This window comes from Ochotona curzoniae, unplaced genomic scaffold (genome assembly GCF_017591425.1).
Source record: "Ochotona curzoniae isolate NIBS_2020 unplaced genomic scaffold, NIBS_Ocur_1.0 contig_1, whole genome shotgun sequence".
Taxonomy (NCBI): Eukaryota; Metazoa; Chordata; class Mammalia; order Lagomorpha; family Ochotonidae; genus Ochotona; species Ochotona curzoniae.
The window spans coordinates 26,476,922-26,543,613 of record NW_024464918.1 but is presented as its reverse complement, the minus strand read 5'-3'; the positions used below and the strand labels follow the sequence as shown (position 1 = coordinate 26,543,613).

The 66,692-nt window shown below is 57.9% G+C and overlaps 4 protein-coding genes across 15 annotated transcripts; all 4 read right to left on the bottom strand.

The window, feature by feature from the left end:
* Window positions 1-2,825: 2,825 nt before the first annotated feature.
* On the bottom strand, window positions 2,826-16,203 carry PDLIM7 (PDZ and LIM domain 7). 4 transcript variants are annotated; one of them, XM_041002798.1, is made up of 13 exons: window positions 16,139-16,203; window positions 15,393-15,499; window positions 12,847-12,998; window positions 12,712-12,742; window positions 12,186-12,304; window positions 11,434-11,570; window positions 11,292-11,328; window positions 10,388-10,449; window positions 9,993-10,230; window positions 9,106-9,286; window positions 3,514-3,634; window positions 3,289-3,404; window positions 2,826-3,157 (listed from the first exon to the last, which is right to left on the bottom strand). In XM_041002798.1, exons 2-13 carry the CDS (start codon window positions 15,486-15,488, stop codon window positions 3,071-3,073), a joined length of 1,377 nt encoding a protein of 458 aa, XP_040858732.1. In that variant the 5' UTR covers window positions 15,489-15,499; window positions 16,139-16,203; the 3' UTR covers window positions 2,826-3,070. The 4 variants fall into 4 exon arrangements, with proteins under 4 accessions (XP_040858732.1, XP_040858814.1, XP_040858889.1 ...); XM_041002880.1 differs by lacking the exon at window positions 12,186-12,304 and adding an exon at window positions 11,811-11,827; XM_041002955.1 differs by lacking the exons at window positions 2,826-3,157; window positions 3,289-3,404; window positions 3,514-3,634; ... (1 more) ...; window positions 9,993-10,230; window positions 10,388-10,449 and adding an exon at window positions 10,733-11,077.
* Window positions 16,204-20,831: 4,628 nt separating this feature from the next.
* Window positions 20,832-26,244, bottom strand: DOK3 (docking protein 3). Of its 2 annotated transcripts, none has more exons than XM_041002663.1 (5): window positions 25,441-26,244; window positions 24,491-24,796; window positions 22,485-22,590; window positions 22,205-22,377; window positions 20,832-22,128 (listed from the first exon to the last, which is right to left on the bottom strand). In XM_041002663.1, the coding sequence occupies exons 1-5, from the start codon at window positions 25,504-25,506 to the stop codon at window positions 21,460-21,462; spliced, it is 1,320 nt and encodes a 439-aa protein (XP_040858597.1). In that variant the 5' UTR covers window positions 25,507-26,244; the 3' UTR covers window positions 20,832-21,459. The 2 variants fall into 2 exon arrangements, with proteins under 2 accessions (XP_040858597.1, XP_040858518.1); XM_041002584.1 differs by having other exon boundaries at window positions 24,491-24,799; window positions 25,441-26,243.
* A 749-nt stretch (window positions 26,245-26,993) lies between these two features.
* On the bottom strand, window positions 26,994-31,490 carry DDX41 (DEAD-box helicase 41). The gene is made up of 17 exons (XM_041002511.1): window positions 31,447-31,490; window positions 31,254-31,361; window positions 30,981-31,140; window positions 30,816-30,890; window positions 30,634-30,694; window positions 30,409-30,545; window positions 30,184-30,256; window positions 29,942-30,095; window positions 29,683-29,819; window positions 28,803-28,965; window positions 28,524-28,655; window positions 28,198-28,269; window positions 28,019-28,115; window positions 27,739-27,888; window positions 27,576-27,647; window positions 27,378-27,488; window positions 26,994-27,287 (listed from the first exon to the last, which is right to left on the bottom strand). Exons 1-17 carry the CDS (start codon window positions 31,471-31,473, stop codon window positions 27,151-27,153), a joined length of 1,866 nt encoding a protein of 621 aa, XP_040858445.1. The 5' UTR covers window positions 31,474-31,490; the 3' UTR covers window positions 26,994-27,150.
* Window positions 31,491-32,569: 1,079 nt separating this feature from the next.
* FAM193B (family with sequence similarity 193 member B) lies at window positions 32,570-63,064 on the bottom strand. 8 transcript variants are annotated; one of them, XM_041001965.1, is made up of 12 exons: window positions 62,852-62,939; window positions 62,230-62,347; window positions 61,900-62,087; window positions 49,287-49,529; window positions 48,274-48,505; window positions 46,989-47,370; window positions 42,888-43,089; window positions 41,736-41,975; window positions 35,466-36,486; window positions 35,251-35,326; window positions 34,590-34,687; window positions 32,576-33,283 (listed from the first exon to the last, which is right to left on the bottom strand). In XM_041001965.1, exons 3-11 carry the CDS (start codon window positions 62,008-62,010, stop codon window positions 34,591-34,593), a joined length of 2,604 nt encoding a protein of 867 aa, XP_040857899.1. In that variant the 5' UTR covers window positions 62,011-62,087; window positions 62,230-62,347; window positions 62,852-62,939; the 3' UTR covers window positions 32,576-33,283; window position 34,590. The 8 variants fall into 8 exon arrangements, with proteins under 8 accessions (XP_040858158.1, XP_040858069.1, XP_040857817.1 ...); XM_041002048.1 differs by having other exon boundaries at window positions 32,575-33,283; window positions 42,888-43,086; window positions 61,900-62,347; XM_041001899.1 differs by having other exon boundaries at window positions 61,900-62,347.
* Window positions 63,065-66,692: the final 3,628 nt, after the last annotated feature.

Here is a 66,692-nt window from a genome sequence, read left to right as displayed (position 1 = left end):
AGACCCACGCTCCATGTCTGAGAGCTGGATTGAGGCCCATTTGCTCCTGATCAGCTCTCTACAAATGTGCCTGGGAAGCCGGTGGAGGACAGCACAAGCGCTGCTTGTCTCCCGCAGTGCATATGGGACAGCAATGGAGTCCCTGGCTCCTGGCTCCAGCCTGGCACATCCTGGCTGTTGTTGCCATTTGGAGAGTGAGCCTGTAGATTGAAGAGCTGTCTGGGTCTGTCTGCCTCTGTCACCCTGTCCAAGAAATAGCGTGAGTCATCTAAAAAAACCCTTCAAAAAAAAAAAAAAAAAAAAGAAAGAAAGAAAAAAGCTCCTCTCTTAAAGGTACAGTGACATGCAATGACATACAAGGAAGGAGCCCTTTTCCTTGCAGTATAGAGGGAGGTGGCACGTGGAGCCGGTGCCTGGGATCTTTCCACCAGCTTCCCGCTTCCCTCCATGCTCTGCTGACACATCCCGCTCCTCCCTCTCCATCCACCATCCCTTGGCAGCCCTACGCTTCCTCCTTGTGCCCTTATCTGAGCTGACCAGCTGGCTGTGACCTCCCCTAGCCCCCCTCCCCCGCTCCCCAAGGCCAAACCTCTTAACAGAGCTGTCTGCACCCTCTCGGCCTCGTCCTCACCCCTCCCTGCCCTCCTCTCTCTCACCCTGGCAGCCACCCCAGCTCTCCCATAAACTGATCTGGCAGCTGTCTCCTTGTGCAACACTGTGAGGACTCCCTGGCCTTATCGGCCTAGGTGACACTTCTGGCAACGTCCCGAAACACTTTTGCCCTGCCTGGGCTTCCCTGCCTGGAGCTCCCTGGAGGCTGCCAGCATCCCGCTCCCCCCCCCCCCGCCCCTCCTGGCTGCTTGCCATTGGTCTCTCTCCAGTACTGGGCGGCTGGACCTGGGTCTCCTGGCCCTTCTCCATGCTAAGGCCGAGGCCGTCCTCACAGTGGATTTGGCCCACATGCTGTTATTTCAAGGGGCCTTTTGGGAAATGGAGTAGAGTAGCCTGTGTTGAGAAAGCAGCTCTCACGTAGCGATCTGAACCTCTGGACAATCAAACCTCTGGCGCAGTCAAACTGGCAGGTGGGCCCTGCTGCCCCCCCTTGCATGGCCAGCCTGGCTCCCACATCTGTCTGCCCCTCTGCTCTTGCTACTTCGTATCCATGGAAACTGAGGGTGGACTGAGAGAGCTTAAGGGTTCATGAGAAGTGGGAAAGTGTGCGGGGCTTATGAAACGAAAGCTACCACGCACTTCCTATGCCAGGGATGGAGGTCTGCGTTGAGAACAAGCCTTACCTCACCACCACCAACCCCATCAGCTCCTGTGCAAACTGGCCTGAGCCCGGTCCGTGTGGATCTAGGTCTGGTCCTTCCGCTGACCCCGGACTTGTCTCCTGAATGCCCCACAGGCACCTACCTCGTTCACCTACTGGGTACCCCACAACAGGATGCCCATACCAAGCGTTCCCCTATTATTATTATTACTTTTTAAGATTTTTATTTTCATTGGAAAGTCAGATATACAGAGAGGAGAGACAGAGAGGAAGATCTTCCGTCCCATGATTCACTCCCCAAGTGACCTCAACAGCTGGAGCTGCGCCAATCCAAAGCCAGGAACCCAGAACCTCTTCCGGGTCTCCCACGCAGGTACAGGGTCCCAAGGCTTTGGGCCGTCCTCCACTGCTTTCCCAGGCCACAAGCAGGGAGCTGGATGGGAAGCAGGACTGCCAAGATAAGAACCAGCACCCATATGGGATCCCGGTGCATGCATACAAGGTAAGGTCTTTAACTGCTAGGCTATCATGCTGGGCCCACCTTCCCCTATTTTTTCGGGGCTCCAGGAGAAACCACAGTGGAGCCCCTTCTGTTAAAGAGGAAAGGTGCAAGGAACTGAGGTGTGTAGATGTGCCGCAGGTCCCTGTTTCAGACACCCCTCTCCCCCACCGAAGGCCAGGTGACCACCAGTATGCTAGACTGTGCTGAGCGCCTCGTTTGGCCCTTGGTCAGGGGACATGACAGGGAGCATCCGTGGGAAACAGGGGGCCCCGGAAGATAGCGGGGTTACCACCAACACGTCCTCGAGGTGCCAGGCAGATGTGCATTTTCTAGACCAGGAAATGCTGCCCAGGGCTGGCCGGCCCCCGGACAGCACACAGTGTCAGGTGTGGTTTGCCTGGCCATGGGGTTGGGGGGCAGGGTCGGCTCTCCCAGCCTGTCTGAGCATATCTTCACGAAGCTTCGTCAGCAAGCTTAACGCCCATACGACGGAAATAACTCCCCTGCGCGCAGGTGCGGTGGTGCAGCACGTTAAGCCGCCCACATCTGGAATCAGAGTGCTGGTTCCCTTCTCAGCTCTGCTTCCACGCTGGCTTCTTGCTGGGGCGACCTGGGAGGCAGCACGGGAGGGCTCAGGTGCTGGGCCCCTGCCTCTCTCGTAAGAGACCCACATGGAGCTCTTGGCCCCGTCCTGGCTGTGGCAGGCACTTGAGGAGCGAACCAGCAGATGGAAGATCTCTTTTTGACCCAGTTACCCTGCGGACTGTCCTCTTTCACCCCCTTCTCAAGGGCAGTGATGCTGGCGCTCACGCACAAGGGGCCCTCACCTGGCGCTCCCTGGCACGCCCCTGCCCACAGCTGCCCTTCTTTATCCTTCCTGCCAGTCAGGCCAGCGGCTGCCTCCACGTGCTCCTCCCTGTACCTCTGTCCTCTGACAGCGACCTCTCATCAGGCCATCCAGATGGCCAGTCAGGCAGGACCACGGGAACCCCTCTCGCACTGTGCGCGTCAAGTCCCACCACTCCCAGGGACAGGGGCGACACAGACGTGGCTGGACACAGGTTTATTATGGCAATGGAGGTGAAGGAGGGGCTGGTGTGGCCAGCAGCGGTGACTGCAGTGGGGGGAGTGTGGGGGCACGTGAGGGGACAACATGGGGTCCAGAGAACCCCAGACTGGGGGCAGGAGTCGGGCTCGGGACAGCCGTGGCCAGCCCTACCCAGAAAGGCTGGGCAGGTGAGGACTTGTAGATGCTTCGGGCTGGGTCAGACGCAGGTGTCAGCGGGCAAGGAGGATCACACGTGTGAGAAGGCATGGCTCTTACAGAGGGGCTTGTCCTTCTTGGAGTAGAAGGTTTTTCCTTCCAGGTTGATCTGACAGATCTGCGGGCAAGTCAGCGGGAGGGGCGGCGGGTGGGAAAGGCTGTCTCCAGTGGGCGGGGGCCGGGGGCAACCAGCAGAAGGCGAAGGGCGGGGCAGGTGGGAGTGGGGCCGAGGCCGGGGTGGGCGCTCACCGCGCACACGAAGCAGGTGTCATGCCAGCTGAAGCCCAGCGCCTCCAGGAAGCGGTCCCCGGCGTCGATCTTGAAATCACAGCCACGGCATTTGGTGCCAAACATCTTCTCGTAGTCTGAGGAGGGAGGCAGGGGAGAGGCCGGAGGGGGGGCGGGCTGGGATCTGTGCTGGCCGCACGCCCTCACCCCACCCTGCCCTTGCTGAGGGGTGGGGCGGCCCCGTACCTCGCTCACAGTAGGGCACCCCTTCCTCCATGTAGAAGGCCCTGTTGCGAATGGGGGTCTTGCAGGCAGTGCAGGTGAAGCAGTGTACGTGCCACGTCATCTTCAGGGCGTGCATGATCTCCTGGGGGGGCGACCACAGTCACGTGGGAGCCCCCGCCCCCGCCTACTCCCCCGGTTCTCCCCCAGGGGTCTTCCTTCTCACATTATGCCTACACACTCCGTTGTCCTCACATCCCCACTCCCAACAGGCTCCTTCCAGCTGCTGGGGCCCAGTCCCTCCCTTCCTCTCGCACCCTTTGCTAGGCCCACCCCTAAAGCACATTCATCGCCAGGCTGCTCCATCTCCCTGCCGCAAGGCCTCACAGCTGCAGGTGGCAGTCATCTCTGGGCTCGGACACACCACACCATGGCGAGTCCTGCAGCTCGCGGCAGGTGGCTCCCCTACCCCCATTCCAGAATACCTTCCATCTATCTGAACCAAAGCCAAGTGCTGAGCAGGGACTGCAGGCTGGTGGGGTCCCTGCCAGGGTCACCATGCCAGGCACCCACTTTGGGCTGTACCCTAGATAGCTCAAGGACCACCCCTCATCTCCAGGGGTCCACTCAAGGCCCATGGCAGCTTACATCTGCCTGGCCTGCGCCATGTCACTGCCCTTAACCTGCTCTTTCCTGTCACCTGGTACTCATGGCACTGCCTGACCATTTGCTTACTGCTCTTTTTGTTTTGTTAAGATTTACTTTTTATTGGAAAGGCAGAATTATAAAGAGGCGGCCATCTTCAGCCTGCTGGTTCATTCCCCAAGTGACCACAATGGCCAGAACCGAGCTGATCTGAAGCCAGGAGCCAGGAGTTTCTTCCGGGTCTCCCATGTGGGTGCAGGCTCCCAAGGCTTTGGACCATCCTCTACTGCTTTCCTGGGCCACAAGCAGGGAGCTAGAAGGGAAGTGGAGCAGCCGGGACATGAACAGGCACCCACATGGGATCCTGGTGAGTGCAAGGTGAGGATTTAGTCACTAGGCTACTGAGCCAGGTCTACTGCTTCTCACTCTTCCTACTGAAACTGAAGACCAGGAGGGAGGAAGCAGTGACTTTTCTAGAAACTGTTCCATGCCCACGGTGACCTCCTGTCAGTGGGTGCCCAGTGAACCAGGGCCAAGCAGAGGCTCATAGGGGTTGAGCGCTCTCACTGAGTCTGTGCTGCCCACCTCTGTGCCCATCCCTGCCCTCACTGACTGGGGGCAGCAGCACTTAGATCTGGAACAGGCAGGAGCTGGTACCTCTGTCCCTGCCTCGCGGGGCCGAGCCTGGAGCCAGAGATCCCAGCTCCAGTGACCGCCAGGGCCAGGTGGGGCTTTGCCATGGGATAAAAACACTTGCTCTGCTTCTAAGGGCAGTGCCACTGGTTCATGCGGGCATGTCTGGAAGGCTTCGATTGAGATTCAGGTTTCAAAGTCACATCTGCTGGCTTTGAAACGCTGGCCATTGATGAAAAAAAGAACTAGAGCAGCCGTCCAGGTACAACCCATGTGAGGGTGGCACGGAGCGTGGCTCGGCTCAAACGTGCCCTCTAGCGGCAAAGCACGGCACTCGTCAGATGTTCCTGCTGGCCTGAAGGTCTCGCCCCAGCTGGCACTCAGCAACAATGGCTGGCTCCCCACCCCGATGCCTGGTGCTTCCTTTTTCAAGGGATCAGAGGGCCCTGGTGAAACACTGGGGCTGTGAGCTGGTTGGAGAGGCGGCTGCAGCCGCGGCCTGGGCAGACAGTTTTCTCCAAGGGTTAAGAGCTTGTGGCCAGTTTCTGCCTTGGCCCTGTGGGTCTTACATCCTTCTCTGCCACCTGCTACTGCCCCAGAGGCAGCTGCGCATCTCTTTAGCCCCTGGCTACACCTCACACCTTGGGACACGCACTGGCCAAGTGCACCCCGCTTGAAGTGCACGTCCACCTGCTTGTTCAAGGGCCTGCTGACCATCGCTGTAATGCGCAGTGCCTGCTTGCAGGAGGCAGTCTGAATTATCCAGGATGAGACCAAAGCACAGTGGGCAGAGAGCAGGGGCCTGTCCCGGGGTGGGCAGAGGGAGGGGAGTGTCAGGGATGAGTGGTTCTGGTATCACAGTGTCCCATGAGACTATGCGTTGGCCCTGCAGCAGGACCAAGGGTGCCGGCAGAATGAAGAGACCTGTGTGGGTGAAATGAGGGGCTGTGCAAGTGCAAAGGGGTCCTCCGGTGCTGCCCACCGTACCCCTTTGGTGCTGCCCACCTGCATTCCTCTGCCACGCCCACCACCTTGCACATCACTACCCAGGGCAGGTGTAGCTCTAAGCGCTGGACACAAGGGGGCATGGCACAGCACATTTGCAAAAATTGATGGGCTGTGAGTCACCACTGGGGCAGCTGGCAGCTTTCTGCCTGTCCCCCCCAGGAGGCGAGATGAGCTGGGGCTCCCTAGGCACTGTTGGGGAACTCCCTGGTCAGCAGCACTGACCTGGCGGGTGTAAGCAAGCAAGCCTAGGACTCGGGGGGCAGGTAGCGCTCCAGCCCCATCTCTTGTGAGGACACAGGACTGGGGACAGGGGTGGCGAGCCTGCAGCAGGGCCTCGCTCTGGCGGAGTGAATCCAGAGACCCAGTGTGAGGAACGTGCACAGGACCCTTTTTCTGGAACAGTTTCATGGAGCTGTCCAGGAAATGACTGCAATCTTGGCCAAAATTCCCTCGTCTGTGAGCAGACTGACTTGGGACTTCCTGTGGTGAGCAGGCGACCTCTCCCAGGGACCTGCTGCTATGATGTCAGCGACAACTATATCCCCTCTTCTCCTGCCCATTCATGCAACCCTCACTTTTTGACGAGTGAGGGGGGCAGGCTTCTAGCAAATCAAAGCAAAGATCATATTTCTTGGGGCTGGCGAGGTAGCCTAGCAGTTAAATCCTCACCTTGCATGCACCAGGATCCCATATAGGTGTCAGTTTGCATCCTGGTTATCCCGCTTCCCATCTAGCTCCCTGCCTGTGGCCTGGGAAAGCAGTGGAGGATGGCCCAAAGCCTTGGGAGCCTGCACCCACGTGGGACTCCCAGAAGAAGCTCCTGGTCCTTGGCTTCGGATCAGCTCAGCTCCAGCCATTGCTGCCACTTGGGGAGTGAATCAGCCGACGGAAGATCTTCCTCTCTGTCTCTCCTTTTCTCTGTATATCTCACTTTTCAACAACAACAACAAAAAATCTTTTTAAAAAAACCTAACAAGAACAATAGATTAAAAAAAAAAAGATCATATTTCTCAGCCGGTGTGGCAGCTGGGTGGGGTCAGATGGCTGATTTCTGACCAATGGCATGGAGGCAGGAAGTGGGGCAGCAGCATCCCTTTAAGCTCGACCATGGGCCTGGGTCCCCTGTTCCCTTCCCAACAGCACGGTGGCTCCAGCGTAGCCGCCTGGGTGCAGGCTCAGGAGCCACTTTGAGTGGTGGGAAAACAGTCCTGGCTAGGCAGTGAGCGGCAGGAGCTTGGGTTGGCCTCACCACCGCCAGGCCGTCCACCTCTGGACTTGTGTTGAAAAATGAGTCATCATGGTGTTGAGTCTTCTGAACTTCATGGTTCAGATCAGCCCACTCACAGGACCATCAGAGAGCCCTCTGGCCACAGCCAGCAGCCTTCCCCGGGGGTTCCAGCAGGAGGAGGGGACAGAAGGAGAACCTGAGCTGGGAGGCTGGAGGCCCCTGGGGCTGCCCCAGCTCACCTCCACCCTGATCCCTGCCATGTTAGGGACCCCTTCCGCCCCTCTGTGCCTCAGCGTGTACGTATGCACAGGAGGGAGACATCCTGCCTGATCTGGGGAATGAACAACGGCTCTTCTGGTCTCTGCTTGTACCCACCACCCACTCAACACACACAGGGTGCACTCCTTGGGGCAGGACCCACACCTGAACCGCCCACGTGTGCATAGCACGACGCCCACTGTGCTCTGGGGGAGACCACCCGACTGGCCAGCTGTCAGCTCCTGACACGCACCCGAGAGACCCTAAGCCTGTGCAGGCTGTGCTGCGTTAGCCTCTGCAGGAAAAGGGCCTAGAATCCCAGGATTTAGAGCCCGAGCTTCTGGCTTTGCTGCTCGCCAGTCCTGAGCTGCTTAGCTCCCAGTCTCCTAGCGCACCTGACAAGTGGGCTGTGTAGACTGGCCTCTCACCATTAACTGCCCACGTCACGGTACAGCAGAGTCAGCGACCAGCTGCCAGGCTGGTATGCCCCAGGAGTGCTAACCGGAGTCCCAGCTGCTCCACTCCCATTGCAACTCCCTGCTAATGTAGCTGCGAAGGTGGAAAATGGCTCAAGTACTCGGGGCCCCTGTGACCCGTGCAGGAGACCCAGCTAGGGTTCCTGGCTCTCCCTGTAGCCCAGAGCAGTCATAAAGTTAACAGTGTCAGGGACTGGTGCCGTGGTGTAGTGGGTAAAGCTGACGCCTGTGACATCAGCATCTCATATGGGCTGGGAGTTTGAGTCCCAGCCGCTCCACTTCCAATCCAGCTCCCTGCCAACACGCCTGGGAGGCAGTAGAGGATGGCTCAAGTGTTTAGGTTCCTGTATCCATGTGAGGAGTCTGGAAAAGCTCCTGGCTTCTGGCTTTGGAGTGGCCCAGCTCTGGCCATCGTGGCCATTTGAGGAGTGATCTAGCAGGAAGAAGCTCGCTCGCGCTCTCTCTCTCTGTATTCTGCCTTTGTAGCTGGAGCTAACAGTCCCAGCTTCCAGCTTTTCTTCCAAAGGCAAGCACTGGCTCGGGTGTCCTTGCCCTCTGCCTGCCCGCAGTGAGAATGGAGCTGCTGGAGTGATTAGGACAGACCTCTACATGCCAAGGACTTCAGACAACATGGTGGGGAACACTAGGGCTCCTACGGGCACCCCAGGATTCCCATAATGACATTTTCCGTGACTGCAGCCCAAGCGCAACCCAACTGTTGTGGCAGCCTCTCCCAGCCTGCCCAGCTCCTCCTTCCTGGCTTGATTTTAGGGAACCTTTTGTCCCTCAATCTTGAGCTGTGCTTCATGTGGGCTCACCTCGCCTCCTGCCTTGAGGGGTGGGGGTAACCAAGGCCTGCAGAGTCACAGGACTCAGGTGATGGTGACATGACTCAAGGAGGCGGATTTTGGTCAGTTGTTAAGAAGATTTTGGGGCTGGGATGATGGCACGGTGGGCTAAGCTTCCACCTACAGTGCTGATATCTCATGTGGTTCCAGTCCTGTTGCCTACTGATGTATCTGAGAAAGCAGCAGAGGACTGCCCCGGTGTTTAAGTCCCTGCCATCCAGAGGGGAGAGGGGAAAGAAACTCCAGGCTCCTGACGTCAGCCTGGACCTGCCCTGGGCATTGAGGCCACGTGGGAATGAACCAGCAGATGGAAGACTTCTCTGTCTCTGTTGCTATGACTCTCAAACAAATAGAAATCTTTTTGTTTTATAGAAGATTCTGGCTCATGTCAAGCGAGGCCCACACAGAAACCCACTGATTAGACCATGAATAGGATCCCTCATGGGGGCCTCTCCAGACTCAGGCTGTAGTTGCTCCCCGAGTGTCGGAGGGCCCCTGTCCGCCCCGCAGCCCCACTCACGCCAGCGATCTTTTGCTTGCACTTGGCACAGGTCGGGGCGTAGCGCACATCATAGCAGGGTGGGCAGAAGATGGAGCCCTTCTCCTCAAAGAAGCCGCCCTCTTCCAGGATCTTTCCACACTGGCTGCACACAAACTCCTCGGGGTGGTAGGCGTGGCCCAGCGCCACCAGGTAGCGGCCCCTGAGGGGAGAGGTGAGGGCAGTGAGAGTGGACAGGGGACAAGAGCAAGCCCGGGAGAGGGGATATTACATCCGCTGGAAGTCCCAGGTGACAAGGTCCATCCTAGTTTTGCAAGGGAACAGCTTGGCCCAGGTCACACGGAGTGTGAAGAGGCCAGCATCTGATAACCCTGCTGGTGTCCTGGGCGCAGGAGTCCCCAGGAACCCCAGGGGAGGACTGGGGGCCCAGCTCTCCATCTGGCCTGGGGAGGGGGCTTGCTGCTCCCAACAGGTATGTGAGGAATAGGGAGCCCGGTAGAACTTCCACTTAAGAGCTGATGGGGAAGCAAGAGCAGGCCAGGGCCAGGAACGTTCTAGAATCTGGCACACTGACCCAGGGGCAGAGTGTGCAGAGGGAGCTGGCTCACCTGCTCTGGAAGACAAGACTGAATGAGTGGGAAGAAGAGAGAGAGCCAGGAGGGGCAGGAACTCTGGGGATGCAGTTTTGGGCTATCACCTTTTTGGATCCCCAAATGTTGCCAGTGGCTGACGCCAGTCAGTATACAGGGTATGGACTATAGGAATGAAGACCCTGGGGAGCCAGGACAGACCCCCCAAGATCCCCCCACCAGGAACGGGAACCTCCTATCTTCCTCTAGCGGCTGCTGAGGATGGAGGAGTAGCCATCAGACAAAGCAGGAAGGCCGAGAAGGAACAGGGCCACCTACCGAATGACCTTGTGGCACTGGTGGCACACGGGAGTCTTGCCGTTGCTGCCTCCGCTCCCCCCTGCGTTGCCTCCGGTGGCGGCCTGCACGATGGAGGTACGATTCTGCAGGGGCGTGGGCGTGGCCGGCTGGCTGTGCCGGGTCAGCACCGTGCTGGTTTTGTCCGGGGCGTAGCGCTCAGCAAACGCAGGATCCACAGCCCAGGGTGGGCGGCTGGTGGGGCTGGGGCTGGTGGGGCCTGCCAGGGCCCAGGAAAGCAGCTCCAGGCAGGTGCAGGAGTGGGTATGGAGGAAGGGAGTGGGGTGGTGAGGGCATGTGTGGAAGCTAGGACTGAGGGATCTACCACCCCATCTTCTCCCAGGAGCTGCCCACCCGGCCCCAGCCCGTTGTCTCACCAGGCCAGGGTTCCTGGGCTGTGCTTGAGGATGGGGCTGGGATGTCTGTCCTGGGCACCTGGCTGTGAGATGGACCATTCAAGGTTTCTGTCACGGCCCCACCTGGTCACCCAGGGCCTGCTGGCACCGGGTGGGAGGAGCCTGGGTGTGGAAGGGCAATGTTGCCCAGCCAGGTTCCAGCCAGCTGGACAATGGTCCAGAGCAGCGTGCTCCCATCTCTGGGAGTTCATCTTATCCCAGTGCTGAGAGCAGGGCAGCCTCTCCCACAACCAGCCCTCCCCTCCCAGGGTGATCCAGGCCGCACCATCCAACAACCCCACAAAGATGAAATCAGAGGCAGAGAAAGCAGGGCAGCGGATGTTTATTTCCAGGCCCACAACAGCACAGACCTGGCGGACAGCAGGACCATGGGGCAATGAAGGAAAGCAGGGTCAAACAGAGCCAGACCTACGCCAGGTGGGCTGCCAGGGCCAGGCCTGAGCAGGGGAAGGACAGGGCAGGTAGTGGAAGCTGGAGGCACCAAGGGTGTGCCTGGGGGTGGGCAGGCGGCACAGAGAGAGAGAGCAGCAGAGAGGGCAGCCGACAGGCCCAGGCTAGGACTGCACGTTGAGTACGTGGGCAGAGCGCTGGTGGTGCCAGTCCCGGAGGCGGGTGTAGCGTGGGCTCTGTAGTTCCAGGACATACTTTTCCCTGAGGGACAGAGAGAAAAGGAGGAGGAAGTGGAAGGAAGGAGACGGAAGGGAAGGAGGAAAGGAAGGAAGGGAGGGAGGGAAGGAAGGAAAGAGGAAGAAAGGAGAGATGGGAGGGAGGGAGGCAGGAGGCAGCGAGGGCTTCGGGACACCATGAGCGCACACACAGCACCGGGCTACCCCACAGGTGGCAGGGGCTGCACCTGTTCCTTTACCTTGATTTCTTCAGGTGTTCCTCGTCCGGGTCTTGCACTGGGAGGGCAGAGGAAGGCAGTGACCAAGAGAAACCATTGGTTTGCCCCAGCTTGGGAGGACCGCAGGAACCTGCCTGGCTCTGGCCCCCGGCCCCGTACTTACTGAACTCGGTGCCCGTGAGGTGGGCAAGGATGCGGAAGGAGCGGGACTGGCCCGTGCCCGGCCGCGGCCGCCAGTCTTCCGTGTCCTCCATCAGCCGCTGCTTGCTGGCGTCGGGGACAAGTGGCCGGAGAGGCTGTCTGTGGGGAGGGGGCGGCTCAGAACTTCATGTTGTGCATTCGGTGGGCGCAGCCCCTCCTGGAGGGTTTACGGTGGTGATGGTGCTGGTGGTGGGTGGGTGGGGAGTGGGGAAGGGCGATGGAGGGGGCCTGGGGGGCCAGGGAGAGGGGGAGGGCAGGGGGTGGCCAGGGTGGGGAGGGGCTACTGCCCAGAGTGCCGGAAGGAAGGAAGACAGGGACAGGCAAAGGGGGCTCACTGACTTGTCAGGGGTCTGCACCTGTGAAGGAAATAGACAGATGGACAGATAACGGGACAAAGGGACAGACACACAGAGGAAGAAAGATGGGCAGGGTCAGAGTCGCCTGGGCAAGGTGGCACCGAGAGGGGCTCAGCTGGCCCAACCCACCCCCGACCCCAGGCGGCTGGCAGCAGGGATGGGCACTGCCGTGTCCGTGGCCCCCCAAAGAGGTGGGAGCCACACCCTTGGGGGGCCCAGTGCCTGCCACCCTGGCCGCCAGGGATCGCTGCCGCACGGTTCCTGGCCTGATTGGAGCGCGCAGTGCAAGGAGCAGCAGCGCGCAGCGGGCAGGCGTGGGCAGGTGGGCGGCTGGGCTGGAGGGCAGGGGCCGACGTACCCATTCTGCTGCGGGGCGCTGTCAGCAGGCGGGGGCGCCCCGAACGGCCGGGCCGTCTTGTTGAGAGAGGCACTGGGTGCAAAGGTGTACCGCGGGGGGTCCGCGGCAGGGGCCAGGGCCTGGGCAGAGACAGAGCCGGGCAGGGCAGGCGGGGGTGGGGGTGGGGGGGACGCAGATGGGACGCCCCTGGAGAGGAGAGCCTCCACATCCTGGTGGGTGGCTGCGGAGCTGCGAATGCTCCCATTGGGGAGCGATGACCTCAGCCCCAGGCAGGGGGAAGGCGGAGGGCGGCAAGTGCAGTGCAGGCCGGTGGAGGCAGGCAGACATGCGTGGGCCCCGGACCGTGCGGCAGCCCTAGGGCTCAACTCCCCAGACCTTCCCCCTCAGGGTCTGCCTTCCACTCCCCAACAGGAACTCCCAGACAGGGAAGGGTGCTGCGGCTGTCACAGGGTGGGGGCAGGCCAGCCTGGGCATCCCAGCCACCAGCCCTCCCCCACCACCCAGAGCTCCCCAGGCCGCCGCCCACCTTCTGCGGTTTATTCTGAGCCGGCTGAGCCCTGGAAGAGAAGGGAGAAGGTGGACAGGATGGTGGGTGGACGGGACGGGCGAGGCCAGGACAGCGCCTGCCACCTCCCACCCAGCAACCTGCAGCCCTGCACACCTGCTAAGACCCAGGCTGAGCCGCTCCCCGCAGGCCCGGATCTTGTTCTGGGCCTCAATGTGCGTGAGGCTGCCTGCGTTCTCGCCATCGATGCTCAGCACCCAGTCGCCCACGGCCACGCCGGCCTGCGCAGCTTTGCCTCCGGGAGTGAGCTGTGGGCAGCAGGAAGGGTCAGGGAGGCCAAAGCTGAGGAGGCCGCTGGTCCCGTGCCGCCAGGAGCCACGTGTCCTTGGGCTGCTGCTGCATCCTCAGGGAGCCAGGAAAGGGATCAAGGCCCCCCAGTCCTACCCTCACCGGAACATAACCAAACAACCCCCTCATTCCTGACAGCAGGGTCCCCGGCAAACCCCACTGGGCCCCTGTAAGCCTGTCAACACAGGCAGGGTGGCCGGGCTGCCCGTAGGTCTGAGCCCCTGGGAGTACAACGTGACAAGGAGCCTGGCACCCACTGCTAGAGCCCCAGGAGGTTCTGAGGAGATGCCAGACAGCACTGAGAGGACGAGGGCACGCTGGGTTGGATGGCTGCACCGGGATGGCAGGGCGCACACACTGGGCCGTCCCTTCCTCTTAGCAGCCCGCAAGTAGCTTCTGAAGGAGTCTGCTGTGACACGTGGCAAGACAGGTGAAGTAACACCAGTCACCAAGCTAGCAAGAGACAGAGGCAGGACCAGGCCCTGCCTCTCCAGCTCTGCCACTCCAGGCTAACTCTGCTGGGGGGGAGGGGTTACCTGGAAGGACTCCCTGATGCCCCCACAGGGTGTGAAGCCCCACTCCTCCATCTAACTCCCTCAGTGGGCAGGGGAAGTGGTGCCCTGCAGGGGAAGTGACTTACTCAAGGTCACCAGTGAGTCAGTGAAACCTGGCCTGGCCACTCCCTGCCCACACTGGGAGGCGTGGGGGAGCCCACGGTAGGGGCCTCAGGGGTAGGCAGGAACAGCCGGCTGGGGACGGGAGGAGGGTTCAGGGATCATTTCCTTCCTGGGAGTGGGAGGACAGGAAGTGTGAGGAGTGGTGGTGGTTAGGGTGGGGGTGCTGGAAGCCAGAAGAGCTTGGCAAGAAGAGTCAGAAGCAGCTCTGGCCAGGGTGAGGGCGAGGCCACAGGGCCACGGAGGGGAAAAGCCAGGGGGCTGGACACTGAGGGGCGAGGGCGTGAGTCAGCCCAAGGGCTCCACGGAGCAGCCCAACCCCCCCGGTCCAGACGTTACCTCATCTCCCAGGCCCGGGCCCGCAGCCAGCCCCAGCCCCTCCCTCCTCCCTGTTTTCAGGGGTCAGCACAGGAGGAGAGGGCTGGCCCAGCTCTGCAAAGACCACCCCACCCTCCAACCACCGGGGGTGGGCAGCCTAGGTCCAACTGCAAGGCTAGGCTTCACTGGGAGCCCCACCCCTACCCCTGGCAGCAGACAGGGCAACCCCGGGCCAGGGTGCCCCTGGCAGGCCGCATCCTTATCAGTGAAGCGGGGAGGCTGTGCCCAGGTGGGCCTCCCTTGTCCCAGCCAGTCATGGAGGCACTTTCCCAGGGAGAGGGATGTGGGGTAGGTTCCCAGGGTGCAGAGGGAGCGTGTGTGTGTGTGTGTGTGTGTGTGTGTGTGTGTGTGTGTGGCCTGCTGGCAGGCCAGACTCCAGAGAACTCTGTGGAAAGATCCCAGCAGAACATGGCCTGCCCTAACCATCAACAACCCTCAGCCCCCTCAGGCTGGGCTTGCCCTGGGCTTCCTGCCAACAGCTGTATGCCCACCAGGCAGCTGGGTGGGCCTCTGGGCAGACGGATATAGGGGCAGGAAGTTCCCGCCCCCTCCTGACCCCCAGGTTCCAGGCTGGCCGCGTCCCACCAGCTGGAACCACAGCCTGGCCAGCCGGTGAGGAGCTCACGGCCCGGGCTCAGAGGGTGAGCCCTTTTCAGCTAGGTAGACCTCTCCACTGGTGGCCATCCCAGCCTGGGGCTGCATTCTTGGGCTTATAAGGCAATCCCCCGGCCACAGGGAGGGGCGAGTCGAGAGCTCCGCCCCCAGCAGGGTCGACTTCTCAGGAATTCAGGAGTCCGGCAGCCTAGCCTAGCCACACCTCTGCTCAGGGTCAGGGGCCACCACATCCTGGACGGGGCCAGTGTAAGGAGGGAGACACACACCCTCACACAGGCTGGGGGAGATGCCCTTCTACAACCCACAAAATCTGCAGGGCATCCTTGCCCCATTCCGATCCCTGCCTTGGCACGACCCCACTGGACAAGCTGGCATCTCACTGGATGCCAGTTGCTACCCCTGGGTGGACGTGAGCACCGTGCCAGGGGAGGGGGGCTGGAGATCAGGTGTAGATCCTGGCTGGTGACGCTTCTCCCACCTGGCATAACAGGTCTTCTCCCCGAGGTAGCCACAGGGAGCCTGGTGGAGGGGGAGCTGGCAGGTGCGGTGGGGACTTTGTACAACTAGCTGGCCATCACTTCTCAGGCCTGTTGACACCCGGCCCTCCTGCTGAAGTTCCGCCCAGAGATCTGAGCAGCCAAAGACCTGGGGTGGGGTGGGGGCGCCCCTCTCCCAAACCAGGCTCACCCGGGAGATGGAGAGGGGAACGTTGAAGTCCTTGCCCCCTTGCAGCCGGAAGCCCCAAGGTGCCGGCCCTTCCAGCACCACTTTGAAGGAGTCCATGGTGCCAGCTCCTAAGAGGAGAAGAGAGGAGTGAGTGTCCCGCAGGGTGGGCACACGGGCAGCCCAGCCCTGGACGCTAGCCTGGAGCAGGTGCCAGAGCGGCACGGCCGCGGTGAGGCGGGGGCAGGTATGCTGTCAGGCATCCTCGGGTGGGCCGCGCCGTGGATTCTGGCACGTCTGCCCTCCAGCCAGCCCGGAGCCTCGGGCGGGCGGCGGGGTGAGTCAGGGGCCGGCTCTCCCCGCCCCCCTGGCCCCGGCAGGCAGGCAGGCCGGGCTGCAGCCTGCTCGGACTATATAAGGCGTGTAAGCTGACACTGCGCCGAGGGAGCCGCGGGGGCTCCGCGCAGGGGGAGGGGTGCGCGCCAGGCGGCTCCAGGCCGCTGCAGCCGGGGCGGGGGTCCCCGGGCGCCGCGGAGGGGCCGCGGGGCCGCTGGGGGCACCCCTGGGCCGGTGACTCAGTTTCCCCCTCACCGCGCCCGGGCCAGGTCTCCCCACCACCACCACCACCACCCCACCACCCCCGCAGGAAGCGGCGCAGGCGCCGATCCGCCTCGCCACGGAACGGCGGGGGCGGGGGCCGGCCCGGCGGGAGGGCGCGACCCCGCAGCGCCAGCGGGCTGCGACCCCCGGCCCCGCGCCCTCGCCGGTACCTGCTCGGCCCCGCCGGGGCGCTGCACGGCGGCGGGCTCCGGGCGGCAGCGACGGGACCCGGTCGTCCGAGCGCTCTGACCCCGCCCCCGCCGGCGCCGCCCGCTTTGAGGCCGCGGGAGGGGGCGGGGCCCGAGACCACGCCCCGCGGCGGCCCCGCCCGAGCCGCCCGGCTTGCCCAATCACGACGTCCCTTCTCGCGCCGAGTTCCCGGCGGGGGCGGGGCGGGGCGGGGCCCCAGGGAGACACTGCCCCGCCCACGCCGCGCCGGGCTGCAAGCCGCCGGGCTGCAGGAGAGAGCAGCCTTGACGGGCAGGCCTCGCTGGACGGAGGTCGTCGCGCACCCTTAGTTTCCTCCATACTGCTCCCCGCCCAGGTCTGTATGGCGGACGCAACGGTGGGCGGTCCCGAGATTTCCCAGGTGGAAGGAGTGGAGGGGGCGTCGGGTCGGGGTCAGGATCTTGCATGCGGGTGTGCTGGGTCTGCTATGCGCTCCACCCCACACTGGGTCTGGGGGGGTCCCTGGCTCGGCCACAGCCCAGTCCGTGGGGCCCTGCCTGCCCGGAGCTCCGAGCCCGACCCCGCGCCCCACGCTGCCAGGTGGACCTGCGTCCTGGCGCCTTGCACGCCCGGGCTCGCAGTGGCCCTAGGCGGTGGGGGTGCTGGATGGAGCCGTGGCCGTCTTCCTCCGTTTTGAAGCCCCATCCCTCTCCGGCCCCCATCCACTAGCAGGATCCGCTGATCGCTGCTGCCACTTGTCATCTCGTTCCTGGTCACCTATCACAGTCTCCTGCTTTTCACCCTGGCCTCCTCAGGACCTTCTTACCCATGTGGCAGTTCCCAAAAGGATGCATTTGTTGGCGCTGAGCCTATCCAAAGTCAGGAGCCAGAAGCTTCTTCTGGGTCTCCCACATGGGTGCAGGGGCCAAGGACTTGGGCCATCCTTTTCTGCTTTCCCAGACCATAAGCAGGGAGCTGAATTGAAAGTGGAGCAGCCAAGCCCTGCGAGATGGCTCAGTGATAAAAACTCACCTTGCAACCACCAAGATCCCATATGGGCACTGGTTCCTGTCCTGCAAGGATGGCCCAGAGCCTTAGGACCCTGTCTGCCGTGTCACTCCCCAAAATGTCCAGGCGCCCAGAATTCCATCCAGGACTCCCAAGTGGGTGATGGGACCCAGTGACTCTAGCCACCTAGGAGGTGTGTGCCACCCTCTGATGTTAAGTGTTTGCTGTTTTTTTTTTTTTTAAGATTTACTTTTTTTTTTTTTTCAATTGGAAAGTCATATTTACAGAGAGGAGAGACAAAGAAAGATCTTCCATCTGCTGGTTCACTCCCCAAGTGACCACAAGGGCTAGAGCTGTACCGATCTGAAGCCAGGAGCTAGGAGCTTCTTCCAGGTCTCCCATGCAGGGTCCCAAGGTTTTGGGCCATCATCTACAGCTTTCTCAGGCCACAAGTAGGGAGCTGGAAGGGAAGTGGAGCAGGCAGGACACGAACCAGCACCCATATGGGATCCAGGTGTGTTTAAGGTGAGGACTTTAGCTGCTAGGCCACCGTGCCGGGCCCGTACTTCTTAATTGTTGCCTGTTTGCATTAGAATATCTGTCCAGGGGCCTGGCACAGTAGATTAAGCCTCTGTCTACAGTGCTGGCATTCCATATGGGCACTGGTTCAAATCCCAGCTGCTTCCTGATTATGGTTTGGGAAAACAGAGGAGGATGGTCCAGTTCCTTGGGACCCTCAATCCATGTGGAAGACCCAGAGGGAGCTCCTGGCTCCTGGCTTCAGATTTGCTCAGCTCCAGCCCTGTGGCCATTTAGGGAAAGAACCAGCAGATGGAATATTATATCTCTTTTTCTCTGTGTAACTCTGCCTCTCAAATAAAAATAATTTTTTTTTTTTAAGATGTCAGTCCCCTGAGACCATGGGGCTCTGTGAACAAATAGTTGAAGGAAAGATTGAGAAAAGCTTTTGTTTGTCTCATTGTGCGCGCATAAACTAGTCAAAAGAGAAAAGCTTGTGCCCTGGAAGGCAGTCACGGACAGCCCAAAGCCTTGGGATCCTACACCCACATGGGAGACCTGGAAGAAGCTCCTGGCTTCTGTCTCTGCACTGGCTCACCTCTGGCCATTGCGGCCATCTGGGGAGTGAATCAGCAGATGGAAGAGCTTTTCCTCTCTCTCCTTTTCTCTGATCTGCCTTTCCAATAAAAATAAATCGTTAAAAGAAAAAAAGAAATCAATGCCAGTCCCCTGAGACCAGGGGTTGCGTATCCTGTTTCCCTTGTCCCACCATGCATTGAGTGTGAGCCAGTAGCTGAAGGAAATACTGATAAAGGAAAGGGGCGAGTGAACAAGACGGGTCAGCCTGGGGGTCTGCGGGTTCCCTAGCAGGGGGCAGTGCCACTCGGGTCCTCATGACCCTGAGCCCTCCCAGGTGAACCACCCCTGGGAAGGAACCGGGCCTGGACTAGGGCACAGCGCCCCCTGGTGCCCGGACTGCTGCAGCTCCAGGGCCCCGTCCCTAGGGTCCTGCAGGTTTCCAAGGACTTGGCTGTCCACAGCACACTGGCTGGACCAGCATGGGACTTCGTAGGTGAGAAAACGCTTTCATTCATAAAAAAACGAGCAAATAATGCTAGGTCAGGTACCTGGAATCCAAGTTCCAGTTGTGGTCATGACATTTGCTGAGCTAGCAGGGCTGGGCTCCGAGCTGCCACCTCAGGCGGCAGAGACTTCTGCTGCGGCCACCCTGAGCAGCAATTCTTAGCTTGCTCTTTGTCCATCAGGAAAGACCTGGAAGACATGCAGATGAGCTGTTTTTTCACAAGAATGCTCTCCCTTCTTGCATGAGGGTCTACAGCTGAGGTGGTCCCGAGGTCGGACTGCATGTCTGTATAATTTCCTGAGGTTGGGATTGAGTGCAGTGGTGTGGTTTGGGGAGCTTCCTAAGAAACCTCGCCTGAGAGGTCTTCAGATCTTGCTCTTTGCTGTAGCTAGTCTACCTTCTGTACTAGTCAAAGCATGTGCTTAGTCGGTACCCTCCCTAGCCCTGGCTCCGATGTACTGCAGACGAGGCCAGCCCAGCCAGCCCCCGGGCCTTGCTCTGGTGCAACTGTGTGTTGTGCATACCCAAGAGGTGCTGGCAGCTGTTAAAATAAGATAGAGAGAGAGATAGAAGAAGAAGGAGGAGAGGAGGAGAGAAGGAAAGAGAGATAGTTAAGTAAGTGAATCCACTTCTGGGAGGGTCTGTGTGGGTAGCCAAGGTGAGTACCCCTGGAGGCTGGAAAGAACTCTAGCAGAGAGAAGCTCGGGAGGCGAGAGCTGGGAGGGGACGGGGGAGCCACATGGGAGCAGCGGCCCAGGCAGGGGTGCAAGATGCTGCTCAGAAGCTGAGGGAGTCTGGGGGGCTTTTGTTTTGGGGAACCAGGAGGTTGGGGAGTCTGAGGGTCAAGGGGAGGTGAGGCTAGCCGAGGGGAGACTGGGAGGTGAGAAAGCAGAAATGAGAGCGGCTGATGCTTTCTAGAAACTTCTCTTGAGAGTATCGAAGAACAGGGAGGCAGCATGGGGACACAAAGGTCTTGGTGGAAATCGGGAAACAGGCTGAGGGTGGCGGGGATGTGAGGGTGGTACCAGGGTCAGTGGGGCCAGGAGGGGAAGCACAAGCCCTGAGCAAGCAACAGGAGAGGGGATCAGAGCTCGGGCTGGGCACGGACACTTCCTCCATTGTAGGGGCAGGTGTGGTGGGCCGTGAGAGGGCAAGGACAGAGAGGCTGTTCACAGCCCTTAGCGAGAGGTGCCACCGTGGGCTGCAGCATCTCTGGGCAGCATGGACAGTCCTCCTGTGTGGGGCTGGTCTCTGTGGAAGGACTGTCCCCCAGCTGTGGGCCATGGCCAACATACAGGTGTGGAGCGCGGCAGTCACATGGGACAAAGATAGGGGAGCATGGAGTCTCCCCGTCTAGGCATGCAAGGGGTACCAGGGGTGCCAGGGCTGGAGAGGAAGTGACCAGAAGAGGCTGCCTGGATATGACTGAGGAAAGTATGGCTTGGGAGAAGAGTGCACAGCTGAGGCAGAAGTGGGGTCACGGGGCCAGGACGCATCATCCTGTGAGGAGAGATGGCCCCAAGGAGGGTGGCAGAGGGGCTGCGACATGGGAGGGTCAGCCCTGCAGGCTCCTGGGAGTTGGCTTGTTTTGCCTTGCGGTGCAGGCTCCTCGAGGATGGACAGTCCCAAACGGGGCCGTGTCCTACAGCGCCAGGCACCAGGCAGGAGGAGGACCCAAATGAGGACATGGACCTGGTATGCCTTTACACTTGAGGAAGCACAAAGTCCCTAAAAGTGTCTACAAGTTGAGTTTCAATAAGGAACAAATCACAACTTCTTTTTCCCCCTTAAATATTTATTTGCAAGGCAGGGAGATTGAGCACAAGGGCGAGCTTCCATCTGCTGGTTCACTCTCCAAATGGCCACCACAGCCGGGTCAAAGCCAAGAGCCAGGAGCTCCATCCAGGTCTCCCCGAGGCTGGCAGGGCTCCGAGGACTACAGCCATATTTCTCTGCTCCCAGGACATTTACAGAAAGGTGGATCAGAAGTGCAGTAGCCTGGACTCCAACTGCTGCTGTGCCAGGAGATGCTGTTGTCCTAAGCAGCGCTTAACCCACTGCCTCCCACCCCCTGCCCCAGGTAGCACAATCTAAACTTCCTCCAGTTTCTCAGCAGCTTGGGCATCCTGGTGTCTAACTGGGTGGCCCCTCTCCAGAGGACAAGACCTGGTGGGTGGGCTGCAGTGCTGGGCAGTGTGGGCCCTCATGCCCAGCTGCCCCGGAACACCTGTGTGACCAGCCCTTCATGTTGCTTGGCCAGGGTGTGCCCACCAGCCTGGATAGCCTAGCTCAGTCCTGGGCCCTTGGAGCTCTGCTGGTCCTGCCCACTCCCTGCTGAGGGCACCTCTGCCCACAGGGAGCATTATGGCTCCCCTATCTGGTGCCCAGGTGGGTCTGAGCTACTGGTGGCTGAGGTCAGGCCCAGCTCATCTCATCCCCAGAGTCTGGGTAGGGCTCAGGCATTCTGGGATCCAGGAATGCTCAACTGGGAGTGGAAGTAAGGTGGCTGGACCATAGGCCATGTGGCGGAAGCCAGGAGAACTCACTTTATTGCCAGCCAGTCTATTCTGCGTACACTGGGGGGGGGGGGGGGGGGGGGGGCAGGAAGGGCAGGGGCAGGGGTCTCTCCCCAGCTGCCTCCACCTCATTCCAGAGGCAGGCTAGAGTGGATACAGGGATGTGTCCACAGATCCTCTCTCCTCCCATGGCCACTCAGGGCCGCTCACAGGACGCAGGGCCCTTCCTTCGCTCCCGACTCAGCAGTGTCACCAGCTTGGCTTTGAAGCCTGCTTGGGTGCCAGGGCGGCCAGGGCCCTCCGCCTCATCTAGTTCCAGCTCCAGCAGTCGGCGGTACTGGGCCTCCAGGCTGACGTCCTGGGTTGGGCTGGGCCAGCTTAGGTCTTCGCTGTTATGATAGATGGAGCTGGCTGAGGGGCTACTAATGCTGGGGACCTCATCCGGCAGCCCAGGGCCAGCTTCCAGTGCACAGACGTTTTCATAGAGGTGTTCCACGGTACCCTGGAACCCACTTGCTTGCTTGCACACTGAAGCATACAGCACAGAGGCCGGGTCCTCGGGCTCCGGGCCCAGTAACAGTGGCAGGCTCTGGGGCCCAGGGTCGGCCATGTGAGCACTCCTGGAGGAGGGAAGCTTGGGTCCTGGCAGCATCTCCCGAAGCTCTCCAGGGGCATCCAACGCGGGCAGGGAGGTAGCCCTGGGCAGGGGGCAAGGCTGGGGCCTGGCCAGCTCTGGCAGCCGGTCCCGCTGGCGGGCAATGGCAGCGGCCACAGCCTTACACAGGTCAGGGGCACGCGGGCTGCTGAAGGCAAAGAGGCCCTCCCCGGAGTTGCAGCGGCGGCCGGCCTCGAAGGAGAATATACCCTGGGTGCAGGTGACACATTGGGGTAGTCAGCAGCTGCACGCCGGGTGGCCACCCGTCCCCTCCCCTGTAGCTTACCTTGTCGGAGCCGAATTTGCGCAGGAAGCGGTAAGGCCAGCTGTAGAGCACCTGAGGACTGGAAGCTCCTTTCAGCTGGATGGCGTCTTGGCCCAGCACCATGAGGTAGGAGCCCTGCAGCTGGCAGCGGGCAGCAGCCTCGCTTCTCTGCACCAACACTGGAAACTCGTCCACTGGAGGCAGGCGGCCAGGGTACCCTGTCAGTGCCTGCAGAGGCTCGGCCCGGGGTGCACAGGGCTGCGGCCTGCCCCTTCCCCCTCCTCCCCTGCTCCTGCCTTACCTTCCTGCCAGGAGGAGTAAATGGCGTTTTCCTCCATGGGGACGCTCCCTCCTGTAGGAGACTGGGGCTCCCTGGATCCCAATCCCAACGTGTTCTCAGCCGTGCCCTGGGGTGGGGGCGGGGAGGGAGTGCAGGTCAGCGGAAGTGTCCATTCCACCCACCCTGGGGTCAGGGGCCTGGCCCCGACTTGCCCCATAGGCCCAGGCACCTCTCAGAAACTGTCCCCAAGGAGCAGAGCAGGGCCGGGCCAGCCCATGTGTCTGACACTTGGGTGCAGTGAAGGGATGGAAGTTGCATACAGGAATGCCTGGGAGTAAGGCCCCCACATGCATCCACCTAACTGGCCCTGCCTACAGGCTGCCTGGACCTTGTGTACACGGGCCTGGAGCAGGGGCTTCCAACTCCATCCTCAGCCTCTCCACCATGACCATACCTTGGCCCAAGGGGCTTGGCCAGGCTTAAAGGCTTAAACACCTTCCTCATCAGCCCCCCTGCTCCTGCCCATTTTTCCTTTGGGTAGGCCTCCGCCTGCGATGCTGGCATTCCATGTCAGAGGGCCAGTCGGGTTCTGGCTGCTCCACTTCTGATCCAGCTTCCTTGCTATTGTGCTCTGGAAAGCAGCGAAGGATGGCCCAAGCCCTTGGGTTCCTGCCACACACAGAGGAGGCTCAGATGGAGCCCTAGGTTCCCGGAGTGGGTAGACCCAGCCTTGGCCATTTTAGGAATGAACCAGTGCAGGGTGAATCTGTCTCTCCCTCTTTCAAATAAATTAATTTTTCAAAGAACACACAAAACCGGGGGCCGACTTTGCAGTGTAATGAATAAGACGGCAGCCTGTGATGCTGGCATTCCACATGGACAAGTTTGTCTGGGCTGCTCCGCTTCCAATCCACCTGTTCGCTAATGTGCTCGCAAAAGCAGTGGAGCATGGCTCAAGGGCTTGAACCCTGAACCCACGTGGGAGACCCGGAAGAAGCTCCTGGCTCTGGATCAGCTCAGCTCTGGTTGTTGCGGCCATGTAGGGAGTGAACCAGCAGATGGAAGCTGTCTTTCTCTATGCATAACTCTTTCAAAACAAAAACTTCATAAGCCCCAGGGTTCCCCCTTTTCCTGACAGGTATAACCCAGTGGTTTTCATGCAGCCAGTTCCATCACCTCCCTCCGGTTCCAGCGCAACCTCTCTGTGCTGTGGCAGCCCCGGCGCTGGCCCATGGGCTAACCTGTGAAGCATGCCGACAGCTGGGTGCGTGCACAGCAGGCAGCATCTGTGCCCGGCTCTCCCTAGGCACAGTGTGTTGGGGCTCATGCAGGCCGCAGCCTGGGGCAGGGCTGCTCACACAGCGCCCGTCGTGTGCATGGGCCGTATCCTGCCTGTCTGCTGGTGGCCCTGTGGGTGGCGTGTCCTCCCTGAGGATCTGTGACTCACTGCTGTGAGCACTCATGCGGGAGTCTCAGGTCTTGGTCACCTTGGATATGGACCTAGTGCCGGACCTGCTGGGTCACCTGGTAACTTTGTACTTACCTTCCTGGGGAATGGCCATGCTTGGTTCACTCTGGATTGTCACAGACCCTGTGTGCCCTATGTCTAGTTTAAACCCTCACTCCAAAGACTTATTTCATGCAGAACTGAATCCCAGACTGCCCCTGGTCAGCTGTGGGGTCTTCACTGCCTTCCACCGGTCTCTACCCTGCTTCCTTCTGCTCCCCTCACCACACAGGCCTGCCCCTTGCTCACGTTTTTCCTACCCCAGGGCCTTTGCTCATATGTTCTCATTCACCACCCTTCTAGAGCCTCTGCCAGGTGATTTACTTGTCAATAAGGACCCAGCCCACTGTCCTCTCCTCACATTCCCCCAACAGTCCCAGCACCACCCTCATGCCTCATTTTTTCCTTGGTCCCATGTGTTTCTTGGCTGCTCCTGGCTCCGTAGAGGCTCACACTGTTTGCTGAGTGACAGGGCGTGAGCACGGCGGTGACTAAGCCTGCCCCAGCCACCTGCACTTACCGGGAAGGCCAGCTGGCAGATGGGTGCTATCCATGCCTGGCGATGCTGCGCGGCTAGCAGGTGGCTCCGCTCCGTGGTGGTGAGCAGGAAGGCTTCCGTGTCCCGGGGGCAGCTCTCACCATCGGCTGGCAGCACAGACACGCAGTCGGCCAGGCGGATGACCCGCCGCTCCCCTCGCCGGCCACTGGGCACCGTGGATCTGTCACCTGCCGGCCCCTGGCCACCATCACGGACCTCCCAGCTTTCCAGTCGGGCCACGCCTGATGAGCTTCCTGCGTACAGCAGGGCCCACACCTTTCGCCAGTACTTCTGTGGGAGAGGGGTGCGGCGAGGACCCTGGGTGGTACATCCTCTCCACGTGCCTCCTTGGCTCAGTAAACACCTCTGCCTCCCTCACCCCTTTACTGTGACCGCTCTAAGGAGCTGGGTCACACTCTAGCACTGACCACCTGATCTTTGTGTTGCTCTCCCTGGCCAGGACATGAGAGCCAAGGGCTGGGGTGGGAGGGGAGGCCCCAGCTTCAGGCTGGTAAGGATGGAAACATGCAAATGGCTTTGAGCAAAGGAAGTGACCGTTTATCCACTTGGGTGGTGGCAGCAGTCAGGCGGACCCAAGTGCAGGGTCCGCTGTGGGGATAGGGGAGCCCGTTCTGCAGGTGGAATTCCACCTCGAGGGTCTCCCCCAGCTCAGCTCAGCTGCCCCAGGTCCCTCAAGGGACCTGGGGAACCCTATTCAGGAGCTTGTGCTTCTAGACTTTGCCCCATGCTCGGCTCCCCCATCCCTAATGAGGCAGGATTTAGCCTCAAGCCGCTCGGGCCAAGAACTGAACTATGTCCATTGCCCGTGACCTGCCCCCCACCCTCCCGCTGCCTTCCCATGAGGCCAGGGTGGAGGCTAGGTTCTCTGGCCCCACTAGTCCTGGGCAGCTACCAGGCAGCCAGGGTCGCACCTTGCCGAACTTGACGTGCTGCAGGTAGAGGAGGCCGTCCTTGACAGGGGTCTCCAGGGGCTCCATGGCCACGGTGCAGCCACGGCCTGCGTCCCGAGGAGACTGATGACAGGCAGCAGACTGGACAGGAACTGTTCACACTTCCCCTTCTGGCCACTTCCCCTCCCTCTGTCAGGAGGAGCAGCTGCAGACCAGGGGGAGGGGAGTCCAGCCTTCAGCTAGGGGCTGGCGCACGCACGGCTCCCTAGGGAGTTCTGGCTGGCCCAAGGGACCCCTATCTGTCTGGCAGAAGCCTTGGATCCTCCAAGGGCTGGTGACCCCTGGGTTGTGCCTGGGTCAGCTGGGGACGAGCGACTGACCGCAGGCTGGTGCCCCTGAGTCACGAGCTCTGACCCCTCCCCCAGCTAGGACAGCCCTGCCCCCACCCAAGGATGACGGAGTCCTCCCCGGTTGCTCGCATGTCAGAGACACACAACGTTCCCTTGCCTTTCGGTCCTCAGAGCCCTGCCCGTGGCCAGCACCCCCTAAACCTGCTGTGTGACCTGGGCCCAGGGGGCTCCATCACACCCGTCCCTTTCCTCCCTGTCAGCTCAGCGCTCAGGCCCGTGTGGCCCGTTCTGCCTCCCTTGTTTCCCTGGGGAGCCCTCACTGCCGAGCTGCTGGGACAGAAGCTGCCTCTTCCTCCCGGAGGCCTCCCTGACTTCTCCACACTGCAGGAGAGCACAAAGGACACACAGTGCCCACCCCACACTTTAGGCATCCACTCTGGGCGGCTCCAGCCATGTGCGCAGGAGAGCTGGTCCCTAGGGGCCGCACCTACAGTTCACATGAATGCTTCAGCTTTGCTTCCTGCCGAGGGTGAATTTGTTTTTTGGGGGTTGTGGGGGCGTATCTTGTTCCGTTAATAGCCAGTGGTGCGTCTATGTGGCTTTGCCACTGTGTGGAAGGAAAAGTGCCATTCTGGGGGCGTGTTTGACCGGGACACAGCCCTCCCGGCCCCTGGCTGTGTGCCCAGAGGGGCACAGGCAGCTTTGTGCCCTGGCTGTTTCAGCCTTTTGTGCTCTTGGGGTCACCTCAATGATGAGGAAACCAAGGCTCAGGAAAATGAAGTAACTCGCTCGAGGCCACACGCCAGGCTTGAGCAAGAGCCGTCCTGCCAGGACCAGGGTTAAGGCCTTGCGAACGGAACAGCCTGGTACAACCAAGCCCTTGCTGCCTTGCCAGACCCCGCTGCCTTCCTGGCTCCTTGGCCAGTGGTCTTGGGGTGCTCGCCACACTGCCACGTGTCACAGTCCCCACTCACCTGAACGCAGCCTGGGCAGTCCTCTGGGTCACAGCAGCATGCTGCGACCTGAATGGCAGTGCCATGCCATCGGCCGCCTGCTTGGGGAGCGGAGCCGAGGGCTGCAGACGGGGAGGCTGAGAGGGGACTGACAGCCAGCCATGGTGTCCCTGGCCTGGCCCAAGGAGACACCTTGAGCGCCCCAAGGCCGTGGCTCAGCAGGCTGTGGCTACGGCCCCATGTCCCACACGCGGTGAAATGTGGAGGCAGGTTGGGATGGAGACAGCTTGTGTTTTAATGGCAGCTGGGGTGAAGGGCAACAAAAATAGTGATTCTGGGGGAACAGGGAGCGGCCCAGGCCAGCTGGGCCGAGGACACTGGCTTCCTGTCCCAGGGCCTCTTGCAGAGAAGGTGAGCGGGTAGCTGGCTCAGAAGTCCATGGAGCTGTGGGCCAGGTAGTCCTTGCGGCCAATGTTGCTGACCTGCTTGGTCTGCATGGCCTCCAGTTTGGGGCAGTCAGTGATGCGATGGCCCAGGCCTCCGCAGAAGGCGCAGCCGCGCTCTCCTGAGGGCACGGGGGGAAGGTGAGTGAGGCCCCGGCCCTCAGGCCTGCTGCCCCCCAACCCGAGACCTGTGCCGGCCGCCCCTGAGTCACCTCCGATGTCCAGCATGGACTCGTCTCCGCAGTGCAGCACCTGCAGCACGGGTGGTACCTTCTGCTTGGCTTCCAGCAGCAGGGCTTTGAGGTCCATCAGCACGGATTCATCTGTGGGAAGGGGAGGGGTTGTCTTCAGGCCCCGCGGCCGTGGGGAGAGAGGACTGGGGGTGGGGGGCACGGCTAAGGGAGACTCACCGCAGGCTTTGTTGATGAAGGTGGTGGCGATGCCTGTATTTCCTGAGCGCCCAGTGCGGCCGATCCGGTGTACTGTGGAGAGACAAGCAGAGCTCTGGCCTGCTGCCCTGAGCCCATGGCCGCCCCCGGGGTTCACCACGCCTGCGCTGCCCCTTGGTCACACCGTAGTTCTCAATCTCCTCGGGCATGTCGTAATTGATGACATGCTGGATGGCAGGGAAGTCCAAGCCCTTGGAGGCCACGTCTGTGGCCACGAGGACGTCCTTCTTGCCCTCACGGAAGGCCTCGATGGCCTTCGTGCGTTCCTCCTGGTCTGTGGGGGCAGATGGAGGGTTGCAGACATCAGATTCCTGGGAGGAATCTGGGGCGTGGTCAGGGATTTAGGTGAGGGGTCACCATGGCAACGGGGAAATAATCCATGCCCAAGCATGCACCACCCTGACCTTTGCCCCCGTGGATGGCCACAGCCTCGACCCCCTTGAGTAGCAGGTACTCGTGGATGGCGTCCACGTCGGCCTTCTTCTCCGCAAAGATGAGCACCTGTCCGGGAAGGCCAACCGCTGTCAAGGGCTGGTGCCTCCCACAGGCTGCTCCCCGTCCTCCCCAGCTGGGGAGCACTCACAGGTGGGGGTGTCTTCTGCAGGCACTCAAGCAGGTACACCATCTTGGCCTCCTCCTTCACGTATTCCACCTCCTGTCACCACAGGGGCCGGGTCAACTGGTGAGCCGCTGCTGGGGTTAGGTTTGCGGCCATGCCCCCTGGTGCTGGGCCCTAAGCCGTGTCACCGAAAGGCTGGACACCCTAATAACTTCCCGGGCTAAAGGCCAGGGGCTTCGAACTGACACTCTCGGGAACAGCAGACCTACTCCTCCCTGCAGCCAGCTTCAAAGGAGCCTCGCTCATAGCTCCCGCTGCCCCAGGGGTTGGGGTTAGGGTCCCTTGCCCACCTGGATGACATCCAGGCTGGCGGCCCCGGCGCGGCCAACGTTGATGGTGACAGGCTTCACGAGCGCACTCTTGGCAAAGTTCTGAATCTTCTTGGGCATGGTGGCACTGAAGAGGAGTGTCTGCCGCTGGCCCTGAGACGGGGGACGGTGGCGCTGGGTAAGCCGGCACCGGAAGCAGGGCAGAGTGGACCAGGGCTGGGCTCGGGGTCCCCGCTGGTTGGACAGTGTGTGTCAGGGGACAGGGGCACAGGAGTACCCTGGCTAGGCAGGGGTGGGCACCTTGAAGTAGGAGAAGATGGTACGGATGTCACCCTCAAAGCCCATGTCGATCATGCGGTCGGCCTCGTCCAGGGCCAGGTAGCGACAGATGTCCAGGCTGACCATCTTCTTCTGCAGCAAATCCATGAGGCGCCCAGGCGTGGCCACCATCATGTGCACGCCACTGGGGATCGCAGAGGGACCCTGAGTTCCGAGCCACCTACTGAGGGGCCACGCTGGCCTGCCCTGCCTGCAGGCCTCACCCACATCTCCCTTCCTCGTTTCTACCTAACGCACACAAGCAGTTCTCTCTTGCAGTGGCTGCAGCCTCTAGCTTTCGTCCAGCAGATCCTCCCTGTCCCTGCTCCTCTGTCCCGTACACTCCTCTGTCCTGGAGACTGCCCCAAATTCCCCTCTGGCTGCCCATACTCCTGGGACCATTCATGTTTCCTGTAACCTGCACCTTTCTGGGGACTGGCAATGCCTTGGGCAGAGGGGTACATCTGGCCCGCCTGTGACGCTAGGGCCTGGTTTCGAGCACATGCTAAGGTCTGACCTGTGTGGAAAGGGATCCTGCCCTGCACCAGAACCTTCCTTCCTGGACAGCCCACACAGGATGACCCTGACCTTCCTGGCTGCTCAGGGCCCTTCACAGTTATGTCATCTGCCTCAGCCACCCTTCTTCAGCATTCTGGAGTCGCTGCTCCTGGAAAGCCTGATCTGACCTCATGTTGTCCCCTGGCAGGATGGGCTGCTCGTCCTCTGTACCCCAACAGCGTCAGGCCACACCTCTGTCCCAAGTGGCAGCCCTAGGAGGCTGGGAGTCCCTGGGGGCTGAGAGTGTACAGTGGCTAAACACAAAAGGGGGGACCCTGGGGAGGGCTGGACTGGGGGTCCTCACTGTCGGATGGTCTCCATCTGTTCCTTGACAGACATGCCTCCGATGCAGAGGGCACAGCGCAGGAGCGGTGAGCTGTCCTCCTGCAGCAAGCGGCAGTAATACTCCAGGATGCCGTGGGTCTGCCGGGCCAGCTCCCGCTGCAAGTGTGACAGGAGGTGGCGTTGGCTTCTGTCCTGGCCCTGCCCCTCGTCCCTACCCGGCTCTCACCCCTTGCCAGGTCCTGGCCCCCCCTCTTGCCCAAGCCCCCCCCCCAACTTACTGAGGGGCAGATGATGAGCCCGTAGGGCCCCTCGCGCTTGGAGAAAGGTAATCTCTTCTCCTGCTCCAGGCAGAACATGATGACGGGCAGGGTGAAGACCAGCGTCTTGCCTGAGCCCGTGAAGGCGATGCCTATCATGTCACGGCCGGAGAGGCTGTGGCGGGAGGACAGTGTGCGGGGTCAGGCACGTCGGGGCGCAGGAACCCTCCTCCCCACCGCTGCTGCCCGCAGCCCACACTCACATGGTAGGGATGCCCTGGATCTGAATGGGCGTGGGGTGATGGATGCCCTTTTTCTTCAGGCCCCTCAGGATGGCTACGGAAGACAGGGCGGGCTTCACTCTCGTGTCCTGGCCACTGTCCCCACCCTCGGCCGGGGCCAGGAGGACACAGCTGCATGACCCACAGCTCAGGCTCGGGCCCGGCGTGGGCCTGGCAGTGATCCCTGCCACGGCTGCTGCCGAGTACCTGCAGGAAACTTCATCTCCTTGAAGCTCTTGATGGGCGGCGGGATGCCTTCTCCCTCCACCAGGATGTGGTACTTCTTCCGCACCCGCTCGTGTCGCTCTTCCGACATGCTCAAGACGTAGCGCGGTGGCGTCCAGCTATGCGTGAGGGGCAGGGGTCACCCGAAGCCCTGGATGCACAGCCGGCCACCCCGCCCCCTCAAAAAGGGCCACCGAGTCGACACACCTGGTTTTGATTGGGTCATCGTAGGTGATACCCTTGGCCATTTCCTTCACCGACATCAGTGCTGAAGGCAGACGCGTGGTTCAGGGCTGGCTCCTGACTCCAGGAATCCAGACCCCTGGACGGTCCCCAGGCCCGGGGATGGGGGACCAGGGGGAGCACGGAGACCCCGGCCGCCGCCCTACCTCGGCCCTCGGCCACGCTCTCCAGGATCTTCTCTTCCTCCTTCAGCTGCTTCTCCTTGGCCGACTCCTTGCGGGCTGAGGGGAGAAGCAGAGCAGACGTCAGACAGACACCACACGGCGGTGTGTCCCTGGCTTGGTTCCCGCGCCTGCCCAGCCCACGCCCACCTTCGGCTTTCTCCTTGAGGTGCTGGTGCTGGTCCAGCAGGCTGACGTTGGACTGCGGGCCCAGCGGGATGTCGTCCTCGTCGGCCCGGGGCTCGCTGCCGCTGTCCTGCTGCTCCTCGTCCGCAGCCCCCTTGCGTCTCCGCTGCAGCAGCTTCTGCAGCTGAAGTCCCCGCCCGCGCCCGGAGCGTCAGGCCCACGACCGAGGTGCCCTGGCTCCCGGCCGAGGACCCCTGTCCACTCCGACCCGGCGGTCACTCCCCGCGGCCCCCTCACCAGCAGCTGCCGGCGCTGCCGCAGCGGCACATAGGGCACGTAGTCCTCGTCGTCCTCCTCCGCCTCGGAATGGCTGCCTCCGGCATTGGCCTCGTCGGTGCGAGCGCGCTGCACACACACACACACACACCCGTCAGGCCGGACCCCGCCGCCTCCCGCTCCCGACCCGCGCGGCCCGCAGCCCCGCGCCCACCTTCCGCTCGGGCTCCGACTCCTCCATCCTGCGGCTGCACGCATGCGCGCTCCCCGCGAAGCCGCGCCCGTCCGTTCAGCGAGACCCAATCGGAGGCGAAGACGCGGACGTCGGCGCCTAGCAACGGCTCCGGCATGCCGGGTCGCGCCGAGGGCCAAACTTCCTCGAGTGGCTGTCGTGAGGCGCGGCGTAGGCTGCAGTGAGCGAGGGACTGACCACGCGGCGGCCACACGAGGCCTTTGGGACTGCAGCATGCACTAAAGGCTCAAACCCAACCGGCTGCCGGAGCAAGGCTCCGAATGCAGACCGCGGCTCCCCGGCCTAGCCGCCGGGCAGTGCAGGACCGGCCGAGCGTCGTGGGTGGGTAAGGGGGTCCCTGGGGATCTTAGGATGCCCTGGGTCTGAGCTTCCCAGACGCGTGCAGGAGCAAATGCAGAGCCCGCAGGGAGCAGATGGCTGCGATTGGCTGGAGCGTGCACCGGAGGCCCATGTTGTGTGTTGGGCAGTGTGTGGTCCCGGGATAACTGGTCTTGCTGGAGGCCGAGCTGAAACACGGCAAGGCAGGCAAGGGCCAAGTGATGCCGTTTCCACTGTGGCCTTTCAGCTGGGATGTGCCGAAAGCAGGGCTTTCTCAAAGGGGCTGGGCTGCCTGGGGTTGCCTGGCAGGGCGGGCATGGCAGCACTGCAGAGGGGCCTGAGCACAGAGCCTGCCCCTCCAGGCCGTGTCCTCTCTGTAGGTCTGTGGGTTGCTCCATCAGAGCTGCACCTTCTGAGGAAGGAAGCCGGGTTTGATGGTGGTGCCAGCTGAGCCGCAGGGCAGGGTGCTGAGAGGAGAGGAACGTGGCTTCCCAGGACAGCAGCCACCTGGCCCCTGGAGGAGGGCAGGCAGGCATGCACACACAGGGCTCCCAGAAGGGCCTTCCCCATGGAAACTAAGAATTGGTTTAATGTGAGGAGGCACTGTAAACCACTGTGTTAGAATTTGAATGCACAAACCTAATTCCTTGAGGGGCTGAGGTGGGTTGTTTCAGAGTGACCGAGGGCTCCGCGTCCTGTTAGCTTACACTGAGGGTCCTCCACTGTCTAGGCTACAGCCACACTGAACGTAAAGGGCCTCGGGTGGCCAGATGCCCGGAGACCAAGTCCAAAGCCTCCAATCTAGCAGCCTTGCAGGGGAGTGTGTGACAGCAGGGGAAGGGGCTGCCCCATTAAGGTCCTCCCAGCAGCACGCAAGGGACTGCTGCAAGTCCCGCAGGCCATGCTCAACCTCGGTCGGCCAGCCCTGCTTCACTCATTTTCCCATATTCCCTAAGATGGTTAACGGTCTGCTCCGGGGCCGAGAGCCGTGGGCAAGGCCAGGGACCAGCTGTGACGATGGGCAGGACCTGCTCAGGAGGGCTGGTGACCACGCGGAGCTGATGCTCCAGCTGCCTCCCCTGGCCTGCTCCCTGCCCAGCCCAGCCAATCACCAAACACACCGACTCCATGTCCAAATGTTGCTTTATCTTTCACCATGAAAGATCTTCACAGTATCAAAAGAATTGAAAAAGAACAAAAGATTAAAAACAAATAAAAATAAAACAACCAAAAAACAGAGAAAGCAGTGTTGGGCCAGCTGTACCATCAGCCCCCTGCCCCAGGCCAGCCCAGCCCCCCGGGGGCGAAGTGTGGAGGCTGCATAGCACCAGGAAGTGGCGGCCCAGGCCCTCAGGGCCCCTGAGCACAGCACCACCTCCGTTCAGCTTTGGGTCGGTCCAGGTCGAGGGTGGCGCAGAGGGCGAAGCCGCAGCCCTTAGCTGGCAGTCAGGACGCCTTGAGGCAGTTCAGTCTGGAAGGCCTGGGAAGGAATGAGTAGTGAGCAGGATTGTCCTTGGTCATGCCTGGCAGAAGATGAGGGTTCATAATGTGGCCTGGGGTTCAGTCAGCAGGCAGGCCAGTCCTTGGGGACCCCAAGCCAGGGCTGTGGACCGGACGGGAGGCAGGCCCTGCAAGTCCCCTGAGCTCCACCCCTCACCCACTTCAGGGCTCTCTGTCTCGTCTGCAGGAGCAGAGGGTCAAAGGAGAGCCCTCTGTGGAGGGTAGGGGCCAAGGGACACCTCTTATCTTGAACGGAAGACTAGAGGGACAGACTGGGAGGACTGAGGTGCAACCCTTGTTCTCTCAGCATGAATAACGGGTGAAACCCCCAGGATCCCTGTTCCTCCTGGTTCCGGTGGAAAAGAGAAATGGGAATGGGGCACGCTGGTCCTGAAAGACAGGCCTGGGGGTGTGAATGCCTCAGACTGGCAAAACTTGAGAACAGTCTGGCCCTCTTGCAGGCAGAGCACAGCCCTGACTTCTGGCCAGCACCCATGGGCCCCAGGGAGCCCAGCCCTGAAGGCTCTGGGGGCTTCTCTGGAGAGCTGGGGCCCAGGAGGTCAGCTGGAAGAACAGAATGGCAGACACCCTTGGGTGCACGGGTGGTGTCATTGACCTCAGGGCAGCCGTGTGGTTGCCAGCTGACCTGAGCCCAGGGACATAGCTCCACGGAGGCCTGGTCTGGAGCCAGTCGCTAGGCCCCAGGCCCAGCACCCCGGCCTGTGGCACAATGCCCTCTCTGCCTCCCTGCTTCCAGTGCAGAGTGTCCCCTGTGGACCCCCACAGTGGCTGGGAGGGAGGTCAGGGTCATCTGAGGCTGGAGCTCTGCTTCTCAGAAGCTATCAGCTTCTTCCTCTCTGGAGTGCATCCTTCTGGGAAGTCCCGACTAACTCTTCCAAGCTTTAGTGACCCTAACAGGACCCTGGCTCAGCCTGTGTGCCACGCTCACTGCTCTCCTGGGGCGGACATCTTCCTAGCTGCTTCAGCTAACAAGTAAAGGGTGACCTTCAGCGGAGCCAGACCAGCAGGGCAAGAGGATTCAAGCCCAAGGCTGGAGACTATCAGGGCAGGCCCATGGGCTCACTGCTGCCTGGGACCTTTGGGTGAACAAGGTGGGATGGCAGGGTGGGGAGCTCAGAGAGGATGAGTCCTGGGGAAAGTGAGGGGGTTACAGAAGGGGCCCTCTGGAGGCTGTGCAGCCGCTGTGGCACACAGGGGCTGTCCTCCCATCCCCGGGCCCTGAGCAGAGAGGGCTGGCTGCAGGGAGAGGGTACACGAGGCCCTACCTCACTGAGCTGCACTGGGACTGCTCTTCTTGAGGCTGAAGTTGGTCCAGTTCACAGCAACTTTCTGACGGGTCTGCTTTGCAGAATCCAAACAGAACCTGTTGGGTTGGGAAGATGCTCATCAGAGGGTCCCTGTTGTGCTCACCAGACCTCCTCTCTGGACCTCAAGTGTCCTGCTCTCTAAGATCCTGGGCTGGCCCCGCAGCAGCTCTGGCTCCCAGGGCAGGCAGGCCCGAGGGCTGCCCTGTGCCAGCCTTGGAGCTGCCTGTGCCTCTTTCACCTTCAAAGCTTCAGCCATGCAGTCCTGCTGTCACAAGTAAATGTTCTGTTACTACTCAGCTCCTACTCTCCAAGGCCTGCCCTGCCTCCAGCTTGGTAGTCTTCCCATCCACCCGCCTCACCGCCCCTCGGGGCCTCCATCTCTGGGTTCTCTTCCATCCGGACTGTCCCCACAGATCAGCAAAGGCATGGCACACAAGAACAAGTGAATAATGCTGGACAAAGCCCTGCTCTAGGGGCCTGCCATGTCTCCTCTGTCCTATTCCTTGCCCTGTTCCCACATGCCCCATCCCACCAAGTAGCTCCTCCAGCCTCTGGTGACAGGACAGCTGGCAGAGGGACTGGAGACGCGGGAAGCAGGGCCGGGTGGTGCCACACCTACCTCTTGAAGTACTCCACCTCGCGGTCAGTCTCGTCCATCTCTACCCCGTCTGTGTCTTTGGGCAGGAACACGTCGTCTAGGAAGACACAGCCAGGGGGCTCAGTGCCCGCGGCCTGGCTCCTGGGGGGAGTGCTGCCCACATGCCAGGACTACCCTCCACCCCACGGCCTGGCTTCGGTGGGGGGAGTCAGCCACTGGGTTCCTGCTGCACTCACCCAAGGAGGAGGCCGACTTTTCCTGCTTGTGGCGGCTCCGGCGGCTGCGGCCCTTGCCCTGGGGTAAGCTCTGCGGCCGTGCTGGGCCTGGGGGCTGCACAGACTCCTGCTCTGGAGGCCGCGCCTTGGCCTCGCTGGGCCAGTTCCGCCAGGAGCTGCCCTTCTCCTTGTCAGTTTTGGGGTTGCTGGCCCAGCTTGGTGCTGGCCTGCTCCCCCGGCTCCCCTCTCCAGCCTCGGCACAGCTGCCCACTTTGGGAGGTTCTGGGCCCTTGGCTGGCTGCCGGGGGCCAGGGGTCTGGCCTTTGGCACTGGGCGCCTCGAGGTTGGCTGGGGCTCGGGGGGCTGTGGTCACCTCGCTCTTCTTGGCCTGACTGCCCTGCCTCTTGCCCTTCCGTGACTTCCCACCTGTGGCCACAGGCTCGGGCAGCTCCTGCTTGCTGGAGGGGACCTCTTTTGGGCTGGGTTCCTCGGGGCCAGGTTGGCCTGACTTAGGGGTCTCGACCCAGATCACCCGGGAGAGGTTGGGCACGGTGCTGAGCCTCCTCACCAACCCGTTCTCGGGGCTGATGCCGGGAGGGGGACCCCTCACCTCAGTCCAGGGTGGGTGTGGGCCTCTCATTTCTGCCCATGGTGGGGCTGGCTCGCCTGGAGCTTGTAACGTGTGATTCTGGGCAGAGCCCAAAGTCAAGGGGGAAAGGTCAAGGTTGATGTCAGGCTGTTGTTCTGAGGAGCCATTGAGGTTCAAGGAGGGCAGGCTCTGGGGCTCGGGCTCCACAGCCTCGTCCTTAGGGAAACCGTTGCTGTCCTTGCCGAGCTCACACACGCTGAAGCTGGCACGGATGGAGTCCTTGACGGTGTGCTTGATCTCCTGCAGCCGGCTGCTCAGGAAGCTGTTGACCCGCTCCAGTTCCCGGTCGGGCCACTCCAAAAGCCTTTCTCTGGCAGGCCTCGGCTCCCGGTTTCCAGAAACACGAGTCGCCTGCTTGAGGGCATCTGCTGCCAACTGGGCCTTCTCCTTTTCCTGCCAATACAAGGGGTGGTCTCAGCAGGGGCCTGTGGGCTGCCAGGTGCAATGTGAAGCCTGGCCCAGCTGTGCCACTTGCTGGAGTGGAGGCAGGGCCTCACGGGCTTGTTCTGCTTGCCACCCTGTGGGAACGAGGAAATAAGAGAAGGACAACCACAGAGGCCCATGGCTGAGGTGTGGGCACGGGCACACCACACAGAGCAGCATGACTTCAGCAGGCAAAGCTTGCGCCCCCCGGGGCCTGGGTTCGGGCCTGATGCCTGAGGAGGTGAGGACACCCAGGGGTGCTACCTGCCAGGCCTGAGCTTGTGGGAACTCCATCCATGCCCTTGCTAGCTCACTGGCTCTCAGAGATTTCTCTGCAAAATGGGGGCAACCATCTGGGATAGAAGACCAAAGCAGGTGTGGGTAAGGGGAGATGGCTCTCACAGGGGCATTCCCTCCCAATCTGCAGAGTAGGGGATCAAAGCCAGGAGCCCCTAAAGGTCTCAGATGGCGCTGCAAGGCTGTCATGGCAGGTGACACTGCCCTAGTGGCTCTAAATGCGGGCGATAGCAAGGAGGGTGACCTGCTTGCCGAAATGTCATTCACTTCTCAGTTAGCCTCAAGGGACCTAGGCCAGGCCTAAAGTGTGCCCATTGGTGTCCCATAGATGCCACATGGGGCCATCACGGCTAGAGGTGAAGACCAGGAGGCTTGGAGGGGTCAGGGTCAAAATTATAAGTCTATGGGTGTCAAGCCAGCCCAGCATTCTGCCTCAATGCTGGGCACCAGCAGGCCAGCAGGGCCTTCAGCAAACGGGTGAAGAGCCCTCAGGAAGGAGCTGAGCTGGTGCTGTTGCAGGTGCTGGTTCCAGGTGCTCTGGGGATGGAGGGAAAGGAACAGGAGAAGGAAAGTGGGAACAGAAAAGGCAGCGTGCATCCACTTCAGCGTCAGCTCGCAGCACGTGAGCCTGGGCCCAGCAGCCTGGCTTATCTTCTCTCAGCTCCTCTCACTGCTGGCTTGGCAATGGATTTGGACAATCATTTCCTTTGTGGGAACCTTGCTGTGTGTCATCCAGTGAGGAAAAGGGGTCCTCCCTGCAGGACGGGACCCGTCCCTTTCCCTGCACTCAAGGGTGGGCCTCGACACAGGGAGCCCTTGGGAGGCAGCTTGACTGGGAACTGTGCCCGCAGCTGTGCATAGAGTGTTGGGGCCCTGTGCCCCACCCTCCCTGCCCCCCATGGAAAATCTTATTCCAAGAAAGCAATCTTGCCACTAAACTACAGAGTCTGAAGAATACCGCTGTGGAGGCAATGGCGTGGAACCACATACACTTTGGTGGCAAGAGCAGAAAGCACAAGAAATACCCATTTGCTGCCCACAGTGAGCTGGCACTCCCCACATGCTGGTCCATGAGTCCTCACAACCACCCTGCTACAGTACCATCCTCAACTCTCAGAGGAGGAATCCTGACTCCGCAAAGGTGAAAGAACTGGCTCAAGGGTATATGGTTAGTAAGTGGCAGAGTTGGCTGCACGCTTCAAGTTCCTCATGTGACCATCATGTCTGAGAGACGGGGCTAGGCTCTGGTGGCCCTGCCAGGCAGGAGACACATCTCTACACCACTGGCTGGTCCTCTGGGGTGACAGACTTGCCAACAGGCAGCCTAACTCAGAGGAGTTGCTCCTAACCCAGCCGAGGTCACCACGGAGTGCTTCCTGGTAAAAGCTACCCTGAGCACTTTCCAGACACAAGATAGCAAGCAGGAGGTCTGGGAACTGCAACAGCACAACAGCATCAGGGAAAGCAAACCATGTGGCGATGTGGCTTGGGCTCAGATGTTCAGGGAAGGCCAGAGAGGAGGGGTTGAGAGGTGAGGCTGGTGAGCTGGGCAGGGATTGGCCCACGGAGAATCCTGCAGGCTACGCTGGCCTCTGGTGTGACCCCAGGTGATGCTTGGCTACTCAAGGTTTTTACGGTGGCGACTTGGGGAGAAAAGGGTGGGTTGGAGCTATTGGGGAGGCAGCAGGGGTAGGACTTGGTGCTGGTTGGGAGAAAGTGGAGACAGTCCAGAAACCAGCACTGCCAACCACTGTAGCTGCTCTAGCCCCTGCCCGAGCACATCTGTGTGCCAGGCACTCTGCCTAGCCTGCCCCTATGCCACCCCTCTCGTGTTCGCAACCACCCATGACCCAGGTGCTACTGCCATTCTCATTTCATGGATGATGAAACCGAGGCTTAGAGGTTAAATGATTGCCCAAGGTCATAGAGCAAGTGCAGCAGAGCCGGGCTTCAAGTGGAGGCCCTGTTTCAGGGCCCGCTGCTCTCGGATGTGACGAGGTGCTCCCCAGGGCGCTGTCCAGGGCCCAGGTTCCTGTGACAGAGGGTGCTAGTGACTGAACAGGTAAGGAAAGGACATGCCTCTTCCTTGCCAGGAGACAGGCTTGCTGCAGGATGTGCAGTCTGAGGTACCTGTGGAACACCTGCCAGGAGATGTCTACCTGAAGCAGACGGGAAACCACCTGGAGGACCTCTCCTCCCCAGGAGGAGACCTGCTCAAGGGGAGTCGGGGAGGGGCAGTGGAATCCCTCACAGAGAGGCAGAAAATCAGTAAGAGGCAGGGGAGCTATCTAGAGAGCTGGCACACCTATTTCCCTGGCCCTGGGAGGAGCTAAGACAAGGAGAGAGAGAAAAGACAAGATGCCAAAGGTTGCATGGGGGGCAAATGAGATGGAGCTGCCTGTGTGTAGAGCACCTGCCATGAGAGGACAAGGTGGCAAGTGAAGAAGTGAATGAGAAGGTCTTTAAAGAAATGTGACTGTGAAGGAACCAGGCCAGGGCCTGGTGGGAAGTGTGTGTGTGTGTGTGTGTGGTGGGGATGTCAAGGACAGGTTCCTTTACTACAGTGTGTGCACTGCTTCTCCTTGTGAGACCGAGTGAGGCCCTTTGTCAGAGCTTAAGGGAGGATTGGGGAAGGGCTGCAGGTTTGAGAAGGGAGGTGTGATAGGCTGTGGGGACAGACACTGATGAGAGAGAGCGAGGAGAGTCGGGGGCAACACAAGGTTGGACAGGCAGGGCACAAGCCTGTGCGAGACCACAGACTGTATCCTGTGCTTCCCTGTGGTGTGGCCGAAGGTCAATGGTAAGACAGGAGGCTAGGCCATGAGGCGAGAGACCAAGACTGGAACTTGGATGACAAGGCTGAAGATGCTTGGCTTCCTCCATCTCCTGGGGCAGGAGTAGCCTTCCCTGGCCGGTTACAACAGAGCCATCCTTGGTGGACAGCAGGAAGTCACTGGGTCTGGTGGGTGCAGGGGTCTCGGGGAGGACACGGCTGTCACTAGGCAGACAGGGCCCACCACTGCCCCTCAGTGACACACCCAGGTCTGCCTCCCTGCAACCCCCCCAACCTCTGAACTGAGCCTGGCTGAGGCAGGAGCGCATGGCCAATGGCAACTTAGACAGGTATGTGAGGTGTTGGGGCAGCACAATGGAGGGTGGTACCCCAGGAAGTCTGCGAAAGTCCAGATATCTACACTGAGCTTAGGAAGAAAGGTTGTTGGGCGGCAGAGGAGAGAGAAGACATCATCCTGGTAAAGCTTGGTGAACCCTATGGAGGGCCAGGAGCTGCTTTCGGGGAGACCAGTGTGGGAAGGGGCCAGGACAGGGCATAGGGACCATCATAGCCCACTACAGTGTCTCCAGCTGTGAGCAGGAAAAGTACTGGCCATTTCCTGAAGGCAGCAGGGCCATAGTGGCTCACTGTTTCAGGCTGCAGAAGGATCCCAGTTGTCCTTTGGGCTGGAAAAAGTCAGAATCACCCCTGCTAACCCAGGGTACTAGGGCCTCCAGAGCACTCCAGACCTGGAAGCGGCCGCCTGTAAAGATCTTTTAGGCACTGGGCTCCCAAGTGTGGCACTGCTGGGCACAGGAAGGTGAAGAGGTAGCAAAGCCACAGGGGACAGGTCACAGGCCCTGGCTTCCTCACGCCTCAGGCTCCCAGAATAGCTCACTAACTTCTATCTCAGCCCAGAGGACAAGATCATTCCCATGGCTTCAATTACATCTGTGCTGGCAACTCATCTCGCGGCCTCTCCAGCTGCACCTGCATGTCTCGGGGGAGCCTCCAAGCCAGTGTGGCCCCATAGAATTTCACGGTCTCCCGCAAACCCCATTCTGGCTCAGGGGAATGCCCCACCATTTTGCTGGTCACCATGTAAATTCCCGGGTGGCATCCCCGACTCCACCTCCTGTCCGCCATCACAGCACAAGGCCTGTCATTTTTAGCTTCCTCTGGGAAAAACAAAAACAAAAACCAAACACCCAAACTTCCTCTTCTGCTGTGGTTCTGCTCTCAGGTCTCCCTTCTCTGGGCTATCATTTCCTGTCTGAGGTATCAAACCCTGAAGGTTTTCCTAAGTGTGTGTGTGGGGGGGGGGGGGGGGGGGGCGGTTTTGTGGCATATGAGCTTAAGCTGCTGCTTGCAGAGCCGGTTTCTCAACGGGTGCCAGTTCAAGTGCAGCTGGCTGCTCCGCTTCTAATTTACCTTCTTGCTAATGTGCCTGTGAAGTCAGTGGGAGACCAGCAGCACGTCAGGTCCTCCCCCCCAAGCCTTTGAGGCCATTTGCAAAGTGAACCAGCAAATGAAAGATCAGTCCCTCTCTCTGTAACTCCACCTTTAAAAATAAATAAATGAATTTTGAAACAAAACAAATAAAAACACAAAAGCTTTTCTTCCCTAGAGTATCATCCCCCCAGTCTATTTCTGCCCTTGTGTCGGAACACAGCCCTGACCAAGTGCAGCCATTTGTGAGAACAGGCCTTGACTTCTCTTCACTCTTCTAGCAGGGCCAACAGGGCCTCTCCCCTCCCAGCCCGAGTCCTGCCTCTTTGCTGGTTTAGATGGGGACTTGCTGCACCCTCATCCTGGCACTTGTCCAGTTTCATGTCAGCATTACTGGCTCACTGGACTGAGTTTCTCCTAGGTGAGAACTTTACATTTGGGCTTCCAGCATCTGTGCACCTGTTTGCCAATTAAATAACCGGTTGACTGAAACAAGTCCTCGGCTTGGAGGAATCCAGCCAGCAGCTTCAGAGACGAGCTCCCTGACCCTGAAGCCTCCCAAACTCAGTCCGTCCCAGAGCAGTAAGCTGGGCTAAGGCTGTGGACAGCAGTACCATTCATGCCCCGGTGATCTTGGGGGTTGGGGCAGAGGATTCCTCGGGGAGGACAGGAGGTTGAGCTGAGCTCCCCCCACACCCACCTTCTTCTTCAGCTTGTGCCGGGCCCGCTTGGCGGCCCTGGCGCTGTTGGGGACTTTGGGCTCCGTGCTGTTGATGAATTCCAGCAGCTCATCCACATCTCGGTGGTCCACGGCGGGCTCCCCAGGGATCCCGCCCAGGGCAACCCCCTTCATGGGCAGCTCCTCTTTCCGCCTGGTCAGCCTCGAGCGGAGCTTCTCCCGGATCTCGGTATAATTCCGACTCGTCGGGGCAGCGGGTGGCTGGGGGAGGGGGAGGGGCCGACATTACACCCCGGGCCTTCCGGCCTGTAGCACTCCCACCCACTGGCACCAAGTATGCACAGAGGAGCGAGACGCCTGTTCTACCATCAGCCACACGGTTCCATCCTTGGCCAGGGCACCAGCCAAGGTGGCAAGTGGGTGATGGGTGTGGGAGGGAGCAGGGCAGAGTTTGGGCAAACCTGGCCTGGGGAGCCAGGGAAGCAGGTTTGAGCCTGGGCTTATCACTGGGAGCTGTATGACCTTGGGCGGGTCACCGAGTCTCTGTGAGCCTCAGATTCCATCATCTCTAAAATGAGGATAAACAATAACACCTCGCTCAAAGGGGACCAGCAACCCCATCACTTTGACTTCTCTCCTCAGACTGTTCTGCCCTAGCTGGCAGCCCTTTCCTTTTCACTTTCCCAGGCTTCTGTGTCACTTCCTTTCCCCCACCCGGCCAGAGGCAGCACTGTTCTGGGCTGAGCCTCCCAGCGCTGGCTGCGTCCCTGGGCTGGCCCTCAACTGGCTGCCACGCTCGGGGAAGTGGGAGGCCTTCCACTCCGCCTCCATCACGCACAAGCGTTCCCTTCTCTGCGATTGTACACGTATACATACTCATCAGAATCATAGCTGGCTTTCTGCCACCTCCTTTCCTTTTGCCTAAGGAAAAAAAGTCAGTCTTAAGAGAAACCACGAGAAGAATAAAGGCAGCAGAAATGTTCAAACCCCCGACCTCAAAACTCTACTGTGGGGCTCAAGCAAGCGGACGCAGTGTGAGGACCCATGGCGGGAGGTCCCAGGGTGGTGAGGTTCCCCGTGAGCAAGGGAGGGCTTCTTGGGCAGAGCTGGGTGTTCCTTTTGCTCACCTTGGCTGGCCCCCAGCCCTCTGTGGCCCCGGGCAGGCGCACTCACCGCGTTGTGGCCGAAGAACTCACAGTAGCAACAATCACAGAATTTCCCATCTCTCTGGTGCGTGGAGGACGAAGCGCAGGAGCTTCGCTCGGAGCTGCTATCCTCTTCCTCGCCCAGTCCCTCGTCTGCCTCACACGGCTGAGGCAGCTGGCAGGCCAGGCCACTGTGTGCAAATTTGTGCCCCTTGCACCCTGGGTCCCTGCTAGTGGGGAGAAAGGGCCAGAGGTGAGACAGGGTGATGCCCTTTGCCAGTCTTGCCATTCTCAGCTCTGAGAGTCACAGGGCCGCGCAGTGCCTCCCATGGGATCTGAGTGAGCAGCCTGGGGATCCCGCAGGCCCCATCACACACACCAGGCAGCTCTCCGGGGAAGGTTCCCCAGGGGCTCACCTGCCTGCACCCTTTCCAGGGCACTGCAACCCCCCCTCTGCTCTGCTGATGGCATTTTGTGACAATGAATTCTGCCCGGGGCAGGGATGTGCCTCTTGTTATCTTCAGGTCCCAGCAAGCAGCACAGTCACAACGCACAGAGGTGCTCGGGATGCACACACCTGACTGAGAGGTGGGCATGTAGCTCCCCAGCCTGCGGTGGGGGATCTACTGAGGTCATGTCCTTTCTGAGGTGCTGCTCATAGACAATGGTGCTCTGCCCCAGTGAGTGCAGCTGCTTCGACCACAAGCCCCTGAGCTCAGGAAAGGACAACGCGTCTTCTGGCCCGCAGACCAACAGCTGCTGTCTGAGCCAGAGGCAGTGGTCTCCTATTGCTAACTGACCCCAAGTCCTGTGAAAGGCACTACGCTTCCTAGGTTTGCAACAGTGAGGTCAAGCTTGGAGGGCCTGCCTACTTTGCCCAGCAGGCGGCTGAGATGCAGGTCCATCTGCACAGAGCTCACACTCCCCCTGGCTGCTCTATCTTTGGATTTTAGCAATCTTGGTGGGAGGAGAGAGGTAGGGTGACAGTGTTCTAATAACATTCTCGCAGGCTAAGGATGAGCTGCAGTCCTGAACTGGGCCAGCCACAGCCAATGCCGCAGGCAGCCTCTCTACTTGAAACAACTGTAGGGGCTGGCAGCACGGTGTGACACAAGTTAAGCCTCCTCCGCCAGCGTCCCATATGGGTGCCGGCTTGAGTCCCAGATGCTCCACTTCTGATCCGACTCTCTGCTTATGGCCTAGCAAAGTAGTGGAGAATGGCCCAAGTTCTTGAGCCCCTGCACCCACGTGAGACCAAAAACTCCTAGCTTCAGATTGGCTGTTGCAGCTGTTTAGGGAATGAACCAGAAGATAGAAATTCTCTCTCCTTATTTGCCTTTCAAATAAAAATAAATATATTTTTAAAAATGTGATGTTTTAAAATTAAAACAACAGCCACAACTTGTAAACATAGGGCAAAGGTTAAAAAGGAGAGTGGACAGGTCAGAAATTACCATCGGGGGTACTTGCGTGTTTTCTAAAGTGACCATTGTGAGCTCAGTAAATTTGTTGCTGAAACATTAAAACCATGGGTTCCGGGTAATGGCCCAATGGCTAAATCCTCACCCTGCAAGTGCCAGGATCCCATATGGATGCTGGTTCATGTTCAGCTGCTGCTCCACTCCCCATCCAGCTCCCTGTTTGTGGCTTGGGAAAGCAGTCAAAGACAGCCTTGGGTCCCCACACCCGCGTGGGAAACCCAAAAGAAGCTCCTAGCTCCTGGCTTCAGATCAACTCAGCTCCAGCTGTTGCAGCCACTTGGGGAGTGAACCAACAGATGGAAGATCTTTCTCTCTGTCTCTCCTACTATCTGTAAATCTACCTTCCAAGAAAAATTAAAAAAAAAAAAAGAAGAAGAAGAAGAGAAAGAAAAGGAAAGGAAGCATGAAATCCCACTGTGGTTGAATTTATGGGAAAAATCAAAACCCAAGCACCCTTTGATGAGAACTTCTTCAACCTGAGGAATCACTTCCAAGTAGAAAAAGCCAAAAGAGGGAACAAGTTTTAGGCAAAGTCATCTCTGGAGACGGTATTTATGATGCTACAATGCTGGGCTGGCTGCAAGGCCCAGCGAATGGAGAACAGCAGAATGAGTGAACTGTGGGTAACACTGCCATCCTTTAGGGCTGAACACTAAGAAGAGCCCACAGACACACACGCCGCAGACACACACATGCCGCAGGCACACACACACCACAGGCACACACACACACAGCAGGCACTCACACTCGCTGCAGTCACACACACGCTGCAGTCACAAACACACCACAGGCACACACATGCTATAAGCACACACACAGTAGGTACATTCACACCACAGTCACACACACACTGCAGGCACACACACGTTGTAGTTGCACACACACACACACCGCAGGCACACACACGCCAGTCACACACACATTGCGAGAACACACACATTGCAGTCACACACACACACGCTGCAGGCACATACACCGCAGGCACACACACACACCACAGGCACATACACCGCAGGCACACACACGCTGCCAGGACAGCACGTGGTGATGCAGCAATGTTGTGTGTCCAAGACACAGGTGGATGGAAACCACCACGAACAGTTAGATCCCGGATGGGGGTTGATTTCAGAATGCGAGAACACAAATGCATAATAGGCACACACACACACACACATACCTATCGTCTCCAAAGAACTCACTTTGAAATATCAAGGAATACTGCAAATATTCCATTCATGGAAATGGAACTAGAAAATTAAATTTAGGGCCTATGCTGTGGTATAGCAGGGTTAAGCTGCTGCCTCGCCCCCACACGAGTGCTAGCTCAAGTCCCTCCCCTCTCCCATGTGGGAGACACAGAGGAAGACTCAGGCTCACGGAGTTGTAGTCATTCGGAAAGTGAACAAGCAGATAAAAATCCTTCTCTCTCCCTCTCTCTGATTCTGCCTTTTAATAATTAAATAAATCAATCAGTAAATAAATCTTTAAAGTTTATTTTGGTGCAAAACCGTTGCATATAGGTTATAGAAAATGCGTATTATAAAGAATCTACGTGAAGGGGCTAGCACTGTGGCACAGAGGACAACGCCACTGCGTGCGGCACTGACATCCCATCTGGGCACCGGTTTGAGTCCCAGCTGCTCCACTTCCAATCCAGCCTTCCAATAATGTGTCCCAGAAAGGCAGCGAAAGATGGCAAGGAGCTTGGGCCCCGCACCCACACTGGAGCTCTGGAAGAAGCTCCTGGCTCCTGGCTTTGGACCAGCCCAGCTCCAGCTGTTACAGCCATCTGAGGAGTGAACCAAAGGATGGGAGATCTTTTAGTTACTCCATCTCTCTTTTTCAAATGTACCTAAGGATGTCTTTCTATACAGAAACATCCTAAAGATCTTCTTTTTCTTTTAAAAATTATCTATTTTTAATGGAAAGTCAGATATACAGAGAGGAAGATCTTCCGTCTGATGATTCACTCCCAAAGCAGCTGCAAAGGCTGGAGCTGTGCTGATCCAAAGCCAGGAGCCAGGTACTTCTTCCAGGTCTCCCACGCGGGTGCAGGGTCCCAAGGCTTTGGGCAGTCCTCGACTGCTTTCCTAAGCCACAAGCAGGGAGCTGGATGGGAAGGGGGACTGTCAGGATTAGAACCAGCACCCATATGGGATCCTGGTGCATTCAAGGGGAGGACTTTAGCCACTAGGCTACCGGGATGGGCCCAGAAGATCATCTTAATGTAGCAAGTTTATCTTCAGGTGGTGAGAATATTTACTTTGTTCTTCATACATTTTTCAGTTGTTCCAAGTTTTTGCAAATGAATAAACGTGGGCAACTAAGACTTAATACTTAAGCAACTAAGATGCCTGCGTTCCACACCATAGCACCTGGTGGGCTCCTGCCCCCCTCCTCGGTGCCCTGTGCTGAGTTCCCAGCTCCTAGCTGGGGGCTTTTGTGGGGAGCTGGGAAGTGAACCAGCCAATGGGAGCTGCTAGCTTTCAAATAAAGAAACAATTTAAAAATAGTAACAAACCTACTTGCTTTATAATTGAAAAAAACAAAGAAACTTAATCTACTGTTTAATTGCCACTCTAAGTTACCCTTGGCAAAGTTCTCCAAAGCTCTAATCGTGTAGAGTGCCCTTCATACCACTTGCTTACCTGTGAGTGTTAGGGAGTGGCTGAGAGCCTGGTGGCGGGAGGAGAGGCCCGCCACAGTGCCCGCTACACGGGTGGTTGCACCCTGAGAATGGCGGAGGCATCTTCAGGAGTGGCATGCTGGTGGAGGGCAGGTGGGGGTTCTGACACGGCCCTGGGGGGTGGGGGGCGGCAGCGGCAGCAACAGCCACAGGGCACTCTGAAGCCTGGGTGGGGAAGGGTGCTGCCAGGGTAGTGGGCAGCAGGTGTGAGTGGGGCGGTGAGCCGAAGGAACCGGGGTGAGACGGTATCAGAGATGCTGGCTGGGGGTGGTGGCCGGTGGGGCTGTTAGGGGGGGCAGTGAGATCTGAGTGCTGGTGGTGCTCCGAGACGGGGAAAGCCTCACCTGCGGGCGAGAGGGGAAAAAGGGATCAGAGTGGGAGCCAGGAACGGGAAGAAAACCCCAAACCCATTCGGATGACCTCCTGTGCAGGAGCCCTGGGCCTGGTGAACTTTAGATGGGCTTGAGGAGAGAAAGCAGCAGGCACACTGCTCCCCTGCTCTGGTACCAGCAGCAGGTGTATTCCCTCTTAGGGTCCAGCTAGGACTGGCTTATCCACAGGCCAGCCTTTGGTCCAGAGCAGAAGCCAGTGGAACAGCTGTACCTCAATACCTCTGGGCCATGTGGACCAAAGCAGCCAGCACACACCTGCCTCCCAGGCTGACTTTAGTGAGCTAGAAGACTTTGGTGAATCTCTGTGGTTAACGGGCTAATGCCACTGGAATTACATGCTGCTCAATTCTCCACTTAGAAGTATGACAGACGAAACCCGGGGGGTTAGGGGGGAGGCGGATTTCTTCTGGATCTCTGAGAGAGATCTCAGAGTAAAGATGGCTTGCACAGCTGCTACATCAGCCACTGGGCCAGCCGACACTGCCACCCTCTTGTAGGAGGAAGTGCAGTGTTTGCCCATGGTGCTGCAGGGCTCAGGGGCTACGGGACCCAAGCCCCACTTCCCTCGAGGCCTCCCAGTCTCCACTTGTTCTCAGACGGTGCGCGGCAGGCTGCTCCTGAGCCAATGACAGCTCCGGGGTGAGCTTCTGTTTATCAGCAGGAGTTTCAACTTTGAAGTCCTGAGGCAAGCGTTCCGTAGAGGAAGAATCTGGCCTGCCCTCCAACCCATCAAGGCAGCTCCACCTTAACGGATGTTCCTAAGCAATCTTGGGATTCGTTCGCACGAAGTGCGTACAGAAACCCGGGCAGTTTACCAGGATGGTGCCCGGTGTTCTGCCGTGCTCGGAGACTCACCGGGGATGGCAGGACTCCCGAGCGAGCTGCCTGGCACAGCCCCACCGGAGTGCGGCGAGTTCCAGAGGCCCGACAGCTTGTGTGCTGACAGGAACGAGCTGGGATCCCAGTCTCCTGAGTTCCCATGGCAGGAGGAGGAGGAAGAGGAAGAGGATGATGAAGAGGAGGACGAGGAGGAATGAGAGTCACCCCCGCAAGACTGCGATTTGCAGGATGTGTGTGACAAGGAGATCTGGAGAAGGAGAAACAAAAAGGCCCGCGGTCAATGGGTGAACAGTGCAGGTGCATCTGCTGCCTCAGCTGACCCCGCGGGAGCTCCCCTCCTCCAGGCACCCACGCCGTGACCAAAGCTCCCAGCGGAAGGACCAATCAGAGCCAGGCTCCGGCTGGGAGAGGGCTGTGGGGCTCCCAGCCACCCCAGGGGTCATTTTGGGGAGAGAGATTCTGTGAAGTGCTGAGACCACCCGTGAACGTGAGCCTGGGAAAGTGGGGAGAGCTGCCCACCAGAGGAAGCACCTCAGCCTGGAGCCCGGAAGTGGGACCAGTTGTGGGTCAAAGACAAAGTCTGCAGGGGAATGGGAAATGGAGGAGCGTCTGGCCACTGTGTCTCCTGGCACGCCGGTCCTAGATGGCATCCGGGTACCTGGAGCCCTTGCCAGTAAGGCCATTTCAGGCCCTCAGGTCACACTGGATGGCTCTGGAGCTGCTACAGAGCTGAAGGCGGCAGGGAGGGGACAGCAGGATGCCCTACCAGCACCTATGAGTCCTCATCCTGGGCACAGACTTTGCTGAGGGCTCGCTGGGCTGCCTGAAACCTTTCTCCTTCCCTTATGTCTCAACCTGAGCCGCGAGCGCTGGCCGTGCAGCCCGGGAGCCTCTCGGCGCACACACTGAGGCCCGCCACAGTGCCCGCTACACGGGACAGGCACCTGAGAGCACGGGGAAGGACGGCCTGGCTGCTCTGGGGAGGCAGCCTTCCGTTATTTGGAGACCCCCTGTCAGCGGTTACCTACCGCCACTGCATGTTCTCGACCTGTCTGTCTTTCATCTTCCTCCATGCTCTTTCGGCAACTCTGGCAGACCCACAGAGGCATCTCGCCTAGGAGATTCTTGACGAGCTTTGGCATGAAGTCAGGGGGCAGCTTCTCACCCTGCAACACCAGTCCATTTTGCGAAGGGCCTTCTTCCCAGCCTTTCCGTTCCCGGTGACAGAGCAGGCAGCAAGTCTGCACAGACTGGCTGGTGGTCGGGGGCACCTGTCCAACAGACAGAAACAGGGTTTCCCAGTGGGGTGGGGGAAAGGCTCTCCTTAAACATACCGCTAGCAATATTAGTAATGCTACTGGTTATTACGTGCCAGGCACTTCATAGACATCATTTAACTGTAGTCCTTGTACCAGCTCTGCAAATGACGTGTTCTTATTCCCATTTTTGTTTTAAGAGATGAAGAAACAGATTTGAAGAAGTTGAATGAGCTGCCCAAGAAGACATAACTAAAAAAGTGGTCATAGCTAGTAAGAGCGTGACTCCAAAGCACATGCTGGGAGGTCCGGAGGCCCCAGCGTTCCCAAAGCCAGCCCTTCCCTGCTGCCCAGCACTGCGACCCCCGGGGCAAAGCTTCAGTGGAATGGAGAGTTGGAAAGGATGAGTGAGTCTTCCAGGAGTTGTACCATGGCTTCAGGACTGCAGGCCACTGGGAGGGAAGGGTTTGTAGAGCCAGCCAAAAAACATCCGCTACTGCTCTGCAAACGTGTGGTGGTGAGCATGGTGGAGAACCTGGGCTCGAGGGCCAGACAGACACTCAACGCTAACTCCTGCCTGACCGCACGTCAGTGGGATGACCTTGAGCAACTTATTTAACTTCTGTGAGTTGCAATTCCTACCTACGTTGCAGAGCTGACATGAGGGATCACTGAGTAAGTAGGTATAGTAAGAGGCTGTGTGGGCCCACGTACGGGTACAAAACACAGCCTGTATGGAGTGGATTTGACCCACAAAAACAAGCCTGTGGGTGTTCTTCCACACTGAGTGGTCCTGACTAGACCGATTGATTTTAATGGCCCCAATCAAAGGCCTCTGCACTTCCTGCCAACTTAGTGTTCCCTGCCACTCACATCGGGCTTGGCCATGTCACTTTGTTTGGCCAGCAGCAGCTTAATGGGTGCGGCTGGACTTGCTCACCCTGGCACCTCTGCCCTGACATAAAAGGAGCAGGCTGGCTGCTGGGGAGACACAAGAAAATGTTGAACTGAATCAGAGACAGCCGAGAGTCGAGCTGAGCGCCAGGCCTGCCCGGATCAGCAGAAACAGCCAGCTAGCAGCAGCCTCAGGAGGAAGCGTACAGAGCGGTGTTTGGAGTTGTTTAGTTTTGGGGTGGTTCATTACACAACCAGTGTTCATGGTACACCCTCTAGACTCGCCCACTACTAGATGGCATGTATTTGCCGAGGCCTCAAGGAAAAACAGGAAATTGTCCTTATTCTAATAACATAACAAACGTTACCACCTTCCCTAGCATGAAATCTCCTGCTCACAGGAGGCCCTGTCCGAGAATTCTACCAGTTTACAACCACAGTGACCTCCGACCCTGGTTTCTGCCAAAAGGAGCACTGGCAGCCTAATGGGCACTTGGGGAAGCCCAAGAAATGTGGGAATGCATGCCAGGGAGGTGGAACTCTCCACGTGGAACTCAACAGAAGATGTCACTCAGTGGGGCCCGCAGAGGGAGCGTTTCAGTGAGGCAGTGACTATAAAAGATCTACAGTCAGGAGTGGAAGGCTGACGGGGAAGGATGCTGTCTGGATAAGGTGAGTAAAAAGAGAATGTTGTGAGAACTGTACCTAAGGAACCTTCCACAGCCACAGGGTGCCATGGCAACCCTAACCAGGAGTTCAGGTCCATGTCCAAGTCCCTTTTCCTGTAATGACGGTGACCATATCCAAGGCAAACACCACGGCATGAAACTTTCATTTAACCTGCATGTTAGCTTCTAAAGTCGTTACGTAAGATGAAAACCTTGCATGAGTAAAGCTATTTTTAGAATCTTTTTCTACGGCGTCCAAAGTACATGTGACACATGGCTTTGTAGGGATGCCCAAGAATCCTAACGTCTGATATATGAGCCAAAGCACAAGTACTGATTCCATTCTTAAAAGCAAATGTGGGGCCCAGCGTGATAGCACAGTGGTTAAAGTCCGCGCCAGATCTCATATGGATGCCAGTTTGTGTCCTGATGGCACCATTTTCCACCCAGCTCCCTGCCTGTGGTCTGGGAAAGCAGTCGAGGATGGCCCAAAGCCTTGGGACCCTGTACCTGCATGGGAGACATGGAAGAGGCTCGAGGCTCCTGGCTCCTGGCTTTGGATCGGCTCAGCTCCGGGTGAGGCAGCCACTTGGGGAGTGAATCAGCGGACAGAAGATCTTCCTCTCTGTCTCTCCTCTTCTATATCTGACTTTCCAATAAAAATAATAAATAAATCTTTTTTAAAAAATGTGTATTTCTTGGGAGCAAAATGTGTGATCAAAGTGGCCGCACATGGTGCAAAGTACTTGGGGGAGGTGCTGGGAACAGCGGAAGGAACGTTAACTTTGGTGTGAATCCGGGGCCTTCACCAATCACAACTCTGACTGTGCTACTTAACTTGTCTGCTCATCTGTAAAACAGAATGAAGCACTCTCCCGTAGGGTTGCCTTTAAGAATCATACGGGATCAAGCTGCAAGCCAGTGCCCGGCACACACCGAGTTGCTCAATACGCAGCACCATACAACAGCACGAGGGCAGCGAGAGCCTAAATGACACAGCGTGTGACTCCTTCGCACACAAGGTGACTTGGCAGACATCTAATCCTCTGCCCTTGTCCGCGGGGGGGCAACCCTAAAGTGCCTTTGTACTTCTCCCCCATGCTTTTGCAAAAAGAGATCCTCTCTTTGAATTCTCCCTCCTTCCTTCCAACACACCGCAGCTGGGTGGGCTTGGCTTAGAGGCCCGGCCTAGACCCACTGTTCCCCACGCCTGGCTGTCCGCCCGCCTCTCTCCAGCACGCTATCTCGGTAACAGCATGTGCGTCCCGTGTTTACCTTCCACCCCTGCAGTGCCCGCACGGGGTGCCACTGCAGGGCGGGAGGCAGATCACAGGCTTGTGAGGTGCCCTTGGAGCAATGTGGCTGGCTGGCAGCTTGGCAGGGACACACTGCTTCAAGTGACTGCTTCCTGCACATGAAGGCCCGTCTCTCTCCCTGCAGCTGTACCTGAGAGAAATCCCACTCCGCAGTGTGGAATCCCTTCATCAGGGATTATAACGAGGTAACCTCAGTTAATGGGAACCATACTATGACCCTCCACAGAGCCCAAAATTGTACACCAAATAAGATTAGCCCTCAGTGAAAGAAATTCTATAGGAGAGGTTGGCTTTCCAGTTTAAGAAACAAAACTGGCAGGCCCGGCAGTGTGGCCTAGCGGCTAAAGTCCTCACCTTGAACGCCCGGGATCCCATATGGGTGTCGGTTCTAATCCCGGCAGCCCTGCTTCCCATCCAGCTCCCTGTTTGTGGCCTGGGAAAGCAGTCGAGGATGGCCCAATGCTTTGGGACCCTGCACCCGTGTGGGATACCCGGAAGAAGTTCCTGGATCCTGGCTTCGGATTGGCACAGCACTGGCTGTTGCGCTCACTTGGGGAGTGAATCATCGGACGGAAGATCTTCCTCTCTGTCTCTCCTCCTCTCTGTATATCTGACTTTCCAAAAAATAAATAAATCTTTAAAAAAAAAAAAAAAAAAAAAGAAAGAAACAAACCTGCTGCCCAGAAAGCAGATTAAGCTCTGCTGAAGCAGGGATGCCACCTTCCTGGCCTAAAGCCACCAGAGCTGCCAGACACTTGAGGGGCTGGGATCCAAGCAGCAGGCACACACTACCCAGGGCCCTCACCGTTCTGTTCTCTCTAAGTGTGTGTATGTCAGAAACCAGCGTGGTGACCGATCTTCCCTGAGTTTGGTCTGTTTAAGTCCTTCAGTCAGATGCTCCTCCGAAAGCTCGTCTCATTGCTAGGCCCCGGTGCCTAACCCTGGGAAGAACGCCCTATGGAGCAAGGTATTTTTATCCTTGCAATGACCACAAAAGAGTGGTAAGGATCTGTTGTCACTTCACTTTTTTTGCTTTGACGGATAAAAGCTCTTGGACTGTCCACCTTCTGCCATTTTCGAAGTTCTAGCAATGGTGAGCCCTTACGCCTCAAGAGTCACCCAATGCAGAATTTTAACTTGCTGTCCTCACACTGTATTTTTAGCAACTGGCATGGTATTCCCCCACAAAGAACATCATCAGTGATGTTTAGTGAATGAAAGACAGTCAGCTCTTCACCTCTACCACACAGCTGACAGTAAGGACTCGGCCTGCAATGCCTGCATCCCCCCTGGATGCCACTTCACATCCTGGCTGCTATGCTTCTGAAAGCTGGTCTGGGAATAGTAAAGATGGCTCAAGTCCTTGGGCCCTTGCCACCCCTGTGGGAGACTGGGCCTAGCTCTGGCCTTGGCCCAGCGCTGGGAGTTGCAGCCATCTGGGAAGTGAACCACTGGTTAGAAAATTTCTTCCATCCACAATCACCTCTGTAAGTCAGATTTTCAAATACACAAGTCTAAAACAAAACAAAACAAAACAAAAGCCAGCACCCCAGGGCAACAACAAACTGTCCTGGGTCACCTCAGTTTAAACTTGAGAGCCACAGAGCATACAAGCGTAGCCTTGGGCACTAGATGAGCAAAAAGGAAGAGAAAGTTCTACGGGTTCTGTTGCTTTGGGATCTGACTCAAACTGCACCAAGATAATTTTGCTTTACCTGAGCAAAGCCGGAGTGTCCTTGGGGGAGTGTAGGATTACCTGCCAGCTTTGTTTAGTACCACATCCCCAGGGCAGTGAAGCTGCCAGGGGATCTCAGGAAGGAGGCTGCCTGCACCTGCTCAGTAACTCTGGAGACTCCAGCAGTTGAGAGATCCACACCCGCCTCCAGCTCCTGACTCCAGTTTCTCGCTAACACAGACGACGGGAGGCAGCAGCGATGGCCCAACTAACAGGGCTCCTGCCATCTACACGGGAGACCAACGTCAAATCCCTGGCTCCCGGCTTCAACTGGACCCAGTCCTGGCCATTGTGAACACCGGGCAGCGAGCCAGACAGAGGAAAGGAGCCGTCTCCCAAACAAATTAATTTAGAAATTAAACAGAAGGAGATATAAGCCAGTATTTCTGCTACCTAACCTGACCAGGCCCAGGGGTTTTCTGTCTTGGCCTGTGAAGGTTAAGTTGGGACACTCTGGCTCTTCTTGAACAAGGTAATGCCAAAAGACTGGGCAGTCACTTTGCGCATGAAACACAGTCACATTTGCAAGAACGACAGTTGTACTCATACTTGGCTATTGGCAGGTTATTTCCTCAAAAAGTACACAAAATGAGCCCTTCACTTCAAGGAAAACAACTGAATATTTGTGGTCAATGATAAAATTGAAGCTTTCTGAGGGAAACTGAACAGCTTCCCAAGATTTGGCTGAGAACAACTGTGGTGATGTTAACAAATGCTGTATCCTGGTATGGATACAGGAATGGAATGGGAAAATATTTGGATGATTTATAAAACTCAGTGAACCTATTTCCCAAATGACCAAATCACAATGTTACAACATTCCAGTGGTGAAAGATTCATTATGGGGCCTGGCGCAATAGCCTAGTGTCTAAAAGTCCTCGCCCTGAACGCACCAGGATCCCATATGGGCGCTGGTTCGTATCCCGGCGGTCCTGCTTCCCATCCAGCTCCCTGTTTGTGGCCTGGGAAAGCAGTCGAGGACAGCCCAAAGCCTTGGGACCCTGCACCCATGTGGGAGACATGGAAGAGGTTCCTGGTTCCTGGCTTCAGATCGGCTCAGCTCTGGCTGCTGTGGCTACTTGGGGAGTGAATCAACGGACACATTTTTCTCTCTGTATCTCCTCTCTGCAAATCTGCCTTTCCAATAAAAAAAAAAGTAAATAAAATCTTACAAATTTTTTTCTGCAAAAGTGAAAACTAAATCAGTCTTGCATATCTTTCCATTTTCGAAAAGTTTTCACTTTCATAAATTATTTACAATAGAATAAATATTGTTATTAAATGAATCAGGGGGCAAATATTTTTACACTTTCTCAGCTTTCAATAATCCATCTGCTAAGTATCAAGGCATAACCAGCATAGATGAAAGCTCTTCAAGATTCTCAAAAGTCCTTGGGAACCGGAAGAGATCCTGAGGGTTACCGATGTGAAGCACGTCTCTAGCGGTGCCTGTCCCCATGGCTGGGCGCCAGGCAACAATCAGTGACAGCAAGGCACACAGCTGTGGCAGGGGCTGGATAGCTTGCTGGTGGCATCACTGGATTCCCCACCTGGGCCTTTCTGTCCATAACTTGGCAGCTGCCAGGAAATTACAGCGGTCATCAGACAGCTGCGAAGCACTCCTTGGAAGCTGGACTGAATGAATGTCCGGTACTCGGCCTGCTCTCCTTCATCCCACGGGTTCTTTTCGGTCCAAGGGTCCAGCGTTTCCCTCAAGACACAAGCTGCATCTACCCAGCTGCCCTGGGCCTAAAGCTCTCCGCCTTCTCAAGGCGCCCAACTCTGAGGGCTCCTGGTCACCACGGCAGGCAGAACACAGCAACAGAAATAAACACTCCCTTTGAGAAGCAGGGCAAATGATTGCTCTCCAGCCTAGAAAATCTCAGCATGCCAGCTCGTGTCACTCACTCCTGCATGTCCTGGTCTGTTCCTTCACTCAACAGACACCCCAGATTGTGCCAACCACTGTGCTAAGTGTTAGGAAACATTCATTCCTTGGCAAATCCCTACTCATCCCCTAAGACCATGGGTCAATGAAGCTTCTGTTTTAACCATGCCTTAGGTGTGTCCAGACGCACGCAGTAGAAGGCGACTTGTCTGGGGTCAGGGAATGGATCTGGTTGTTTCAGTACACCCAGGAACCTGGGCTGGTATTGGAACTGGCATTCACCAAGTGAATGAATGCACGCACACGGATCGAAGCCCACCTGGCACATGGCTCAGCTGCTTGACACAAAGGACAGACATTACAAGACAGCCAAATCAGCCCCTTTCCCAGCAGGCTGGGCTGCAGGCATGGCCACACCACTGTGAGTCATTGATGAGAAGGCCGACCACCCAAGGCTGGCAGTCCACACTCACGGGGCTGCCACAGCTGCACCTCAGCGCCCGGGAGCCAATTCCCGCGTGGGGCATGGGCACAAGCCCTTGCACGAGGTGGGACAGCTGCCTCACACAAGGCTGGTTTGAAGCCTACAGATGAGTCAGGTTAGGGCAGGGAGTCTCCCCGCCCCCAGCAGCCCTCGGGCCCGACAGGACCAGCCGACCCTGGGTGCAAGCAGCCATAGGCAGGCCCTGCTGCTCAGGGCCCTGACCCTCAGGCCAACTGCCGCTCCTCTGCTCTACGCCAACAACGGATTTCTCACGGCAGGGAGGGAGAGCATGAACTTTGGAGACAACACAGCAGAGTTCAAATCCCAGTTCTGCCCTTTCCAGCATAATCTTAGAATATTATCCAATGTATTGGAGCCTCAAATTTCCTCATTTACGAAATGGGAATAAAAGCATACTTCACAGAGTTGTGAGGACAGAAGGAAATAAATTATGTAAAGTACCTGGCCTGGGCCTGGCACACAGTAGGTGCTCAATACCCGTTAGTTTCTTTCCTCTTCTGCCCTGGAAGAAATGACAGGGAAACTTACTAAGTGAGACTTGCCCAAACCACATTTATTTCTTGAAGCACAGGATAGAAGACTAGACAAGTGACTTTCAAGGCCTCTCTGAACCCGCAGGTCCAGGCTGTACAAACAACACGGTGGAAACTTCCTGTAAGACCCTTCAGTGTTCATGGTCCCTGCAGCCCCTTCTTCCTGCCTTCCCTTCCCTTGGTAACACCTACAAATGAGAGATCTACTCATTTCAGAATGGACAAGATCACAAAGAGGGTGGAGCATCTTTGGGGGGGGGGAGGATCAAGAGGAGATGGCCAAGGGATGCAGCGTTTCCTCCACAGGCCCACACAGGCTTCAGCTGGGAGCTTGCTCAAGTTTGAAAGATGATGGGGAAGGTGTGGTTGTGGTACGGAAGGGCAGACGCAGGGCCTTCCCAGGGCCCGACCATGTTGCTCAGTGCTGTCGGGCTTGTGCGCATCCTGCCATCAAGGACCATGGGCCATTCATTTGCCTAGAGTCACACCACCATGCGGGCTGCTCCGTCTGCCTCCTCCTGCTTGGTCTACCCCGTTTGGCGTTACATCCTTCTACGAGCACAGGCACAATGGGTTAGGCTTTGCTCTGGAATGCTCTCACAATTTCTAAACCTACTGGTGCGGCAATGGTTCCAGTGGTGGAAGCCAGTCTTCCCCACAAAGCCTAAGCCTATGCCTGTGAGTCACTGGAGCCTGGCCCTTTGTGGAGGCCGCACCTCACGGCAGGCATGCGGGAGCACTGCATTCAGAGAGCAGCAGCTGGAGGTAACTGTTCATAGGACAACTTTATCTCTTTAAAGTTGTTCCTCCTCCTGCTTAGGGAGAAGCTCCTCCCTGGGAAGCCCCACTCGTTCAATACCCTGGGCCTCCTCCACAAGCTGCTTCCAGATCCAGTCACACTCAGAATGGGGCTGGGGGATTTCTGAGACGCAGAGCTGGACACAGATTCTGTAGGTCTAAGATTAAATCCAGTAGACCAGGGGGCACATGGCAAGTGGGCTATGTCTACGCCCAAACGGAATCAAATCATCATAGCTGCCTTTCCCACCAGCTACCAGAGAGAACTTGATGTTCACTTTCTTTCTTAAATCCTTTCATTGGGGGCTGGCATCGTGGCAGAGTGGGTAAAACTGCTACCTGCAATGCCCGCACCTCACATGGGCACCTTCAAGTCCTGGCTGCTTCATTTCCAATCCAACCCCAGTTGTCCTCTTCGGGTCTCTGTCTGGCCTGTGTTTAGACCCCTGCTCCTGTCCTGTCCTCCAGAGAACTTCTGGGAAGTTCTGCGTACCAGACACAGCCCAAGCCTGCTAACCTCTCTACCCAGATCGCTCAGCACTCTCCCAATGAGCCAGGCAGCTGGGTCTCTGTCTGGCCTGTGTTTAGACCCCTGCTCCTGTCCTGCCCTCTGGAGAACTTCTGGGAAGCCTTCCTTGGCTGATCCTCTCCCAAGGCATCATGTCAGGGCAGCCTCAGTGCCAAGCATCTGCAGCCAGCACTCATCGCAGTGAGCGTTTGTGCTTGCACTGCTGGGCCCCGACACTGACTCTGTGGTCCTACACTCACCGTCACAGCCACACCTGAGAAAATAAACAGATAGGTGGATTATACACATATTCTCTACAGCAAGAGTTCTTGGTGGGCAAGGGTTGTGTGGTTCTCTTCTGCATTCACAGCTAGCCCGGGACCTGGGGCAGGTGAACGGTCAGACAGTATTGGCAGAACACTCGAATACCAGGTGAGAGGGATCCTGGCACCATGGCATGCGTGTAATGGCTGGCCTACTTTCTTTAAGAACAAAGTGGCAGGAATCGGATTCTTTCAGTTTAAGAATTATGCATAATACACGCCTTAGAAATCATTTAAAAATGTCTGCTCTCAAAAACTCTAAGTGCAGTAAATGAGGGTGTTAGGGTCTTAATCATCCACCTGATTTCAGATGTAAACTTCTATCTCAGGGGCATGTTAGGGAAATAGATGACCCAGTGGTCTGTGCTGTGACTCAACAGGCTAATCCTCTACCTTCAAGCTCTGGCATCCCAATTGGACACTGGTTTGTGTCAGGCTGCTCAACATCCCATCCGGCTCCCTGCTAACGGCCTGGGAAAGCAGAATGACCCAAGTCTTTAGGACCCTGAATCCACGTGGGAGGCCCAGAAGAGGCTCCTGCCTTCAGATTGACTCAGCTCCATCATTTGCAGCCATTTAGGGAGAACCAGTGGATGGAATAGCACTCTCCTCTCTGTAAATGTGCCTTTCCAAAACAAACCAATCAATCTTTAGGACCCAGAGTCGATGATGGGGCACCTTCAAAGGCCTTCAGTCGACATAAAAGCAGCGGACATGGCAGGAATCCCCCTCCAGATCCCTTCCTCCCACTGGCAGTGCCAGGGAGGCAGGCTGGGTGGGGAGGGATTCTAAGAGGGACCACCCCAAGGACAGCGACCATCTCATCCACCTGTGCCCCAAAGAAAGGTCCCAGCACCGAGGTAGCTCTGATGTTTGCTGAGAGAATTACACATAATGAAATGGTTTTAATAAAGATACTGACTGATCATCTGCTCCAATTCCTGCAGAAAGCAGGTTTACTCTGAGCAGTGGAAGAACCGGGTCCCTGGAGTCCCTTTAAACGAGACTGGGCAGAGTCCCAGGGAGGATGCTCAGTGAGATCAGAGGAAGGGAACAAGGAGCAGAGAAGGTTAAGATGAGCTCACACAACCTCTCTCCACCTGCCCCCCCATGCTAGTTTACATTATAGCAAGTCTCCCAGGAGCTCACTGTGCACCCGGGGGACAAGCTGAATGGTCCTGGAGAGACCAAAGACAGTTGGCGTGGATGGCAGGTAAGGACATTCAGGCTGTCACCTGGCACAGCTCCCACACCTCTGGTTCCTACTCTGGGTGAGGAGCCTCTACTTGCTGAGAACTCACTTTGTTGATGAAGAAATGGGCCCAGAGTCACAAAGCTGAGAATGACCTGAGCTCAACCTCCTCCTACTGATGCTTCAGCTGCTTCTGTTGCGGCCAGTGCTGTGGCATAACGAGTTAAGCTACCACATGTAGCGTCAGCAGCCCATACGAGTGCTGGTTTGAATCCTGGCTGTTCCACTTCTGATCCAGCTCCCTGCTGCTGTGCCTGGGAAAGCAGCAGAGGGTGGCCAAAATTCTTGGGACCCTGCACCAAAGCTCCTGGCTTTGGCCTGGGCCCAGCCCTGACCATCGTGGCCATCTGTTGTGAACCACCCACTGGAAGGCCCATCTCTCTCCACTCCTATAACTACCTTTCCAATAAACAAATCTTATTTTTGTTTTCCGTCACTAATAAGGCAGTACCTGTTAGTCGTGTTGAGATAACTGGATTCCTAGTGAACAGCTCCGTGTTCAGTGGCCCTAAACGATGGGAAGGAAGGACTCTGGGGGGAGAGGGCCTGATCAACACTGAGCACCTGGAGATGATGCGAATGAGGACCACAGAGGCCGGGGGACCACGTGATCTAGAGAGCCACCGACTGCCTGATGGAGATTTGGACCCAGCGTCACCAGACGTTCACAAAACCAGATCTGTGAGGAACCTCGTGGTTTTAAAAACATTGGCTCAGGTTAAAACGCGGAATTCAACAGGACCTTAGAAAGACTGTGGCTATTTGCTGCCTCAGGATTTGGCTTAGCACACAGCATTGTATCTCGTTTTCTTCGCCGGGGTTATAAGGACTGGAGCAGACAGAAAGTGCCAAATGGAGGCCTGGCATCCAAAGCGGGGTGCAACCAGCACAGAGCTTGCTAGTTTATCTCTATAGCTGTAGGGTTTTTTTTTTCCCCCCCTGTTATTCTTTTTTGGCCTGAAACTTCTTGTGGGAGTCATTTGGGAAGTGGCTTTTGGACCTGAACCTACAGTGAGTTATTTGTTTAGCTGCCCTGGGTTTCTGTTTCTTCATCTGAAAAGCTGGTAACAACAGTTAGGTCCTTTGTTAATTAACATTTCTTAATCGCTGGGCACCGGGCTAGAATGGTGACTGAGACACTTCCTGTACTTTCGGGGCTTATATATAAAATCGGACAAACCATTCTATCAATAGTTAACTCATCTCGTTGGTGCTAACTCCTGAGGAGAAATACGAGGGTGACAGGAAGACGGAAGGAAGGCATGTGGAACGCTGGGCATGAATAAAGGAACCAAGCAAGTGGGGTAAGCAAGAACGAGGTAGGAAGTGAGCTGTTAGAAGAGTTATTGGAGCTTAACAGGACTTGGGAAAGTCACATCCCTAATTTCCATCCCCTGAGCTTTCCAGCTGCTCTGTATGGCAGGGTCCCTAAAACGTTACACAGCCCAACGGGGAAGGAGGCAGCACCAGCTCCCCGGCTAGCCCCTCGCTGCCCTCCTCTTCTGGATAACTGGAGGAGCCGCTCAGGGTTGGCAGCTGGAGCCAGCCAGGCCAACCGGGACAGGCACCCCGGGTGGGGGGGGATCCTCTAAAGTCAGGCTTCTGACACTTCAGCAGTGGTGGTTTTCAGTTAGTTAAAAACCCCATTTTGATCTGAAATGCAAAGGAGACTAGCACAGAAACTGGGTTACAGTCAGCACAGGCTCCACACTGATTCATTCTTTCTCATTTCCCTGGTGATTCCCACCCTGTATGAGCAGGGTCCTCAGCTAGGTGTGAAGGAGCAGAGCCCAACAGCATTTGCGTCCCCTCGGAGTTCACCGTCCAGTGCAGGGACCTTTCCTCACAGAAAGGGGGAGAGCTGCCACGGGGAAGGACAGAGAGTCGGGGACACACGGGATGGGGGTGGGGAGGTGCCAGGGAAGGCTTTCTGGGAACGGGACCCCAAGGCGCAGCCCCACTCACATGCACAATTCGAGATTCTACTAGAAGGCTGTCAAGAGCCATGCCTTCCGGCTGCACCAGCATCCCAGAGTCCCCTGCTGCCCGATGCAGTGTCTGCAGAGCCAAACGCATCTTCCACCACGCCTCAGCCTCATCCGGCGATGCAGCCGACCCCGCCAGGGCTCCTGCAGGAGCCTGCCTTCCGCAGGCTCAGCCAGCAGACCAACTCAAAACTTCACTGTCAGAGCAAGCTGAGGGCTTAGCCACCCCCCCACCCCGGGTGCCACAACCCTCCCAAAGCAACTGTGGCCCACGCCAGCCCGCCTGTCGGTGAGCACTGTGGCAGGGGACCTCCTAATACCTCCTCGAATCAAACAATGTGACCTTCTTCCAGGTGGTAAGCTGGAAGCTTTGGAGAATCCTCCTGAGCATTCGCCAACCCAGGGGTCTGAGGGTCCGAGGGGGCCGCCTTGTGGGACACGGGCACAGAGGGCGAGAGAGGGGACAGGTTGCGCTGGGTTGCACTCAGGACAGGAGCCCCCGCCAAAACCGTGTTCCCCGCAGAGAAGGAGACAGATGCTGAGGGGGCAGCGGCTGCAGGCAGCGCGGGGGAAGCAGTGGATGGCAGAGGCCAGGAGGGGGCTGTAGGCTTGCCAGGCTCCAGCGCGCCCAGTGACGGCCTTGGGGGTCGCCAGGGAAGCAGGTGGGACAGAAGGAGGTGGCGGACGCGGAGCTGGGGCTGTGGCCTCGGGATCGGAGCCCGGCACCGGGGTGGGCGTATGGCCAGCTGCAGCCTGATCGCCGGAGGACGGGCCGGGCCGAAGCTCCGGAGAGAAGGGTCCATCCTCTTAACTCCTGCCCAGGGAGGGGACAGAGCCTCAAGCCCTGGGACTGGCCCCAGCCCCGGTCCCGCCCCGCCCCACTCGGAGATGAAAGCCCCAAAGCAGCCGGAATCGCCCTCGCTCGCTCCTACCTGCGGGCCGGGCGCCAGCTGGGGCTCGTCCTCCTCCTCCCTGAGACCGGCGCGCTCGGGCTCGCCTGGCGCCTCCGGGGGCCCTGCGCCCGCTCCCGCTTCCAGGCTTGGCGGCGGCGGGGGCTCGGGAGCCTGGGGCTTCTGCAGCCCCGTGGCCCGCGTCCGCTCGCGCCGGCCCGCGCCGCCGCTGGGCCTGCTCCGCCTCCGAGTCATGCTGCCGCGCCGCCGCTCCCTCGCTCCACTCGCGCCGCCGCCGCCGCCGCCGCCGCCACCGCCACCGCTCCCCTCACAGGACAACAGCCAATATGGCGGCGCCCGGCTCCCCTCCGCCCGCTGCCAGCAGGTCAGAGGGCACACCGAGTCCGCGCCGCCGCACTACTCCCGGAGGCTGCCCGCGCCATTTTGAATAAGGTCACCACCCGGAGTTCCGTGGGAGAAAAGCCCGATAAGGGGAGACGCCCTCCCCACGCGGGACGGGAGGATGCGATTCACGGGAGCAACGCGTGCAAAGCTGCGGTAGTTCCTCTGCATGGATCTAGGTGCCCAATAATTCTGCTGACTGGATGAATGGATGTCTACGGTCCGTTCACGCTGCTCCCAGCAACACTGGGAGGCAGGTTTTTTCCCCCGTTGGGCAGCCAACCTTTTGTAGAAAAGCTTGTCCGACATTTTCCAACCCATGCTGACGGACTGGTGGGCGGCGTGAGTTGAACGGGCTCTTCTGGGCCAACGGGAACGCGCTTGGGAGGGAGAGTTCCAGATGGGAGGGAAAACAGACCCCTAAATGTAGTGGTCACACCGCTTGCTCCGTGTTGCCAGAGGAGTGCACGGAGGATTTTGAGTGCACAAAGGAGCCCTTAAGAAATGTAGTACTAGTGCCTGATACCCCCAGCCTGGAAGTCCAGCCCCCAGATACCTGGGTCCCGGTTCTGCCCTCCTGCTAATGTGCACCTGTTGGGGCAGCAGGGCTCAGGTTCTTGGATCCCCACCACCCACATGAGGGATGTGCATGGAGCGTTGAGCTCCTGATACAGGCATGGCCCAGCCCTGGCTGGTGCCAGCTACAGGAAGAGAACCAACAGAAGGAAGATCTGTGTGTGTGTGTTTCCACCTTTGAAATGAACAAAACACATATATTTAAAAAAAATATTTGATTTATTTTTATTGGAAAAAAATACAGAGAGGAGGATAGACAGAGATGAAGATCTTCCCTCCGTTGTTGATTTGCTCGTTAAGTGGCCACAATGCCTGAAGCTGAGCAGATCTGAAGCCAGGAGCTTCTGGGTCTCCCTCGTGGGTGCAGGGAGCTTGGTCAGAAGTGGAACCAACACCCATATGGGATTCCCATGTTGCAGGTGGCATGTTAACCCACTGTGCAACAGTGCTAGCCCCAGGAATACATTCTTTTTTTTTTTTTTTTTAAGATTTATTTTTATTATGTTTTTACTGGAAAGGCGGATATACAGAGAGAGACAGAGAGGAAGATCTTCCATCCAATGATTCACTCCCCAAGTGAGCACAACGGCCGATACTATGCCGATCCGAAGCCAGGAGCCTCTTCCGGGTCTCCCACGCGGGTGCAGGGTCCCAAAGCTTTGGGCCGTCCTTGACTGCTTTCCCAGGCCACAGGCAGGGAGCTGGAAGGGAAGCAGGGCTGCCGGGATTAGAACCGGCACCTATATGGGATCCCGGGCGTGCTAGGCAAGGACCTTAACCACTTGCGCCACCGCGCCGGGCCCAGGAATACATTCTTTAAAGTGTTTTTCAGCCCGGTGCGGTGGCCTAGCAGCTAAAGTCCTCGCCTTGAACACGCTGTGATCCCATATGACCTGGAAAAAGTTCCTGGCTCCTGGCTTCAGATTGGCTCAGCACCAGCTGTTGCGGCCACTTGGGGAGTGAATCATCGGACGGAAGATTTTCCTCTCTGTCTCTCTTCCTCTTTGGATATCTGCCTTTCCAATAAAAACAAACAAATAAATAAAATTGTGTGTGTTCTTTTTTAAAAAAATGCTTTTCACATACATGTGAGAGACCTGGAAGAAGTTCCTGGCTCTTGGCTCCTGGCTCCTGGCCCCTGACTCCTGGCTTCTGACCCCTGGCTCCTGGTCCCTGCCTCCTGGCCCCTGGGTCCTGGCCCTGACCCCTGGCTCCTGGCTCCTGGCCCCTGCATCCTGGCCATGGTCCCTGACCCCTGGCTCCTGGTCCCTGGCTCTTGGCCCCAGCTCCTAGCTCCTGGTCCCTGGCTCCTGGCCCCTGCCTCCTGGCTCCTGACTTCAGAACAGGACAGCCCAGCTCCGAGTGTTGCAGCCATTTGGAGAATGAACCAATGGATGGATGATTTCTGTCTCTGTCTCTCCTTCTTTCTTGGTGAATATGCCTGTCCACTAAAAATAGAACAAGTTTTTTAAAAATCTTTTTTTAAACATTTATTTATTTTTATTGGAGAAACAGATCAGATTTCCAGAGAGAAGGAGAGATAAGAGAGAAAGATCATCCAATCATCCATTTGCTGGTTCGTTCCCCAAATGGTCACAAAGGCCAGAGCTGGCCCAATCCGAAGCCAGGAGCTTTTTCCATGTCTGCCTTGCAGGTGCAGGGTTCCAAGGCTTTGGGCCGTCCTCGACTGCTTTCCCAGGCCACAGGCAGGGAGTTGAGTGGGAAGTGGAGCAGCCGGGACAAGAACTAGCACACATATAAAATCTCAGTGCTTGCAAGGTGAGGATTTAGCCATTGAGCCATTGCACTGGGCCCAGTATAAGTCTTTTTTTTTTTTTTTTTTTTGAGTCCTGGGCACAGTCTCTCCTGCTGGTCAGTAGACAACTGTGTTGTGGTTACACAGGTGTGTCGTGTTGCTCTCACTGTCAGCAGGGGCTGGATCCTGATGTGGGCTTTCTGAAGAACTCAGTGGGAGGTTCAGGAACGCTCCTTCCCTCTGAAGAACAGACTGGGAATCGCTCCTGATCCCACACAGGAGAGCCCCTTCAGTGATCAGAAGGAGGCAGATGTGCCCAGCCTGTCATCCCTGCCTCTGCAGTCTGGCCTGGGTGGGAAGGAAATGGCCTTGAAGAATGGCCCCGAGGTTTGGTCAGCTTTTCTGATAAGGACCTCAACGGCTAGCACTCTCCCAGATTGACACAGTGGCTGGCACCTGACAGGCAGCCAGAGGTGTAGTGAACACCCCATTGTCCTTGGGAAACATATTCCAAGACCCCAGTGGAGGCCTGAAAGCAGGATTTTCCTGTACATACGTAATCAAGGCAAAGCTCACTTCATAACTTAACTATGAGTCTTTAGAAACTAACAATAGTTACTAAATATAAAATAGAGCAAATATAATCAAATAATGTAATAAAGTCTCTAGTATCATTACTCTTATGCTTTGGGGCCCACTGTTAAACAATATGAGGGTTGTCTGGGGCCCGGCACAGTAGCCTAGTGGCTAAAAGTCCTCGCCTTGCACAAACCAGGATCCCATATGGGCACTGGTTCTAAACCTGGCAGCCCTGCTTCCCATCCAGCTCCCTGCTTATGGCTTGGGAAAGCAGTGGAGGACGGCCCAAAGCCTTGAGACCCTGCACCCATGCGGGAGACCTGGAAGAAGTTCCTGGATCCTGGCTTCGGATCAGCTTAGTTCCGGCCATTGTGGTCCTTGGGGAGTGAATCATCAGATGGAAGATCTTCCTCTGTGTCTCCTCCCCACTATATACCAAACTTAACAATAAAAACAGTAAATCTTTAAATTAAAAAAAAAAAATATATATATATATATATATATGATGGTTGTCTGGACGGAAGTGTTGCAGTATCACCTGTAAGAGCTGCTTTCCAAGGGGGCTGCTGA

Excerpts from the sequence above, each read along its gene's own strand:
- PDLIM7 (XM_041002798.1), bottom strand. The coding sequence starts at position 15,488 with ATGGACTCCTTCAAAGTGGTGCTGGAAGGGCCGGCACCTTGGGGCTTC. Across the intron at positions 12,743-12,846 it reads CTCAGCCTGGGTCTTAGCAG|GGCTCAGCCGGCTCAGAATA; the intron begins GTGTGCAGGGCT and ends CTTCTCTTCCAG. Across the intron at positions 12,305-12,711 it reads CTCAGAATAAACCGCAGAAG|GCCCTGGCCCCTGCCGCGGA; the intron begins GTGGGCGGCGGC and ends GTCTCTGCCCAG.
- DOK3 (XM_041002584.1), bottom strand. The coding sequence starts at position 25,506 with ATGGAGCCCCTGGAGACCCCTGTCAAGGACGGCCTCCTCTACCTGCAG. Across the intron at positions 24,800-25,440 it reads AGCACGTCAAGTTCGGCAAG|AAGTACTGGCGAAAGGTGTG; the intron begins GTGCGACCCTGG and ends CCTCTCCCACAG. Across the intron at positions 22,591-24,490 it reads TCTGCCAGCTGGCCTTCCCG|GGCACGGCTGAGAACACGTT; the intron begins GTAAGTGCAGGT and ends CCCCCACCCCAG.
- DDX41 (XM_041002511.1), bottom strand. The coding sequence starts at position 31,473 with ATGGAGGAGTCGGAGCCCGAGCGGAAG. Across the intron at positions 28,966-29,682 it reads CAGATGGAGACCATCCGACA|TGGCGTGCACATGATGGTGG; the intron begins GTGAGGACCCCC and ends TGCGATCCCCAG. Across the intron at positions 28,116-28,197 it reads TGCAGAAGACACCCCCACCT|GTGCTCATCTTTGCGGAGAA; the intron begins GTGAGTGCTCCC and ends CTTCCCGGACAG.
- FAM193B (XM_041001883.1), bottom strand. The coding sequence starts at position 63,064 with ATGACTCGGAGGCGGAGCAGGCCCAGCGGCGGCGCGGGCCGGCGCGAG. Across the intron at positions 48,506-49,286 it reads GTCGAGAACATGCAGTGGCG|ATCTCCTTGTCACACACATC; the intron begins GTAGGTAACCGC and ends CTCCTTCTCCAG. Across the intron at positions 36,487-41,735 it reads GGCACAAGCTGAAGAAGAAG|GAAAAGGAGAAGGCCCAGTT; the intron begins GTGGGTGTGGGG and ends TTGTATTGGCAG.